The sequence below is a fragment of the Hyposmocoma kahamanoa genome, unplaced genomic scaffold, assembly GCF_003589595.1.
Source record: "Hyposmocoma kahamanoa isolate Upper Pololo Valley unplaced genomic scaffold, ASM358959v1 64, whole genome shotgun sequence".
Classification (NCBI taxonomy): domain Eukaryota; kingdom Metazoa; phylum Arthropoda; class Insecta; order Lepidoptera; family Cosmopterigidae; genus Hyposmocoma; species Hyposmocoma kahamanoa.
Window position 1 is genome coordinate 2,687,501 of NW_020653852.1, and position 65,635 is coordinate 2,753,135.

Consider the following 65,635-nt stretch of genomic DNA (forward strand, 5'->3'; position numbering starts at 1 on the left):
CTTTGAAAGGTAGGTAGCCCAACTCGCCAGAAAGTATCAGTACCGCGTTGGTGACAAACATGGATTCTAAAATAATATTTGTCGTATCACTTTAAACGTAATATAATAGAAGTAATGGTCTTTACGAAAGGATAGATCTTAGTTAATTCACGTGTTGCTTTCTAATTATTAGAGAAACGAATCACTAAGCTATCTACTAATCGATTAACTAGTCCCGGTCATGGTTTCTTTGTCTACAAATGATACGTTTGAGCTTGACAACTCAAATTGGGTGAGGTAGCAGAGGTAGGTGCTGGTATATTTTGAATCTGTTCAGTTTAATTAGTCGTCTGATGTGTTCCTACGATATGACGGTCATTCGGTTACCACATGAAAAAACAAGGAATAAAGGTGATATAGTCAATACTTGATAAACGAGCGCGCATTGACAAGAGGGGCTTTTTATGTGAGTTACTTGGAAAACAAAAGACGTAAGCGCGGTCGCTCTCTGTGAATTGATCTTTCAAACTAATTACTGTGAAATGTGAGTAAACGAATTAATTGCAATCAACTGGTTTTCCCTCAACGTCTCCCTTTCGGTTATTACTATGAGATATTTGTATTAAACGAATCTATTGACCTCTATTGACCTTACCTCCTAGTGTGACGCTGACGGTGAGTATAGCTACCGTGGTTCGCTCACCGAAACCGAAACTGACGAAATACATGAACGCAAGGAATGCCATTATCACCAACTCCAGTACCACGAAAGTGAAGGCTGCAATCAAATATAACATAACAGATATTGACATTAAAACGTGTTATACTTTAAGTGCAACCAAATGGATTTAGGTCACATATATCCTTTGAATAAAAATTACCACTCAAGAGTCTATACAACCTAAAATAATCAGTATAACAGTGAAAGCGTTGAATAAATTACTTTGGAAAAAGTGTACATTATATTAAACTCAACTCACTCATCAACAGTTGACGAATTCATGAAATATAAGGACTAATTAATCTCGTATTAAATCAAATAACTGTAATTTATCAATTTATTGTCATAATCGAACAGTATATTATTTGTTATAATTATTAATACAAAGATCGAACACTCAGAAAAAACACTCAGAAAAAATTCCTTCGATCCAGTCGGATTCGAGCATACCGTGCCAGACGCTATACCAACTAAGCCACGGAACGAACCAACGGACCTCACGAATTTTTCTATGTGCTTGCGTCGTGTCTTTGTACTTGGTCTTTCAACGACTTTTTAGTCGTAGCGCTATCTATGAGAAATCTATTACAGATTTATCACCCAGTTAGTACCTTTACAGCTACCAGTCCTGGCGAGAGATGTCGCTATTCACTATATTAATAAAATTTTTATTGAATTGATATTCAATTATTTTATATAACAAACTAGTGGAGTAATTTCACAAAAAAATAATTGAATATCAATTCAATAAAAATTTAATTAGTATATTATTTGATTATTGTATTTGCATGCTTTTATTTAAGAAGGCCCAATATATTTAATTGTTACTCTATTTGAAGTGAATAAATGAATTAATATTATTATAAAATTGCGGATATACACTGAGTAGTGTACGGTGTGAAAACCCGATTCCTATACATTTTCACGATGGAAAAAAACAGAAACCTTAGAATAATAACGCATAGAATGATAGTTTCATATCAAACGAAGTGTCACAAGTGAGGCAAAAATCAAATTCATGTAGGCTAGTTTTAGTAGCACGTTAATTTTCGGATTTAGTGAATATTTATATAAAAGTACAAGTTGAAACGCGTTGCTTCCTTGTGGAATGTGATGTTAGTATCTATTTTATGTTTTTCGGACGTATTTTTACACTCATTTACCGCACATTTCGTCATTTTTAGCTAAAATTCTTGATCTGTTCGCGGCGCAAGTTGACCTTGAGCACTGAAGGCCCGCCCGCTCGTGTAGGCCCTTTGGGAGCGCTTCAATTTGCCTCACTTAGCGTGTGCGGACTAGGTTTCTATGCGTTATTATTCTAAGACACAAGCTTACTTTGCATATACCAATAATGTTTTTTTTTATGAACTGAACGAAATAGTACCCCAATACAAACGATACACATTTTTGAAATGGCTTTAATATCGTACGTAAAAAAATAAATTTTGAAATAAAGCCAGTGTCTTTGCCGATTGACCCAAAGTAAAATGAACCGTATTAGTATGGGAAAAACTTAGGTAGTATCGACCCTTAAGTAAGTAGGTTACATTTTTTTTATTTAGATTTATTTATCATTCAAATGAAATCAAAATGATTTATTGTGTACGCACGTCTAGAATGTCTTAAATAACATAGTTTCATTCGTCATCAACCCATTTATAAATCCCATTGCTGGATACGGGATTTCTCTCAGGTGAGGGTTTTAGGCCATAGTTCGCCTCGCTAGCACAATGCGACTTAATACGTTTTCCGAGAGTTGTGAACCTTCTTTGACGTGCAAGTTTCGCGGTGTGTTCGTTCTCCGAAAACTTCGCGGTAAATTTCAAAATAAATTACTCACATAAATTCCGAAAAACTCAGAGGTAAAGTCTGTTCCAATCATTTTCAACAAAAAGTAAACAAACCTTGCAATTCTAAAGCAATCACTCCGTATATCGAATAAGTAACACTTTCACGTATATTTTGAAGTTTTCGACTTGATATCTTATCACTTTTTCCAACAATGTTCATTTGAATAGCATCGTAAACCCGTATTTAAAAAATGGTAGTTCAAAAGTGAGGTTATTTTTCATCTATACTTCTATGACTTGTCTATGGTTGCATAGTGCTGTACGAAAAAACATTCCGTTAATTCAATTAAAGTTTTTGTAATCGATTGGTAAATCGAAAATTTTAATCGCAATCAAACGAGTATCTAAGTGTATGGTTTTGAAGGACGATTTAAAATTAAGATTTCCGAAATTTTTAAATATAGGTTTTTAAAGGTTATGTATTTTTACTATTCATGTAAGGAAAACCGTTAGTATGACTCAATTAGACAAATCGATTAATTCAATTAATTAATCGATTTTTAGTTTGCATTACAATTGCCAGACCTTTTATACCTGCAGCCTATGGGTCAACTGCACTTGGAAAGCTCTCAACTCTGTAAGAGTTGTTTATAATATATTCCGGATGTTGTTGCGGCTGCCACGATTCTGTAGCGTGTCAGGAATGTTCGCCGACGCTCATGTGGACGGATTTGCAGCCATCATGAGAAATAGAGTGGCATTCTTGAAGCAGAGTGCGTGGCAGCGGTAACAGCATCGTGAGTATACAAACTTCATGTGTACCCTAAACCCAGCACATATTTATAAGTTTGTAATTCTAACATTAGTGTGTAAGTTTTTCTTTGTTATACTACCCAATATGGACGAAGCATCCGAAATAAAGTATTTTGAATTTGAATTACAATTGGCCACCACTAAACCATCTATGGTCAGATCAGTGACTTGTTTACTTTTTGTTTAAAATGGATTGAAACGAAGTATATAGATTGGTGGCTCGGATTCGAACCCACGGCGTCTGCTTGAGAGGCGGTAGGTGAAACTATTAGGCTTAGCTAATAAGCAAACGGCTCCTATTGCTTCAGTATCTATTGCCATTTGTACAGCATACAAATCAATTAATTAAATGAAGTTTTAAGTAGAATAGTGTAGTCTGTATAGTGTAATAGTGTAGTGTAGTCAGGGTGACCCCTGTGACAGTTCATAAAAATCTACACAATTTATACTTGTAAGGACGTGCATTAATTTACGTATTTCAAAAACTATTTTTATAAGTATCGAGTTCTTAGGTTTTCGCGATTGTTACATATAGGAAATGAAACTATTTTTATAAGCCTCGCTTTTAAATGAATAAACAACCTTTGTTTAAGTATCACATCGTTTAAATAATTTGTAGTAGTTGTAGTATTACGAATGGTATAATTGAGTACTGGTGAAGGGATATTAGAAGCAGAAGGCAGACATCACGCCTTTAGAAGCAATATGTATTACAAAGAGCGTTGAACGCGAATGCAAAGTGCTAAAACGCGTGCCCGCGCCGTCTCTACACAATCCCTAAATATAAAAATCCCCAAACGTCTCGATTTAATTGCGTTTTTCGTTTACTTGCGTTGGCTGGGTACACGGCGCGTAGACATTTGCTTTCCGCGCAAAGGCGTTCACGAGCCTTCCGCTTTGCGTTGGAAAACTTGCGCGCCTGCTAGGTGCATCTCCTGCTGCTTTATGATTGGCCAGTAGTGTGGTCCTCCGCAAACGTCCCTGTAGCTTGCGTGGAAATATCACACTCACGCAACGCAATGAAATCCAATAAGCGGCCGGCGCAAGCGAGCAACTCGTGAACAGTCCTGCTTGCGCGTACGCGACAGATCTTTGCGTATGCGCTAAGCGATTCACACAAGCAAGTGAAAGACGTAATTATTTATATAGTTTTTTCAAACAAACTAACTACCTACGTATGACAGATAAAGCCATCATGGTTGATGTTTATGTTTAAAATTGAACAAAGCACTCTAATCTGAACTATAGCTGCAAAAGTTGTTAATTTAGATAACTTATTTATGATTTACCAAAAAGCATTGTTTGAAAAAACAAACACTCACAGTTTCATTTCCAACCATCGCAAAAAAATAAGAATTGTCGCTTACATAACAAAGAATAATAATAAATATTTACAGAGGAAGCGGGTAGTGTTTATAGTATTATTTTCGTCCATAATAGATGCAGCGATGAGTGTGGGCAACACCGAAATGACGGTGTACATCAACACGTGAGTGATGAACGTGGCCATCCAGTGGATGAACGGGGGACACCCAGCCATTATGTGGATGTGACGAATGCCTGTCTGGCGGTCTTTTATTAGTCGATATATCGTGTTCGATACTGTTGATAAAATTACTGAAACAAAAATATCATGAAACTTTGGTATAAATAATATCACCCATACAGACACTGGTTTCACTGAAAGAGCAGCGGCCGGAGGAGCATTTTTAGTGCATAGCATTTTGGATGTTATCTTCTAAAGAAAAAAGTTCAAATTGATTTGAAATGCTAGAATGTATAGTGCGGCACCGCGAGCAGTCGCGAGACTCGCGCGAGACTTGTAGCGACTAGTTCAAAGAAGCACCGTGCTAGCTCCTCCTCTCCTCATAGAGCTTACAAGAAAATTATCAGAATTGGGGTCGCGATGTCTTGGTGACACTGTAGTATTTATTTATGTATACACCTTTTTCGGCAAATATAATTTAGGGTAACGTTGTTAAAACATGTGAAGCTGACCTAGGCAAGTTAATGTAAGTACTTCAAAATTCTAATAAGACTTTATATATATAGCACATGACCCTAAATGACATTATGGTTTTCTCGATCGTCGTCGCGACAATTAAAACTTTATTGCAATCGTTTAGATATGAGGTTAATAATGACAAATAGGAACTTTAACAGCGGTACATACAGAACAAGATGCAAAGAGCCCACACGACTGTAGTGAACACCGTTTTGGGCACTATCTTGGCGGTATTAGTGCCCTGGAGCGGCTGGCTGTATGTGGTGATGTAGCGGTCGTGTTTTGCTGCCAGCAAGTTGCTTAACAAGTTCAGGGCTACCAACGCTGCGTGGCGTACTGTCGTTGAGTAGTATACCTGTTTTAAAATGTGACTGACTAGAATGCAGGTGGAAATACAAGCGGACCAATTAAATTACGTTAAGCCCACGGAAGAAAGAATGGTCTGTGGTTAATTTTAATGACTTCGCAATGAAGTCCGGTCATGTAAGGAGTACTGCTGCCACTTATGGGATGACTGTGCTAAATACCAACCTTGGCATCAATCGACAAGCGTGTCGGGAGGCTTATAGGTGACTCTGATTTAATAGAGGCGAACCTGCAGAGTTTTGAACACCGTCGTAAAGTTGTCTGCTTATTGTTATTCTACGGGATATACCACGGAGTGTGTGCGAAGGAATTGCATGATTTGATTCCGCCTTCCTCTTTGCATTATCGGGGGACTAGACGTGGTCTGGGGTTCCAACTCCTATGTTGTGGATATTCCCACGATTCGCTCCATTGTACAAAGGAAACAAATAGGTACTGTAGTCTAGGCTCTACTCTATGAGTAGAATCACTGGCTGAATGAATAGTTTTGTAATTAGAATGTGTTTTGAAAAATGAAGTAAGAAAAGAATAGAGCATCTTGATAGAACGAATTATAACCCAACGCTAAAAGTATGTAAAAAAGTCATTGACTTACAATTATATGGACGTCGGGTCGGCGCTAAAAAGTGTCCGCACTTGTAAGGCGCTAAAATCGTATACAGAGCGCGACAGTCTTCATTTGTTCTACGGACAGCGCGATACTGCGATGACATTACAATTTAAATTTCGAATAGGTTGACTTGGGACATTTTTTTCGTGGTTTTTGTATTAGACCCGTCGTCCATTTATTTGTAAGTCAATGAAAAAAGTGCAATAAAGTAAATTTTGAAGATTATTCCAGTTTATATTCATAAAATTAAAAGGAAACAAATAGGTACCCTACGCAAATACCGCCAAATGTCTTGGTATGACCCTCGACGTGAAGCTACTCTGGAAAGCCCACTTCAAGAAGAAAAAAGAAGAACTAGACATACGTTTAAAGAAAATGTATTGGCTATTTGGAAAATGCTCTTCACTATCTGTGTGCAATAAAATATTATTGTATAAACAGGTCCTTATGCCAGTGTGACTATGGTATCCAGTTCTGCAAAGCAACATACAGACAATACAACGCTTCCAAAATAAAATACCGAGGACAATTGTGGGTGCTTATTGGTACATACGAAATCAGGGTCTGCATCGTGATTTGGATGTAGAGCCTGTAAATAAAGTGATAATAAAGTACGCCGAAGGTCACGAACATAGACTTCATCATCACGTGAACATAGAGGCTATACGGCTACTAGACAATACAAATATAGTGCGTAGACTACAAAGAACTAAGCGTTTTGAGTTAGTGTAGTTAATTATAGTGAATTAAACAAAAACACATAAACAAAGTGGAAGACACTTCACCTTAACAAATATTAAAAGATGTTTTGTCAATGGATAATTTCTTTATATAAGGTACTTTTATTTTAGGAAATTATGCTAAATGAAAATTGCTTATTAGTCTTGTCTGCAGTGGCTAGATTGTAATTAGTTATAAGGTTTTGTTTTGCTTTATAACAAAAAAATACAAAAAGATTCGCACGGAGCGTTTCGCTTCCACATTTATATGGCACGCGGCTAGGGAGTGGCATTCTCTGCCTGCGGACTTGTTCCCCCCTATAACTTGGGCCTTTTCAAAGCGAGAGTGGAGACTGCGGGGACTTCGGGTGCGGAGGCCAAAGAATCCATCAGGGAGCTGGGTCGTCTGCTTAGAGATAGTGCTGTGCTCGCGCCTTGGATCCTACTTGGTCCAACAAATTTCGTCGGCCATTCAGCGCGGTAATGCTGCCAATGATAAGGGACGTTTGAGCCAGCTAAGATTCAGAGCAGTGCTTTTTCAGCCCTATTAGTTATTAAATTCACATTTAACAGGCACGTAAGAAACAACGGGCGTTTTATTTAAACTATATTTAATTTCGAGGACCGATACAGAGAACCTGCTTTATCGTCCTTCAATCTCTACAGATACTAAAATTCATTTTACAGTGTTGCCATGTCACCAGAATAAAAATGGCCGCTGGTCTATTACATTTCTAACATTGTTTAATTAAGTAACTTAAGACTCAAAGTCTCGATACTTCTGAGATTGAAAGCATCAGTAATGAAAATTCCAAAAAAGAAAGACTCCGAGATTTCCGGGATGGGAATGTCTTACGAAACACGCAATCTATATATTGTTAGAGAGTTTATAGGGGAGATGTATACAATCGGAATCAGTTGATAATGGTGATTACTACAAAATAACAAAAATCGAATGCGAGCAAGTTATGCCAATATATCAATGCGATAGTTTTGTGACATTCCCGTGCACTGATGGTGGCACACTCGGTTCGCGCGACGCGCTAGAGCCTAGCCGCTCATGCGATACATGCAGCCGTAGACGCATACCACACCTAGAGGTGCCGGTGATGATTTTATACTGATTTATCGGATATCGAAGTTATAACAGGTAAAAGAACTAATATTAATTGCTATTTCGGTAACTACTCTAGCAAACCATAAAGCTTTTAATGCCTGGGTCTGTCATTTAAAAAAATAAACAACTTCAAAAATACGTCACGACAATCGTGTGTGTTATTATTTGGGCTGGTGATTTCGGTGTTTATTTATTGAAAACATACCGTAAGTAGCGTTTTTTAAGTTTACCCTGAATATAAATGTTTATAAACTATACTTTAAGGAGCAATTTCATGGTAAATGTTAGAACCACTCAAACATAATATTATCATATTTATCCAAGCACACAAAAAATTTCATTAGTGCTTTTTAAGTGCAGGATTGGCGGTGTATTACTGCATTTTATTTGAGATGTTTTTGTTGGTAGTACGGAGGGTATTTATTTAGCAATGCAGAATAATAATTTATTTACAAAAACTTGTATTTAAACTGAATCCTTTTCTATTTTGCGAAACCAAATAGCCGCCATTTTGCGGTAGGAGGAGCGCATCGCGTGAGCGGATATAGAGTAATAGACGTGTGATGATTTCGCGCCATTCTAATCTATTTTGTTCGAGTAGATAAATCTGAAGGTAAGTTTTAACTTACTAAATTTTCATTTCTGTACTTGTAATATGTAATAATCGTAACATTTTAGAATGCGATTCAAAATCCATATTGTTATTATACCTTTAATTTTCTCATCAGGATTTTGTTCCCCTCCTTTTCGCCCATGTAGGTAATCGGAATCAGGTGACTCCAATTACCTACAAAAATCGTGATCCCCATCGCCCACATTACCTTACTACGATTAAACAAAGTATTTTTTGTTTGTAGATGCCCATAGTTCGTCATAGGAAGTCAAATAAAGCTAGCTGGTCTATGGACCATCTAGAAAAGGTTCTGAAGCTCATTGATGAACAGAATTCAATTCAATAAGGAAAGCCGCAAAGACCATGAATATTCCGTTTTCTAGCCTTCACAAGAGGTACACAAAAAAACCAACTTAAGGACCTCGTCTTGGTCATAATACCCACTGTCTTCACGCCTGAGATGGAAATAGAATTGGCGGATATAATCAAGAAAATGGCCAATGTATTCTACGGTTGCACTACAAATCAAATAAAAAGAGCAGCATTCGAATACGCTCAAACCCTAAAGCTGAAACACAATTTTAACACGCATTCAAGATTCAAAAAAGCATTCTTAAATGTTGCCTCCATGAGCAAGGCCGAAGCGGGATTTAAAATAACAGGCACATTTTTCATAAATCCCAATGTCTTTTCAGATGAAGATTTTATGCCAGCTGAAGTCGTTTAATCAGAGCCCATTATCGTTCAAGATCATGTTGAGTCTGTTTCAGAATCGACCCCCGCTGAAGCTGTTGACTTCGTTTCATTACCAACAGCTACAGTTCAAATAGAACAGGATAATCCTATTCCAAGTACATCCGCATTTTGTCCCACAATTCATGAACCAGCGATTGCATCATCATCTCAATTCAATATACCATCAACATCTGCGAACCCCCCACGAATTCAAAATTTCATTCAGATGCCTAAGATAGCACCTGTTCAAATGACAAGACAAGGAAGAAAAAAACAACATGCAGCGATTTTGACTTCGAGACCGATCAAAGAAAAAGGAGACAAAAAGAGGCTAAAGCTGTCGAAAACAAGGGAAAAGGGATGGGAAAGAAGAGCAAGCCACAGAGGGTTAATCTTGAGAAGGTTAAGAAGAAAATTCAGCAGGAATCTAATAATACTTCCACGTCAAACGTGAACACGAATGAGTTATGCTAGGATGTTGAAGACGCAGGTAACTTGTGTCTTGTATGTGACGTATTCGGACGACATAACGAAACATGGTATCGGTGCACTTCTGGTGGGCTTTGCGATTGTAGTGGGTAGGACTCTGTTCGCAATTATGCGTGCGATATGTGTTGACCACCATTGTCTACATGCTGATCACCATTGCCAACCGATGTTTGCAATGGTGATCGAAACCTTTTTTTTTAAATCTTATTATTATTCCAAAATTCATAAGCCAAAGTGATGAAAGTTGATAGTTAGTTCATAGTAGATCTCAATTGATAGTTTAAAAAGTAAAGTTTATTATAAGAACAAAGCAATAAATAGTTGATTGATCGATTTGATTTTATTTCAATTCTCGCTTAGGTGATCCTCATTAGCTACATCTCCCCTACATTAAAAACTTACCTTGGCATTATCACCTTTCAATTCGACTCCGGCGATGGATCGGCTATCCCGGTCTACTCGTAACATCGCTATTGAAATAAAGTACAAAAAATAAATATTACGTCACGCTAAACACTTTGGATTTTGGCCAATGTTAAATTTAGACCTTAAGTATGAGGTCAGACGAGCGTAATTTTATGAGTCGCGTAGTTTGAGTTGCGTAGTTTGCTCTGCATTCGGTTTTAAAAAGTACGGTTTGTTACACACGCCGACAGCCGACTCACGGGCGTAACGACGACTGACTTTCGGTCGCATCGTGTGACGGGCTGGCGCGGGTGGAGGTAGGGGTGAGGGAAGGGGTCACTTTGGTATAGGATGCGCGTGAGTTTCTTCGTTTCTTGCGAAAATGTTCGATACGGAGATTAGAATATAAATAATTGAACAAATTACTTGATTGTTATTATTAGTCTTTCCTCTGGACTGATGGCTTGTCGCATATTTGTATCTGTCTTAGTAACAAAAGGTTTTAGTAGGTTTAATAATTCTTGAAAAATATTTATTGGCATGTGATAGTACTAGTAACAAATTCATCTGTATGTCTACATAAACTTGTATCCTAATATATGAAACTGCCCATACTTTAATCGTTTCATATTGAGTGGACGTACCTAGCTTCTTTTTCTTTTTCTAACAACGTCTTCTAATGCTTCATAAACGCATACTATTTTTAATTGATCCATTGACTATTACGACACAAACGCCCCGTATAAACGCTTAAAAGCAACGGAACAAAAAACGTTCATCTGGCGCTCCAACCGAATTTCGGTCGAGCTCAAACTGCGCAACTTAAAAAGCGCAACTCACAACTCACAAAATTACGCTCGTCTGTCCTCACCCTAAGTGTCATGTTTGACATACTCTTGATCGTGTACTTATTACCCCTATTCAAACTCAACGTAGCCGATATCAAACATCACGCTTGAAGCGAAACATAAGCGTGAAGTCAAGAGACGTCACGAGACGACTAGTTTTAACCGCAAGCGACGTATAAGTAGATTTTATTTCTTAAGTATAAAGTGTAACATGCTCTTCACCGCGTACCATCAGTCATATTCGCCGTTTGTTGAAAGTCAACGGTACCAAACCGTCGAAAATTGTTTAAATACTCATGGTCCTTATAGTCCAGTTTATAAAAAACCCTCGGTTGCTTCTTCATATCCTTAAAGATGCCGAGGTCCATGGCTCTTCTGGTACCAATTTCAGGTTTTGGTCGATCGTTAGATACATATGTAAAGCCGAATATTAATATGATTGGTATTAGCAGTTGCTGCAAAAAAGAAAGTTACTCATTACAGGCCTAACGCGTAACTGTGTTGGGAGGAGTGACAATATTTAGTAGCAGTAGAGCTCCTTGTGAAAGAGTCGTCCAAGGGAAGTTAGTCAAGTTTAGACGGGTAAGGGAGCTGGTGAAATTACAGGCACATGGGACTTGTCAACTTATGGCTCAGGGTGATGGGCGCAGTGGCAGTGCCCGTCGGATCTTTGCGATTTAAAGCTCTGAAGGGCACTGCAACTGTTATGGATAGGCGTGTCGCTTACCACCAGGTGTAGGTACTTGTTCATACTGCCACTTGATATCATAAAAAAACAGTTGTCGCGCTGTTAAAAAAATAATTTCAATAAGAATTTTTTGACGATATTCAATAACAAGTTGATTAAAGAAATAGCCTACCAAATTAGTAAATATTGTTGTTATGTAAAAAAAATATTTCATTGATAATTGAAATGTACAGATAAACCACATGGCACCTTTTTCAATCAACTAGTTATTGAATACTGTCCATTGACTTACAAATAAATGGACGACGGGTCTAATACAAAAACCACGAAAAAAATGTCCCAAGTCAACCTATTTAAACGTAGTGACATGTAAAGGAATATGAAAAAGCTAAAACGTTGAATTTAAAATGTAATGTCATCGCAGTACTGTCTAATTTTGCTTGCTTCGCTGTCAGTCGAACAAACGAAGACTAAAGCGTGAATGACGCTCTGTATACGATTTTAACGCCTATAAGTTCGGACACTTTTTAGCGCGCACCCGACGTCCATATAATTGTAAGTCAATGATACTGTCAGAAAAATCTTGAAGAAATTATCCCGCGTGCAGCTAGACATAATTGTTAAGTAAACGACGATATTTTTAGGGCAGTTCACAACACTAAATTAACGCGTATGAAATGCGTATTCCGATGAGGCAATTTTACCAATCGTCCTATGAACATATTTAAGATAAGGAGAGACAGGAAATGAAAGTATTTTTTTCTGATTTAAATCGCGTATATGCTGGACTGCCACGCAGTGGTCTCCCGGGTTCGATTCCTGGGCCGGGATAAATATTCCTATGGCCTACATTTATTTATCGTGAGTTTAGGTGTAATTTGAATAGAATAGAATCGAATACGTCTATTTGCCAGAATACAGTATTTATACAGATCTTGAGTAAAATTAGGCACATTGCGTTCAAAGTGCAAGGTGTGCAGGTTTGTTAGTGGTATTTCACATTTGTCTCTACAATTACAAATCAATTTGCATTTCAAATTAATCAATTGGTATTTGTAACTGCTAAATATTGTTTATTTTAAAGTATACAAGCAATGTGTGAAAAGCCATTTTATCAATTGTGATTTAAAAGTATGTCCATGTAGTTAGTTAATTAGTTAGATAAATTATTACAAAATCCTTATAAATAAATATATTGAAGCAGTTATTCTTAAAAACGAGGTTGTGTCAATTTCTTTTCATTTTAAACAATCTTTCATATCATATATACACAGATCACATAACAAGTCAAATAATTTATTTTTAAATATGTTTAAGTCTGCGATCGCTGCAGAGTGTCTTTGTGGTTGTCTGTGTATGTCCATGGTGCCCACGACACAGGGAATCCCTAGTTCGGAGCTATGATTGTGTGCATTATTATTATTAGCTTTTTCAAGCAACAGCGTGGCCTTGGCATCTGTAAAGGGCTCGAAATGTTGGTTTCTTTGAAAAATCAAATATACGCCATTAAGATGGGAAAAAATGGTTTCCTTTCCAATGTGTAATAATGTAAAATTTAAAAACTCGTTATAAGGAGAGATTTTACCAAGAAAAGGAAACTCCACTTTCTAAAGTATAAGTACTTAATATGCCTCTTCATGAGCATTCCCATTTGAATTAAGAGCAGGAGACTGCCCCTCACTTTCGGATACGTTGACTCTGAAAAAAAAGTGTGTAGATCAGCAACAAGTACATTGACGGCCTCCGTGGCCGAGTGGCTTGCACACCGGTTTTCATGGTGTCGCCATCTCTGAGGCTCCGGAATCGATCCCCGGCCGGGTCAGTGTAGAAACTAACTTTTCTATATTATCTCGGGTTTGAGTGTTTGTGGTCCCGTCGTTGTTTCCGATTTCCATAACACAAGTGCTTTAGCTACTTACTTTGGGATCAGAACAACGCATGTGATGTTGTCTAATATAATGTAGTCAATTATTTGGTCAAATGTAAGTTGTCCGTAAATGATAGAAAAATTCGTAAGATCCGCTGGTTCGTTCCGTGGCCTAGTTTAGCAATGCGCGGGTCGAATGTTTTCGATATTCGATTTGTTAGTAATTACTAATCCTGACATTTGAATAAAAAATTAGTAACCTACTAATGTTCGTATTCGAATGATCTGAATGATCATTTCTTACCAACCCATAGATTCCACAGAGCATGACTGTGGCTAGCCCTCTCTGACATAATTTAAAGTAAAGAAGTAAAAATAAAAATATATATATCGCCGCTTAAGTCGCCCGTCTGTGTAAAGGTTAGATGATTAGCGACACCATCGCTACTGCATCGCGACTGAATAGCTGCAGATGCGATAAAGTCGCCGTGTGTCTTAGTGCCTCCACGTGAATTAGATGTAGAGCGAACAGTAGGGCTAACACAACGGTGCGTAACTTGCGCGAGACCGACATAAAGCGCGAGATACTGCTATTCTCGCATAGAGATCCCGGGCTTTATGTCGCTCTCGCGCAAGTCGCGCCCTGTTATGCTAACCCTACATAGTAATGATATAGAGAGTACCGTAATATTGACGGGACAAAAAAACGGATTTGAGCTAATAGATGGGGGTTACTGAGATGTCCCCTTATTAGCCTAAAGATATATTTGAGAAGCGCATATTTTGGCCTGATTTTAGAGATCTTTGTTGCTTTTAATTCGTAACTTTTAACTAGACAATGACATTGACAGCTCGCAAAATTGACAAGGAACGTTCCGTTTATACCCTATAGGATGGAAAAAGTTCAGCCACATGACTTTTTCTTTTTTTCCTCGCTCTTTTGTTATGACAAGTTTTTTGGCTAGTGCCTCATGTACTTTTTTTGTTTTTATAATAGTTCACTTGATATGTTTATATGCTTGATATGTCGCGCCTCTTTCTTATAATGATACACCTATTGTATTTGCACCTCATGTTGTGAATCTGGGACTACACATTGATAGTACTTACTTTAAGCTAGAAACCTCAGATTGCATTAACCTGCATTAGTCAGAAGATCATTGGTACCTTAAGATCGTTCTACCAATTCAAACACTTTCTTCCCATCTCAACAAAAACCTCTTGGTACAGGCGACTATTTTTCCTATCCTTAATTATGCTGATGTGTGTTGACCCACCCAAGAACTTCTCAACAAATTGAATCGCTCTAAATCGAAAAAAAATTTTAAATTCTTATTCTATATTTAATTGCGGTAACCATGCTTGATCCAAAGGTCATTATTGACTTGCACTACACGTGTCACAGCCACTGATATCGCCCATACGTTCTAGTTTCTCACGAAATGCAACGTGGGTTAGTGAAAAAAACAACCTCTACCATGTTCACCAGACCCTGCATTACCATGAAGTGCGTTCCATGCATCGGCATGATGTGAAATGTTTAGTTTACGTAGATTACGAGTATTAAAAATCGTCTCTGGTTTCTTTCTGCTTTTTCTGTTGTGAAGAATGTGCTAAGTTGAAGTTGAAACGAAACTCTGCATATCTGTGGCTGGCTCCGGTACGGAGCCTGCCACCAGCTGTGGAGCTAGGTACTTCTAGCATTACTTTCATGTAAAAAAAAGTTGGTTAGTACCAAATCTAAGTTATAAAAATCTTTTTTCAGTCAACTTTTCTAACTAATGTAAATAAATAGTAAATTATAACAATACTAGTACATAAACATAATTTAAAAAATAGGTAAATAAGCGATCGAGAAAGATTACGTATCGCTCGGTGAAGCGAGTGGCGGGGTCACTGTCTTCCGCGGTGAATACACTTGGGGACAATTTTACAAAACTACTACTACATACAATTAGCCAGAATATTGAATAGAATATTTTTAGATGATTTACCATTATTTCTATTATTATTTTCTTAAATATCGCGAGAATGCAAATCAACACATTGTATAAGGATAGATAAAGATTTTTGTACAAAAACTGCAAAAATAACTTCTGGACTGGATCAAGCACAACACACAGGGCACGAATTGATAATGACTCCCAAGGTTTGACTTTAAAATAGAATTGTACCTCGTAATTGCCTGTCGTCAGTATCCTCCGTTAACGCCGTTTCAATGTCACTGCACAATCTGGAATAAAATTGTGTAAGATACCACTTGTGAATAGCAATGGGGTCGGCAGACAAAAATGGCAGTCACAATGGCTACACGCTGTCTTTTTTCAAGATGGAGTAAAATGATATTTCATTGCGCAAAAGTGTTGCTCGCAAGTTCGTAGGTTCGCTCGTTCCATCGAGTATATAACAGGCTCGTTCGGTTTATAGATATACAGACACTGCATTTAGAATTGTCTATTAAAAATACAAAGAGGTGACATATTCCAAATGTCATTTTACTCCGTCTTCAAAAAAGACAGACTATAGATATAGGTACCTACTGTAAAACATGTGAACGCCGATTTATCGTAAGCGACATTTTGACCTACACTTTCAATTGTTACTTCTACAAGACGTGACAATAACTTCATACTTATAACAATGTATAATTAAGAAATCTGTTTACATTATTAGAATTGCTTCAGACTGACAATAATGCTAGTATACATTTTTTTAATTTTTCAAATAAAATTTAAAATTTGCATGCCAGTCTTGGTAAAATATGAATCAATCAATCAATAAACAGCATTTTCTATGGCAAATGATATTTTAAACTATAACGGACAAGGACGTATCGACATTTCCCGCCTAAATTACATCGAATAAAAATATAGCAAAAGCTAAGTTTATCGTTAGCTCAACCGTTTTTTATATTTCAGTGTAACCTACAGAATCAATGTTAAAAAATCGTAACGTAAGCGACCCCACTTGTTATCGCAACGCACATGGGCATTTCTCCTAGAAGGGATCCTAGAATTCTCTGACTTCGGTGGTCGAATTTTTTTCTTCATTTCAGGAAAAACATTGAGCGGACAGGAAAAAGAACTCAAACTTACATAAGATTCCGTTAACTGGGTAATTATACTTTGTTTCAATCCATTTTGAACATAAACAAACCTGTTTGGTTAAAATTCTAGAGCAATCACTCAATAAATCAAATAAATAACACTTTCACGTATATTTCGAAGATTTCGATTTGATATATTTTTTCCTTTTTCCAACAATATTCATTTGAATAGCATCGTAAAATCGTATTTGAAAAATGGTAGTCCAAAAGTGAGGTAATTATTCATCTATACTTCTATGACTTGCCTATGGTTGCATAGTGCTGTTCGAAAAAAAACATTCGGTATCAAGTGTAAGGATGTGAAGGAGGATTTCAATTTAGATATCATTCGATTGTGATTGAAATGTTCGATTTAACAATCGATTACTAAACTTTAATTGATTGAACCGAATGTTATGCTTATATAAGTTATGTTAGGAAAACCGCTAGTATGACTCCATTGAACAAATAGATTCATTCAATTATTTAATCGATTTGTAGTTGGCGTTACAATTGGCCATCACTAAACCGTCTACGGTCAGCGACTTGATTGTTTGAATTTTGTTCAAAATGGTTTGAAACGAGGAATAGATTCTTAATAGTTAATGACATTTGATCCACCGAATTCTAGAGCACCCGAGAAGGCCACTGTGGGGTTTTAGCCGGTAGAACCTCTCCGCTGTCCTAGGAGGATTTCGCCATGCAAAAGAATAGTCCTATTGGTGGCGGACATTGTCATCAGTTAATTTTGGTAGCGCCAATTAGGCTGTTGCCAGCTTAGGAGCTACCAAGGACAAAGCGTTTACGACGGCGCACTTACTTCAAAAATACCTCCTCGAGAGTCGAAACACCGACTCCAATAGAATTTATTCCAAGATCCAATCGTTTGTTTTGTAACTCCGTGAATAAGGCCGAGAAGTTTTTGCTGCTGGCGGACGGTAGTGAGTACTCGAGGGTGCTGCTACTTCTTTCTTTTAGTGTTGCGTCAGGTACGTAGGTAGTTACGAGACTTGTGATGGCATTTTCTTGTTGTAGTCCGGTCGTTGTTAGGGTTAGGCGGTAGCCGGTACCTGTGGGGAAAAGACCACAGAACAGATATTACAGGATGTTCATCACTGGAGCTGTGTCGTCAGTACTGTGACGACTAAAAGATCGCACACTATTAGAGCGAACGGAGATCGCACTAGTTTTGGGCGAACGATTAATAACGCGGTTTCCGCCACTAGTCGGGAACGTTCGTGAGATGCGCCGAAGTTGAGACTTCGGCTGCCGTCGTGAACTCCGCCATTGTTTGCTGCGCTCTGACGTTAGACGTACGCTCGCTTTGCCTTTAAAATTTACCGTTATCGCCCGCCATTACGTGAATAAATTGTGTTTAGTATTTTGCACATAGCTTGCGCCTACTGCCTTCAGTTCCATGACTAGCTTTCCACACTGAACTGTATCTTCTGTGCCTTTCGTGCTGTAACTGTAAAAGTGTAAACTTGTCTTCTTGTAATTAAACAGCGTAAATCGAACTTGAGTGTTTTCTTTGTGTTCCGGACTATAAACTGTAAATTGCCGTGATTCGCATAGTGCTACAAATTGGTGACCCCGACGTGATTTAATCGCCACCATCGAGACGAGTTGACTATTTAGCCCTCTGTCAATCATTGCTACTTTACTGCACTACGTCTTGGTGCGGTGCACATCAGACCACTCTGATACACCTGGAAAGAGCGCAGAGAGCTGTTCTTAAAGTCATCAACTTCCATCCTTTCGATTACCCAACCCGCAAACTCCTAAAGGAGTGCGATGCTCTCTCTGTTCGGCAACTGTTTATTCAACAAATAATTTTGAAAAAGTTCTCCATTATTCCATTTCATTCCGTTACTTTAACCAACCAAAGACGACTCGATATACCTTTTTATCTCGTACACAACTCCGCACAGCGCACTGGCTGAGATTCTTTTACATTAATTTACTTTAAATTAAATTCTTTTTTGCATTACCTATTTGGCCATAAAGAAAAGAACGTCATGAGTAGAAACCGTAAAATTCCGGCTTAAGAGTAAAACTTACAATAAAACAGAGGACTTGCTGGAAGTTTTTCTTAATTATTTTTATATAACAGAAACAAACAGAAAACAAAATTCTAAACAAAATAAACGAATTTTGTGGAAACAAAACAAATAAGCAAAAATAGAGATGATCAAAAAATTGAGTTGGCGTACCTTGTGTTCATTGCAGGTATCGAAATATCGATACCGATAGATTTCAACAAAGTATTTATTTATGTTACTTTTCTAATTATGTACTCCTAAGGTATTGGGCGGAGTTTGTCAAAAAGATGACATGTTTGATCCCATCGATCGACAAATAATATCGCCGTTCTACCTAGATTTATTTCTGCTATGGCGCAAGTGACCGGGCTGTGCGACTCGAGTTCCCACGAGTAGGGCTTGAACTCGAGAAATCTCGGTACAGGCAAGGTGCAATCAGTCCCGGTATCGCGATTGTAGACTCCCGGTACTCCCTACCCCGGAATTACTACTACTTACTGAGCTATGAGTAATATCGACCGGTGGTAATTTCACACGTTACTGCGATTATAATGCTACTTATACTTCTTAATTAACTACAATGTGATTTTACGAATGTTAAGTTTAATATAATATCTCAAATGGATATTTTGAATGAAAACTTTTAGTTTGATAATAAATAGGAACTTCATTATCTACTATTTATTATTCATGGTATTATTATTACGTAGATGATTGAATAGGTACGGATAGCCCGGAAAAAGGATACTGGTTGCAGTTTAAGAGGGAGCAGAGGAAAAATTCCTAATCATCGATTTGATTTTAGAGGGGTATATCTACTTTAAAGTTACAAATAAAATATTGTATGAGTAACTACACGATATTATCAAGCATATACACTAATCAGAAACATAAAACAATAAAGTTTCCTCGATAGACAAAAATCACGAAATGACCTCTAATTTTCACATTTTTTCGATACATCCTCGAAATGCTACAGGTTATTAGGACAAAAATTAGATAATTAATTATATTTATGCATGATCGAGAACTGTCACTACGGATTTTTTTAAATCCCTTTAGTTTTAGAGTTATTCCGCTAAAACGAATTTGGTACTTTTAATGCGCAAAATTCAACATCTCCTGCCGCATGTCACGCGAACTTCAGGCATATATTTGTCTCACAAATGTAGGCGGAGCCAACGTCAAGACTTTTTTGGCATGCTCCCTCTCAAGCTTTTCAAGAACTACCGGGAATACTTATAATAACTTTGGAATCAGACCGGTTCTGCAAGCCCAAACGATATTATGCGAATTGTTGTGACGTTGTGAATTACTCAATTTTTATTTTTTTTACTCAATAGTTACTACTCACTTATAGTTACACATCACTCTCACACAAAATAGAAATTATACTACAATTTATATTACTATAATTTCCTTATAAGTACAACAAGAACCTGCTAAATTTCAATTTTCAACTAAAACCCTAAGCTAATAAATTCACATTTATTCAAAAACTTGAAAATTGCCCAGCAGTTTAACTACACTCCGACGCGCCCGTTGCCCCGTTAGTCGCCATCGGGCGCTTGTCAACGTCGGATTTGTGTCAAATTTTCTTCGTCTGTTTTTATTTAGAATAGAATTATTTATTTCGGACCATGATCCATAATAATGTTAGTAATACAGTAAATTTTACTTACGTGCTATGGTTAGTACAATACAAAATTACTTAATTTTAGTGAGAAGTGCATTGACTTACAATTATATGGACGCGTCGGGTCCGCGCTAAAAAGTGTCCGCACTTGTAAGGCGCTAAAATCGTATACAGAGCGCGACACTCCGCTTTAGTCTTCATTTATTCTACGGACAGCGCGATACTGCGATGACATAACAATTTAAATTTCGAATAGGTTGACTTGGGACATTTTTTTCGTGGTTTTTGTATTAGACCCGTCGTCCATTTATTTATAAGTCAATGCAGAAGTGAGTCTAGACCACTACCCCACGCACGTGTAGTTGCACCCAATGTAGTTGGTAGGGGCAGTCCAGCCTATTGGCAACAACGGTTTAATTATATTAACGATTTAATTATATTAATTTTCTGCGCGCAGTTACAATTTTATTAGATCATAAATTTGCAGTTGGTCGAGTCAACGTATAGAGCTAACTGAGCTTGCACTTACCAATGTTATTCTTGAGGTAGATGGGCGTGGCGAGAGCGCGCAGGCGGCCGGCGTGCAGCGCCGCCACGCGGTCGCCCAGCGCATCCGCCTCTTCCATGAAGTGCGTCGTCAGCAGCACCGTGCGCTCGCCGCGAAGCGACTGCCCAAAAAGGAAACAACTCCCAAATTATGTAATATCTTTATTTATTTAGGAACTTTTGTATAAGTATATGCCAGTTCCATCGTACCCTAAACTATAGCTTACATGTCTGGGCGGCGCTGCTGGAGAGCTGATTCAACAAATGGTAATAGTTTTTTAGCCTGTTTCGTGTGAGGATTGCTTAAAATACAATTTATAGCACCTAAGGATGTTCGGTTGATCTGCAGGTCTCTCATCAACGCCGCCCTCTGTTGTTCGTACCGGACACATTCCAGTAACAAATGATATGCACTCCACATAACTCGCAATTAGGAGAATTGCTTTTTTTTCATTAAGAAAGCAAAACTGTTTAATGGAACGTGTCCGGTTCTCATATTTAGTGCGATGACAACTATTTTTCTACCATAGTCGCATTCTGCAATGGTCAATCATGACTAGTAAAAATATTGATAATATCCCAAGCGGTTAACATTACTATCCCACAGAAATCCACCAGCACCAGCAGCGCTCTTTCACGGGAAGCGAACCTGGGACCTCTGCGTGTCAGGCCGGCATGGTAACCTTTCGGCCAGGAGAATGACTCGTTCGCCCCGTCACTGGTATCATATAAAAAGAACTATGAATATAGGCTGGCTCTTTAATCAAAGTGTTTACCAATAGCAACTTCCATAGTTCTCGTCGATTTTCGATGTCTAGACCCAATGTAGGCTCATCGAGTATGAGCACATTCCCACTCCCAGCCAGAGCGCATGCGAGTTGCAATCTCCGTGTCATACCTCCAGACAGATTCTTGCTCATACTATTTGCCTTGCTTGCAATATATAGGCGATCCAGAAGTTCAAGGGAAAATACTTTCGCGTTTTGGAGACCGTAGCCTTTTAACTGAAAGTGACGTTCCTTTATTATATTATATTATATTACATTTATATTACAGATAGACCCGTAAAATCATAAATCATAGATATACGTAATAATACAAAGAAACACTAATTTATTTACACATATGGGCTGCGACGTGTGACGCAATGCGGGTGTCCGATAACCGGCTTTGGAAATGTCAGCACATGACACCCTTCAGCCAGAATTCCTCGTTCATGAAGGTCCACAGACGTTCAGATGGTATGCTCGTTCACAATTTAAAAAATCATAATTAACATCAAATATGAATGTCAATTATGTAGGCAGAAATGGTGACAGCTGTGGCGTTCACATCTGTTTTATTACCCACCCGCCCCGTTCCTTCTCCTCGTCAGTGGCGGGACTTTTGTTCGAGATAGCTTCTCCATTACGTAGTACATTTACCTCAATGGGTTACGCACGTGTATTTTTTGGTTGGGACAAATACAACGCATTTTTCAGACATCGCTTACGACAGCTTAGCCTGTCCCTAGTCTCAAATAACTGTAATGACTAGCTGAGACAATCCTACGAAAAATCATTAAAACTTACCATAGCGCAGAACATGACGTGCTCGAGCACTGTAAGATCGGAGAAGAAGATGTTGTCCTGCGGGCATAGACCGATTTGCTGACGCACTTCTTCCTGGTGCTGCACTGAGTCCAGCCCATTTATTGTCACTGTACCTTCTGTAGCGCTTATCAATCCTGTCATCCAAAATAACCAAAATTATCCCTTGTGCAGCGCGACATAACTATTACGTAAACTGTCACTCACGTGATGCGGGAACCACGCAGCTACCTCGGGTACCGACCTAGTTAAGCGGCAGGCCTGTGCCATCGAGTATATAACCAGAAATAGAGACGAAATAAGGGCCATCCATTCCTAGCAACTCATCGCGCAAATGGGCCTTATGTCACTTTTAAATATCAACTCTCGTTTGCATTGAAATCACTAATTAGAAAGCTGAAATAGTACAGCGCTAACAACTGACCTGTGTGTACGACTCCGTATATTCCAAAAATATAGTATGTATTTACTGTAACAAAGATAATATCTAACAATGGGAGGCTGTTTCATTCGGTGGTGTGGGAAAAACAGCAAAACATGTATTTACAAAACAAACGGAATCACATTTCATCGGTAATTAGGTAAACATTTAATATGTAATTTTTCAATTTTCGTCCATTATAGCAAAGCTCAAGTTAAACTGGTCAATTTGAAGTGAAACTATTGACGATACCCGTCATTCGAATTCGGGCTAACCAATCGGTGCGCAGTTGTCACCGTAATGATACGGCATAATAGTTTTCATACAAATTAAATGACATTTCGTCTCTACTTCTGGTTATATACTCGATGAGTCTAAGATACTATACTTAAGACTGTATAATGGTGACTATTTATATGGAACAACTAGTATAATAAAGAAATTGACCATCAATACGCGATTTAATCTCAGCCGCACCACTCACATTGTCCTTTGTAGTACCTTACACGCCTCATAACATCCACAGTTCATGGCTTCAACATATTTTAACATAAAATAATTGCAATACTCAACCACGGGTAATTTTGTTACCTGCAATAATAGACATAAGGGTGGTTTTTCCGGCTCCGTTGTGCCCGAGCAGCACTGTGATCTCCCCTTTGTACACGTCCAATGACACGTTGTCCAGAGCTTTCTTGGTATTGTATAACTACAAAACGAAGTATTTGAAAACGCTTGGCGTATTGGCAAGTTGGCGTGAAGAACTTTGTCAACTTATGTCTCTGGGTGACGGGCGCAGGGGCACCGCCCCTCAGATCATTGCGATTTACAGCTCTGACTGGCTCTGCAACTGCTATGGAGGGGAATGACTAGTTCGCCCCGTCACTTTGTATGATAAAAAATAAAATTACGGATCGAAACACGAGAGAGCGCATCTGGTTTGCAGTGCGTGTAGATAAAACTTTTTTTATGATTGTACCTATTGCTAAATGAACGTTTACTACGTACTTTGTATTTATTTATTGTCATATGTACATACATAGTCAGGTGTTACAAATGTGTTACATTACGATTAGAGTGTAGTACATGACCCTGAATAGGGCACTGCAAAGCAAGATATTGAATACAATATAAGAAAATATAATGAAACAAAATAAAAAAAAAATCAAATAGGAATTGAGAGGCGTAAACAAAAAATGTTAAAATTTAAAATTGATGTGAAAACAATTAAAACTAAAGCAAAAAACGTCATGGAGAAGGTCGAGATAATATAATACTTATATTAATTAATATTATAAATTCGTCAGATGGTTTATATACGTGTAATATCTTTTTTAGTTCGTTTGATTCATTGTGTTCATTTGGAGTGTAATTGTTGAAATATTTTTATATTATTTAATTATCTATGTACTATTCATTTTATAATAGCTTTTATTCGTTAAATATTTTTTTAAAGTTTTTAAATAATACATTACCATTTGCTTCGTTTTTTATGTCAGGCGATATTTTATAGGTATTTTCTTACTTTGGTAAGGTTGGCAATGCGGATGCCAACCTCGGCATTATCCAGCGGCTTTTCGAAGTAGAGCGAGTCTCGGTCGTTCGGCATTAACGTCCTTTTTTCCGTACCCTCCATTCCGGAATGCGGAGCCTTTTTTCTTATCCAGTATTGAGACTGGTCAATACAATAGGTTCAACATATTTTCCTAATGCACATGTTATTTAAAAAATACTTAACTAAAAACAAATTGTAGCCGCTCAAAAATTTGTAGAGTCAATACTTTAATGCTAATACTGAGTTGGTAACCCCCTGGGTAGCCTATCACAAACTCGATTTTTTTATTCCGAAATAACGTTTGTTGGAATTTTTATTACACCGAAAACCGAATTATAACGAAACCGTTGTTCTTTCAGGATATGTTGGATGTTTATCGCAAAGACACGATTAGGTTCGGTGAGGTGAGGTTAAGTTAGGTTTAAAAGAAAAAACATTTTCCTCTCAAAAGTACTTTCGAAGTTATGAAAATTCGACCAAACGTTATGTCTGAAAAATGTCATTTTGACCACTGATAGGTAACCAGTCCCTTGGAACCTCCATTGTCAAGCATTCAACACACTAATGATATTCGATATGATGATGGAATAAATTAACTATGATGTCGATACAGATGATAAATATGACAGGGGATAGTGCAAATCCGCATATGTAGCATTGGTAAAAGGAGCGTATCTGCACTAAACCAATTTATGTTGTCCACGGACTGATAACAATAGATTCCCGTAAATCGTGCTAACTTGGTTGGCTCGACAGTTACGCGTATTTGATTTGGTCACTAATTTACCGAAATGGAAACAATCGAATGCTAGTTATGCATTACTGCACTATCCCCGACGAGATGGAATAAAGCGACAACCGAATGATAGCTAAAAAGTGGTTACAAAAATGTGAGACGTCCTGTAGCGAGATGGGTGGATGACAACATTAAACTCGCGGGTTGTTGATAAATGAGACTAACACAAGATCGTGGTGAATGAAAAATACTGCAGAAGGATGCCTGGCCGTGGATGATGTTCTCAAAATACTATCAGAAGCATTAATAGTTTTCCAGACATATTAGAATTGACAAAAGAAAAAACGTCGCTCAGAAAAACAGCAATATTTATTCTAAGATTTTTTCCAAGATCTGTAACGACTATGATTATTTTTCTGTAGTGTATCAATCAAGGTTATTAAACAACAAAAACAAGGGTATTAACCTTAAACAAGAAGTTCAATGGCAGAGGAGTGCCATAATTGCCGGGGCACACTTTGCTGCAATACCAGGCAATGAAAAAGAAGATGATAGTTTGAGTGAAGAGCAACATATAGCAGGCAAACACGGAACCACTGAGCGGGGTGTGCTGCACGAAAATGTTAATTGGTCCTTGCGCTTCTGAAAGAAAAAGTGTCAATTATTTTATTTATCTTCAAAAGAGAAATTAATGTGGTACAAGAAACGGGGATGAGCGCAGCGATCAAGTAGTGTGGTGTATCAAAGTGGAAGAAAAGATGTCAGAACAGAACCTATTGTTTGTTAAGAGGGAGCATGCCAAAAAAAGTTTTGACGTTGGCTCCGCCCAAATTTGTGAAACAAATATATGCCTGAAGTTCGCGTGACATGCGACAGGAGATGTAGAATTTTGCACATTAAAAGTACCAAATTCGTTTTAGCGGAATAACTCAAAAACTAAATGGATTTTAAAAAATCCGTAGTGACAGTTCTCGATCATGCATAAATATAATTCATTATCTAATTTTTGTCCTAATAACCTGTAGCACTTCGAGGATAAATCGAAAAAATGTGAAAATTAGAGGTCATTTCGTGATTTTTATCTATCGAGGAACTTTATTGTTTTATGTTTCTGATTAATGTCTATGCTTGAATATATCGTGTAGTTACTCATACAATATTTTATTTTTAACTTTAAAGTGGATCTAAAATTAAATCGAAGATTAGGAATTTTTCCCCTGTTCCCTCTTAATGAGGTACGAAAGGTTGTAAATGAGAGTGGTTAGATTGGTTATAGGCCAAACGTAGCCAAAGATTGCGTGAAAGAAACATGACAGAAGTAGAGAATGAAAGAACAAAAGGATCAATTTAACAGAAGGTTATCTAATGACTTCTGGCCTACTGTGAAATGGTCTTGTAAAGTCCACAGAGGAGAGTTAAAACACTCGCTACTACATATGAATAGAGATCAGATTACAATCAAATATCATAAAGGAACAAAGAATGCGTTCAACTTGGGTCAATGAACTTTTTTACGAACTTTTTGAACGTTAGCCTAAATATTAAACAAAATTTTTAAACCAGCTAAAATTTTTATAATGAATAAAAAAGCATCAGAACGCCTTTAGTTCCTTTTTCTCATTGGTAATGTTAAATTGGATTTGTATTGGTGGGTAACGCAGAGGCGAAACTTCGTATAATATATTTGAAGGCCATTCTCACATTCGTGCGTGTCTATGGCATTCGCGACACAGGGTTTCTCTAGTGCGGGGCTATGTTGAGTGTGTGCGTTATTGTTATTAATTATTTAATAAATTTTAATTTAAAGTAAAAATTATCTGCATGAAAAAATGTTTAACACAAGCGTAGTATTAAATTACGGGCATATGGGACTTGTCAACTTATGTCTCCCGGTGACGGCTGCAGTGGCAGCGCCCCTCAGATCTTTGCGATTTAAAGCTCTGAGTGGCACTGCTATGGACAGGCATGTGGCTTACCATCAGGTGCATGACTCGTTCGTCCCGTCACTTGTTGATATTTGCAATTTGTTACTTATAATTTGTTACTTCACTAACTATAAGCATCTTGATTGACGACTTCCTTCCAGAACCAATACGTGGGTATGTGCGGCAGCAAGCCCGTGAGGCCCAGCACCACGATGTTAGTCTTCGTCATTGACGCCAGAAAGCCCATTGGCAAATAAGACACGACGTATGCAAGACTGGACAACGTTACTGCGTATTGAGCTGTAAAAAATATTAAAACAGAAAATAAAAATGGAAGTAAATCAATTTGCTACTCCGGGCAACCAACTGAGGTTAAATCATGCAAAATAGCTTTTTTTATATATCAAGTGACAGGACGAACAAGTCGTGCACCTGGTGGTAAGCGACACGTCATAACAGGTGCAATGCCACTCAGAGCTTTAAATCTCATAGATCTTAGGGGCACTGCCACTGCGCCCGTCACCTTGAGACATAAGTTGACAAGTCCCATGTGCCTGTAATTTCACCAGCACCCTTGCCCTTCAAAACCGGAATGCAGTAATGCTGACATTACTGCTAGGTGGAAGTACTACCCTGGACGAACTCTTTCACAGGGAGCTCTACTACTACTAAAAATGCGCTTGTGTTGAATGTTTTTTTCATATAGTTTATTTTCTCATCCTCCCTCCACATAATATTAATAAATAGGGTAAACGCCCAGTTACACGAGGCGAAAGTTTTCGCGAATCTGAATTCTATTTACTAGGCAAAAACTTTTAAATTCCTTTGAACAGTCGCTGCGTAGATCAAATTCAAGCCAGACTCGTTCGCGTGCCCGGGACGCTCATTTAAGTTAAAACGTAAAAGCTAAGTAAATAGAGCTTATTTTGCCATGACAGTAGCACGCGGTCGCTGAACGGTGGCAAAGCGGACTCCGCTCGGCGACCGCGCGGCGTGAGCGCGATCTTAGAATAATAACGCATAGAATGATAGTTTCATATCAAACGAACTGTCACAAGTGAGGCAAAAATCAAATTCATGTAGGCTAGTTTTAGTAGTAGGTTAATTTTCGGTTTTAGTGAATATTTATATAAAAATACAAGTTGAAACGCGTTACTTCCTTGTGGAATGTGATGTTAGTATCTATTTTATGTTTGTCTGACGTATTTTTACACTCATTTACCGCACATTTCGTCATTTTTAGCTAAAATTCTTGAGCTGTTCGCGGTGCAAGTTGACCTTGAGCACTGAAGACCCGCCCGCTCGTGTAGGCCCTTTGGGAGCGCTTCAATTTGCCTCATTTAGCGTGTGCGGACTAGGTTTCTATGCGTTATTATTCTAAGAGCGCTATGAAATTCGTGTCGAATAAATGCCGTTACCGAATACCGTTGATAGTTCGGCTACGGAGGCAGTTTTTATTAAATAAAAGAAACTAAAGCCTAAGGAACTCGTTAGCTTTATGTACCCGGGTGACGCACACTGCGGTCCGTTCATACAAGGTAATGCTCAAAACTCAAATTTCTAAATGTAGGTATTGTAGTCTTAGCTCTACTCTATGAGTAGAACTACTGGCTGAGTGAATATAGTTTTGTATTTAGAATGTATTTGAAAAAATAAGTTAGAAGAAAATAACATCTTGATAGATCTAGAAGTAGCCTCGAAATATAAATATGTGAGAAAATCATTGACTTACAATTATATGGACGTCGGGTCCGCGCTAAAAAGTGTCCGCACTTGTAAGGCGCTAAAATCGTATACAGAGCGCGACACTCCGCTTTAGTCTTCATTTGTTCTACGGACAGCGCGATACTGCGATGACATAACAATTTAAATTTCGAATAGGTTGACTTGGGACATTTTTTTCGTGGTTTTTGTATTAGACCCGTCGTCCATTTATTTGTAAGTCAATGGAGAAAATACAATAAACATCTAATTTTGAAGTTAATCCCAGTTTATATTTATAAAGTACCTCTCGCTACGCATCTTAAGCTACGTCTGATGGCCTCAAATTGATTCAAAAACTCGTCTACATCGTTGAATCCATTAAATCTTTGTGCCGGTATACAATACTCTTCTTGCACTTTTCACTGGTATCAATTATAAAACAATATTAAATAAGTAAAAATATAAACTACGACCTTATGTACGCTTTCCTGGAGTTTTTCGTAAAAACATATAAAAATTTTTCACATCAGTTTTCTTTATTGAAATTTACTTCATCATATGTAAGCTTGCTTCCACCATTTGTAGGCTTAGGTATATTATATATCTCTTATAGTTTTAGTAGTCGTAACAAAGTATTACATCACGCGTAAAAATACTGAGTCGCTAAGTACTGCCAGTTGTGAAATGCATCAGTTGAGTTTTGAGCATTGATTTACAAATAAATGGACGACGGGTCTAATACAAAAACCACGAAAAAAATGTCCCAAGTCAACCTATTTAAACGTAGTGACATGTAAAGGAATATGAAAAAGCTAAAACGTTGAATTTAAATTGTAATGTCATCGCAGTACTGTCTAATTTTGCTTGCTTCGCTGTCAGTCGAACAAACGAGACTACAGCGTGAATGACGCTCTGTATACGATTTTAACGCCCTATAAGTTCGGACACTTTTTAGCGCGGACCCGACGTCCATATAATTGTAAGTAAATGGTTTTCGAATCTAAAGTCAAAGGTTTTGAGCAGTACCTTGTATGGACGCCAAGTGTGTTACGGGCGCAATAGACAGTGCACCTCAGATCTTCGCGAATTGAAGCTCTGTGTGGCACTACAACTGTTAAGAATCTATCAGGCACACGACTTGTACGACCTGTCACTTGATATTTTATAAAAAAACACTTACCATTTTTAGTAATAAAACTGCAGGCAAACGCAAGCGCCATCACAGAGACGAAATACAGCAGTAACATAAAAAATATCAACCAAGGGTTAGTTTTTGGAATTACAGTTAACTTTCCCATAGTGAGGAATATGGCTCCGCTTATACTGAATACGAGACCCGTCGGTAGCACATTGAGGATATGTGATAAATTCAGCAGGCTCACTGGTACGCCCAAAATTTTAATAAATTCCTGAAAAGAACTATTTTTGATAAATAAAATGGAAGGTTCATTTCAAAGCTAGCGAATCTGAATGAATCAATGCTGAATGAATGAATGATATGTATTTGCTTAAAAGATGGTTTACAAAAGGTGGTATAAGTGTACATAATATACAGTACATATTTTACCGATATCGACATGCAAATCTATGGATGTCAACAATTTGGCAGCTAAACAATTCTAAAGCAATTCCTATTAAGTATTGAGATAACATTTTAAAATAGTAGTTATTGCCATGTTATGAAGATGTCAAAAAACAATAGTACATTCGTTGTCAAATAAGTTAAGTGGTTAAATTTATTGAGATTTATGTGTAAAGAAGTTATTAATTGAGTAGAATTTTTTTATCTCTTAGTCATGACATCAGCTTACGTTTAAATAAAAGATTTTCATAAACGTTAAATAATCCTTCATAAAATAACTGATCCTTGTACTACGACTTCCTCATTAACGTTCCGAAACACAGGGATTAGATTTTTTTTAATAGCCCCGCACTAGGAAATCCCAAGATCGCGGGTGACATGGATACACACATAGAACACCACAAATTACACCCAACTCACGAGAGAAATAAATGAATGTCATACAAATATTTACAGACTAGTATGGTAACCGTTCGACCAGAGGCATTTGAACTATTTCTAGGGTCGGTGGACTAAAACATACAAATCAAAATATCCGCATCAGCATTCATCGATGCTGATGTTCATTGCGGATGTTCGAGTCGTGACATGACCCAAAAGGCACGCTGGAATAATTCACAAACCTTCCAGAAACAGACTGTAAGCCGAAAAATCAGGTCAGCTATTGTTTTTAAAATATAACTTTGATAAAATTGCACAACGATTGAGCTAGGCAGATTGATTGTTTTCATGCAGATTGATTCTTTTGATAATATCATTTTCACACAATCATTGAAATAATTACAATTTCTTTTTCTCAGTGCAAATGTGATATGATGAGATTTGGTGGCACTGATCCGGTTGCACCATTTACAGAACCACCTGTGGGCATGATCTAGTTGGAGTTGGAGATTTGTGCTAGCTCTAACAGGATTCCCATCAACGGACAAAAGGGCTATATCATCGGCGTATGTAGTAACTGTGATATTATCCGATATTGGCAAGTCCGAGGTGAAGATGCTATACAGAACCGGGCCGAGGACTGAGCCCTGTGGTACACCTGCCAGAATACTGTACATGTTTGATTTCGCTGCTCTGTGTTTAACTCGGAAGGAACAACCGAACAGGTAGGACTCTATGAAAAGAAACATCGAATGTGGAAGTCTGTTTTAACCTTGGCCAACAATCCCTTGTGCTACACCCGATCAAAGGCTTGCTGCACATCGAGGAAGGCCGCAGAACAATATTTTTGGTGTTCAAAGCTCTGTCGGATCTTGTGGTATTACCCGATGAACTTGCTCAATAGTTGAATGAAACTAACGGATTACAAACTGGTGAGATGGGACATCACAGCACTCATCCATAACTGGTTTCAGCCTGGTGAGAAATATCCTTTCTCAAAGCTTAGACAGCACAGGCGTTAGACTTAAAAGTGCCAGTAAAAGGAAGCCTCTTGTTCAGGTTTCCCAGGTTTGTGGATCATTACTACCTGGGACATCTTCCATATAGATGGAAAGTAACCCGAGAATAGCATTTAACAAGCAAGTTATAAATGTAATGTACTTCTTTAGGAGATTTTTTAAATATTTTTGGAATGATAAGATCAAATTCAGAGGTCTTTTTTGGATGTAATAATCTTATTTTTTACGAAATTTACCTTAGAGAAGCAGGTTTAAGAGGCAAACACATTTGACAGTCCTGCGCTAGAACTGTCTCCAAGCCAAACTCTTCATCGGTCACGTTATCATTCGGCTTAAATATTTCAGCTAGGTGCTTAGCAAATTTTTCCGCCTTTTCCGTGTCTGTTCTCGCCCCTGTACCCGTTTCTGTTCTAATAGGAGGGTACTGTTGTTGGGGTCTATTTAAGTTTTTAGTTGCCTTCCAAAGTGAGAGCTCTCCATGTCCAGTCGAGGCCATCATATGCAAGTTAGTGTTAACTACAGAGTTCATTGATGCATTGATAATACTTCTGAGCTCTTTCGAGCATTATTATATCTATTTTTGTCCATCGGATGATGCGACTGATATAATACCATCCTCATCTTAGACTCATCATAAGGTTTACAAGTGATTCGGCCTTTTCATGAATAAACACATTCGCATTCACTGTCAGAATTACTGGAGTACGATCTGAGGATCCATCCAGGCTTGGTTCGATTTTCATATACATATGAGCCGCACCCTGACTCAGGAAGAAGTCCAGAAGGTCGGACAGCTTTCTAGGGTCATTTGGCCAATATGTTGGTTCACGAGTCGATAAAGATTTCAGGAGGATGTTGTAGGTACAGCGTTTTAGATTACGTCCACGAGTGCGAGTTTTTAAATAAATAAAATCAACATCCGCATCCGCTGATATGTAAGAAACCTGAACCCTGCTTCCAACATCATAAACGATATAAAAATGTACAATTATAATATATTAAAAAATGAAGCACTGTTATGACTTATGTATGAGCTTTAGTCCACCTACCCTGGAACTTAAAAATCGAATCCAATATCTATTTTAGTGTTTCGAAGCCTACCAGAGAATTTGTATAATAGGTAAAGGAGAATACAACATACTTGCACACCAGAAGTGCGTTCCTGAAGCAGCTTAGCCATTAAAAATACGAAGGGTAAATAAAGCGACAAAAAACAAGCAATGTGCAACATTGTTGTAACGAATTTGGGGCTCAAAATGTCGTCATCGTCGTCGTCGTCGTCGTCGAACTCTTGCAGGGTTAATTTCAACTGTAACAAAAATGTGGATTTTGTAGTTTGATGCTCATTTTAAAAGTAACATAGGTGGGTGAAAATAACTTTCAGTATAATGATTTATAATATACATAACCTAACCTCCGGTTAAAAAAACCGACCTCAAAAGTGATTCATCGCATAGTTTACCACCCTTAGAGGTGGAATATTTTCTTCAAATTTAAATGGGACCACTTCTGAGGTACCCTCTTTCCAACAAAAAGGAATCATCAATATCGGTTCACCAATGCACGGTTCATCAATGGCGGAGTTATCGCGTAACATACATACAAAAACAAAACATGCAGATGGATTGCGAACCTCCTCCTTTTTTTGAAGTCGGTTGAAAATGTATTGTTATCTTAAAAAAAATTGCATAACAGAAAATTGCCGAAGGCTGAACTAGATATTATTTTCAAAATCATAATTAAAAATCTAAATCAGTTTGATTATTTAGCATTCAACTACGATTTTTGGAAAGCGCTCGTAAAGTTCAAAAAAATTAAAACCGTAAAATACAAAACAGTGTACTTCAAAAAGTCAAAGTCTACATCCGTAAACTATACTTTATTTGGTCTCGTCGAGACCAAATAAATTATGCTATAAAACAATTTATGTGAAATAAAATAACTTGTAAAGAAATTGTCTATAGACAAAATATTTATACTCTCTGTGTGTGTATTTATACTCTGTGTGGTGTGTATGTTTATAGTCTAATGAACACTGGGCACTAACATACCTATTTTATATTCACTTAACTTCACTAACTCAAAAGGTTTAGTTCTTAGTAGTCTACGCGCTATGTCTGTATTGTTTAGTAGCTGTATAGATTCTTTGTTCACGTGATTATAATAGACTTTATAATCTATGTTCATTTTGTACGAAAAATCATTTTAATAAATTTGCCCAACAGCTGCTGTCCCGATTTTTTCGTCCTATACAATGAAATCGTCTTTATAAGAAGCTGAGTCTATCAGAATTATAAATAGTAGTCATTTTATTAATTTTGTTTCTAAACCTTTTATGAAATTGGACCAACTTCTACATCTGTTCTGATTTTTTTCGTTCCATATAAGAAAATGATCCCTTCATGAAATCGAGCCGATCACCACTAAAAACAAATTTAATCAATTTTATTAATTTTTGTAGCCTATTCCACTTTTAGTAGTTGGTAAATCCCTGGGATTACTTATTGCACCCCTGCCCTGTGTCGCCTGGCCACAGCACGAACCAGGGATTGACAAAGCGGACATCAGAGGGCACGGCAGACCACCGCAGCTATATATATTCCTAAGATGGTTTCCTTGTATGTTCTATGGTTTCGGATTTCTCGATTCCCCCATACTGTACATTTAATAGAAAATTGCCGAAACTTGGGCCTAGGTATTAGTTTCAAAATCATAATTAAAAATCTAAATGAGTTTGATAAATAGGATTCAACTACCATTTTTGATTATGCAAGTGATGAAAAAGGTATTTCGAGATGAGGTATGAAAACGAGGAAATGCGATTTTGAATTTTTGTCCACATCTCAACTTATCTACGCTTTGGTGGATGATACGGCTAAGAAATTGAAGATACTTTTTCTATGTCGGCGCCTTGCAGTTCGAGGTAACTGGAGTCTATCGCCCATTGAACCCGCATGAAAAGAGGGTAGTTCTTGTCTGAAATATGAGAAATATACATTACAATTGATGATTTGAACATTTGTTACACAGAAACGGCGTGAAAGTAGGCACGCCGAACAGTAAAACCGAAGTAGAAGCACAGAGCTCCTTGTGAAAGAGTTTCTCCAGGGAAATTAAAAAAAAAAAAAATTCCTGCCAATTGGTATCATAAAAAAAGAAGACAGTTTTTCGATGTATTTTTTTTTTAAAAAAATTAATATGTATTTTGAATGTGTATCAAGGCCTGCTTCAGTTGTAGTGAACAGGAAATCGGTCCTTGACGACTGTCGTCATGAAAGATGTAGGTAATGAGTAGATCTGTTAGCCTGCTCACGTTGTAATAAACAACGCATTTGCGTTTTGGTAAATATCGAAATATTAGCAATTAAAGCCTTTTTTTTCTTTGAAAAAATGTTAACTAGAGGTTTTTGTTTGTATCGCCAATGATAGTAAGGTAATTTTATTTCTCACTTGATCACAATTGCTCAATAAATGAATATTTGAATGTACTTACCTTACAAATACAACAAGGGGATTCGTTGGGATTTAAAATTGGCGGTGGATCGTTCAGGGGATTAGATGGAAATGAAATATTATAAAATATTATATAAAATATATGCAGAGGCATTGGGGATATACCCGATGGGAATAGAAAATAATATAAAATAAAACCAAACCAAACCAAATGCCAGTTACGCGTTGTTGCCACAGTGATATAAAAAAAACCTCTTTTATGTCAAAGACTCAATTTCGCTAATTGATAGGTATTGCAGGTAACTTTGGGAGACTATGTGGAGCATCGAGTATATAAACAGAAATAGAGACGAAATGTCATTTAATTTGTTTGAAAACTATTCTGCCAAAACATTACGGTGACAACTGCGCTCCGATTGGCCAGCTCGTATTCGAAACAATTGACGGGCAATAATTTATTATAATTGACTGATTGTAATTAGATGTTTTGCTGTTTTTCTCCACACCACCGATTGGAACAGCCCCATTGTTAGAGATGTTATCTTTATTACAATAAATACAGAATATTTTTGGAATATACAGAGACGTACACACAGGTCTGTTGTTGGCGCTGTACTACGTCAGCTTTCTAATTACCCAGTGATTTCAGCGCAAACGAGAGTAGATATTTAAAAGTGTTATAAGGCCCATTTACCTGATGGATGGATGGCCCTTACTTTATTTCTGTTTCTGGTTATACATATACTCGATTGTACATTCTTATAATTCGATAAAATAATGTGGATTAAGTGACTTTTGCATAGATAGTTAATGAGATATTACTATAATTGTAAGTCAATGGATATTACGCACCGATTTTGTTGTGGGAGCCAATTAGGGAGTACTTTCTCTGATCTGAGTAATTTAAATCTTCGTCAATCCGTATGGTGTATCGTAAATGACTGGGCAGTTGTGTGTTCTGTTGAAAATAAAAATACGGAATGTCGAGGACTTAGACTTTTGCAATTGCTATAAATTCATTATAACTTTTTATAAAAAGTACCGACCTTGCCAAGTCTTATTGAAATCAGTTACCTGAAAGTGGATTAATTCCCTAGTTTGCCACCCTTAGAGGTGCAATATTTTCTTCAAATTTAAATGGGACCAATGCTGAGGTACCCTCTTTTCGACAAAAGAAGAATCATCAAAATTAATTCACAAATGCCGAAGAAATCGCGTAGCATACACACAAAAAAATACAGTTTAATTTAAAACCTCCTCCTTTCTTTGAAGTCGGTTAAAAAATGAAACTATTTTTTCCGATTTTGATTGCATTTATTTGTCTTTAAAAGCCCATGTTGGCTTATTACAAGTCCCATTGTCACAGTTGACTCTAGTCGGCCTGTATAGAGCTTAAAACGTTGATTTGTTTAAAAAAATAAGAAATATACGCAATTTAGATTCGAAAACCATTGACTTACAATTATATGGGCGTCGGGTCCGCGCTAAAAAGTGTCCGAACTTATAGGGCGTTAAAATCGTATACAGAGCGTCAATCACGCTGTAGTCTTCGTTTGTTCGACTGACAGCGAAGCAAGCAAAATTAGACAGTACTGCGATGACATTACAATTTAAATCTAACGTTTTAGCTTTTTCATATTCCTCTACATGTCACTACGTTTAAATAGGTTGACTTGGGACATTTTTTTCGTGGTTTTTGTATTAGACCCCTCGTCCATTTATTTGTAAGTCAATGTCGAAAACACAGTTTCCTTTACATAAAACAAAAATCCGAAAGTAAACTGGAAAGTACTATAAACGAGATTCAAGAGTGCATAGGTACAATACGTTTTCGGGGTACCACAAGGAGCGCTTCTAGGACCTCGATTCTTTATCCCTTTATCAATGGTCTGGTCAAACGCCCGGAGAAAGTTGATTTGTTTAAATTTTATAATACAAAAATTAATCGATTTCTAAACTGGCCACCATTATTCTTTGCTTTCTATTTTGTGATAGCTGCTGTCACTAATATACCTCACCTAGTTTTGTTTGTTTGAATTCATGAATATAATTTTCAAGTTATCCTGTGTTGCTTCTTTGTATTTCTTTCTACCATTATACGAGTACCTATTCCCAATACGAAAGAGATGAGTTAGATAGTAGGTATTAGGCAGGTAGCTGGAAAGGTGTTTCGGACCTCAGTTAAGCGTACCGAACTCATCTCTCCTTGGCGGACGTATTTATGCAGAAAGCCATGTACGCGTGGTTGTTCAAATTTGTCATTCATCTTTGACGTTTCCGTGTCAAAGGCATCTTTGAAGAGTCGAGGCTTTTAACTATATCTATAAAGTCAAAGTTAAATAATTTATTTCATAGGTAAGCAAATTATACTTGAAATCGTCCTACTGATTTAACTCTACTGCTCATTCGTAAAGCAGATTCCACAGAAAAGAATGAGCAAGAAGAGGAGACGTGCCCCAGAGATGTTCTTAGTCGGAAGCTACGTCCGGATATTGTCGCAGGACACTGCAACCCGCCTCTCCGACACTAGCCCGGAGCGCTAGTAGAGGACGAGCTAGATATCCACCGGTCCCTCCAGTCGTTTAGGTTTCGGGGAACTGGAGAGACTCTTCGGCGTTGGGAAGTGAGTGTGCCTACAGCTCCGCCACCAAAGAGGAGACTTGTAAGTGGACTGTAGAGTCAACGGCTTAGCGTTGGCATCTGTTAGTTGAGCAGTGTGCGTGTCTCCAGCTCCGGTACCTATCTGGAAAATAGGGAGGGTACTGTATGTGCACCCGATGCAGCTCACCCAAGGCACCAGCCTTTTGAGAATCGGATGAAGTGTGTGCAAAAGGGCTGATCTGGGGTCAGGACCGGACTGAGAAGGTTCCTGTGTGGTCCCTGATTATAGTGCCCTTCCCGTATAACTAAGAGGTTGATACGGGAAGGGCACTATAAACAAAACTTACGTAGAAAATATATGGAACGAGCGTTCACTCTTTGATGCACCAAATTTTTTGCTCAGTGTAGGTAAGTAGATTTCTTGTTTGTGAAAGTACATTTAAAAAATGTTCAATAAGTTTCGGAATCTCTATAGTTTTAAACAGAATTCTTACTACTATAGAATACTATTGAATTCGTCATCCAGTCACCTCCATATTGTGGAATATGACTATTGCAATTACGCCAATATCCATGTCATACTTTTTGTGGTCCTTTCTTGTGGTCACAAAATTTTCGAGAAAAATTTCATCTTCAATTCCAATATACTTTTTATTAGGCACGGAGCCATCTGAAACAAATTAGTTATTATGAAAAACGGCTAATCTGTGTCCAATATTATGTATGACCTGTGTCCGATGTTACTACTATGCCATGTACATAATACTATGATATTCAATTATTTTTTGTGAAATTGGGTACTCTATTGGTTTGTTATAACATATTAATGACTAAAATCAACTTTGATGTAAAAACTTTCAAAGATTTGTCACAGATGGCACAGAAAAAGAAATTGTAAAGTCTGCTAGTTCGCTCCGTAGCTCAGTTTGTGAGAGAGTTAGGCACAGTTTGCTGAAGGCACTGGTTTGAATCCAGTCTGATCGAATTAATTTTTCTTTGTGTCCGATCTTTGTAATAATAATAACAAACTAGTGGAGTTATTTCACAAAAAATAATTTAATATCATGATAGTGAAACATTGTGATATTCAATAAACTTAATATAAAGAATCTAAAAGATAACACAATAAAATCTTTCCTCCGTGTGATAGAGGTGCCAAAGACGACGAAGCGCAGAACACACGGATAGCGCGTTGGCGCGGTCCGTTGGAAGCCAGCATTAAGACGGCTACGTATGTTCAATTCAATAAAATCTTAAGAACCTGCTCTTGTTGAATGACAACACGCAGAGTCGTCTTTTCTTCTAGTTCTTTTGGTAAGTAAGCTTTATCCACTGTACAATACATAAGTTGCTGCAAAAATTCTTCACATGATACTTTCGAATTGTCAGATTAAAGTTCTCGGCACATCTAAATACGCGCCATAGCGCGCGGTTGGAGTCAGGAGCGGCCCTGCTGCTTGATTTTGATTGCCTCTCCCGATCGGAAACTGCGTCTCTTCCGTGTCCAGGCGCATAATTGCGATTCACAACTGGCCGATCGGAAACTTTTGACATTTCAAATCGGAACAATAGTTGATTTAACTCACAAATTAGAAAGATATAGTAGGAATCAGGTTCATCTTCTCGCTCGGAAACCCGTTTGATTTCGAGACTCGGATGGGCTACCCGACCGGATCGGTTCCGATTTGAATTAAAATCAGCTCGCTGGACTCGCCTGTAGCGCGAGGTCGTCCGTACAAGTCGGCGCGGCGTGGTGTGACTCTTGAAGTCACGGGCTGCGAGAAGCTAGCATTATACATAGGGCGCACTATAAGTTTCCGGAACTGGCCACTTACGAAAACAATATTTAAAAAATAATTACAATATTTGAAAATGGAACTCTTTGGCTGTAGAATACAGTTTGTTTCATCAGACTGTCACTTGTTTTTATATTGTGGCGACATTTTAGAAATTGGTTGTCTATATCACTATGGATTTAACTCGTGAAAATTTTCGTAGTATGATTTTCTACGACTTGATGTCAATTAACAGCTCAGCGGAGCTTCGCTTGGATTCAAACTGCTTTTGGTGATGAAGCACCATACAAGACGATTATTTGTAGCTGGTTTGCAGAATTCAAATACGGTCGTGTGAATCTCAGTGACGAATTGCGTGATGGTCGCCCGTCCACTGCTGTGAACAACAAAAACATCGATGCTGTGCGCCGTATGATCATAACAATCAGGCATGTGACGTACCATGAGTCATATACAATCAATACTACACAAACATTTGGGTGTGAAAAAGCTGCGCTCTCGTTGGATCCCACACAATTTGACTGAGGTTAAAAAAACGAATCTCGTTACTTGGTGCAATGCCATGCTTACCAGATTCAACGAAGGGGCGTCAAATTTGGTGTGGGACATAGTAACAGGTGACGAAACATGGATTTATATCAAAACAAAGCAGCAATCGAGCGTGTGGATCTTTCGAGATGAGCCGAAACAAACCAAAGTGGCGCGCGTGCAAAGTGCCCTTAAGCGGATGATTGCTTCTTTCTTTAATAAAACTGGACACTTGGCTACGGTTAGTTTGGAGAATCGTTGTATCGTGAATAGTGATTGGTACACGTTCATTTGTTTGCCGAGAGTGACAAACTCCGTAAAAATAACCGTAAACGCCGTACCATCTTGCACCACGATAATGCCAGTTCTCACAAGGCCAGACAAAATAATGAATTTTTGAATGTGAACAACGTTGACCTTATGAGCCATCCCGCGTACAGTCCCGACTTGGCACCTTGTGACTTTTATTTATTCCCAAAAATTAAGAACCAGTTACGCGGTCAACGATTTTTATCACCTGAAGTGGACAGCCACTGTGGACACACACACGAAGAGTATGAAAAACAAGTTTCAGAGATTGTCACGGAGGAGTGGCATAAATGTTTTCAAAATTGGCTCATTCGTATGAAAAAGTACATTAACGCTAACGGAGAATATTTTGAGAAACAATAAATTCATTTCTGACCATTTAAAGTATTTTTTTCTTATTCATTCCGGAAACCTATAGTGCGCCTCACGTATATACAACCTTGTTTGTACTAGCGCACTCAGTACATGCGTACTCGTAACATGAAAACACGACTAAAGATGAAAGTGTGGGATGAAAATAAGAAAATTTTTTTTTTTTAAAATTCATATTCTTTGTAAAAAAGTTCCATCTTTATTTAACAACACCTATACCAACATTAAATAAATTTAAAAAATCGCTACAGAATAAACAAGATTAGACGAAGTTACCGCCAATCCGTTTTAGAAATCTTGTAGGTATTTTAAAATTTCTAGAGTATTTATAACAAAGAAATTTATATTTTCCCTTAACATCAATGTTCATTTTTGTCAGTACAAGAAACTGTACCCTTGGTGTAATAAAGCCACATCTGCAAAATGACACTTCAGTAGGGCCAGCACGATAGATAGCTATTTTCTCGAGAGCGACATAAATATTACATAGATACGAGTATTGCCAGATCCTATACATGTGCAGCCTGTGGAGCAATTACACTAAAATAAGCATACAGTGCCTTGCGTGTCCAATTCAACAACGCCCTCAGGGGACTGCTGGGGCTGCCGCGACAATGTAGTCCCTCAGGGATGTTCGCGGAGGCTACGATTGATAATTTTCAGACAGTCATTCGCATTGGCATCCCTCTTGGCCAGAGTGAAAGGCTGCACCAACAGTCTTCTTAAGGTGGTATCAGAAAGGATGGACAACCCAAACCTTAAATATTTGATGTCCATCCTTGTTCATGAAAATGAACACTACTTTCTACTAACATAGTTATAAGTACCTACTATCAACTATATAACCAGAAATAGAGACGAAATAAGGGCCATCCATACCTGGCAATCTCATCAGGCAAATGGGCCTTATATCAAAATATCAACTCTCGTTTACGCTGAAATCATAAATTAGAAAACTGAAAAAATACAGCGCCAACAACTGACCTGCGTGGACATCTCCGTATATTCCAAAAATATTCTGTATTTATTGTAATAAAGACAACATCTCTAACAACGGGGGCTGTTCCGTTCGGCGGTGTGGGAAAAACATCTAAACATCTAATTACAAAACAAAAAGAATCACATTTCATCGGTAATGAAATATTAAATATATAATTTTGCAATTTTCGTCCATTATAGCAAAACTCAAGTTAAGTTGGTCGATTTGAAGTGAAACAATTGGCGACCCTCGTCAATTGTTTCGAATTCGGGCTGGCCAATCACAGTTGTCACCGTAATGATTTAGCAGAACAGGTTTCAAACAAATTAAATGACATTTCTGGTTATATACTCGATGGTACCTACTAACACCATATGGACATGTAACTATATCTCTACTGTCTGAAATAAAATTGTTTCATTTCATAAAATGCGAGATACTTACTGCTATTCTCGCATACAGATCTCGCGTTTTATATCGCTCTAGCGCATAAATAGTTGTGCTAGCCCTACATGAGAAAGGTTGAAAAACTCTGCGAACGAAATAATCGTTATTTCTTATGTTTAAATACGAGAATTGTAAAATTTCACATATACATCATTTATTTCATGTAATTCGTATTTATTATGAGTTTCATGTGATAATAGTAGTTTATGAGACTGTTACACAATGAAAGGCATTAAAACACCAGTGTGGGTTTATGAAAAGAGCCGCCAGGCGAGTTTCATAAAAACATCACACGAGTGTTTTATTGCCTATTTATGTACAGTTACATACGCTGCTTTATCTATACACATATTATAAGCTCTCTAGGATGTGATAAACAACACAACAAAACTTAGACAAAACAACAAAAAAAAAATTTTCTCACGCTTGTCACGCTACCATAGTTTCTTTTAATTGGTAGACAAACTGCAGTCGGTCCCAACTATCACATCGTTCGATATCAAGTAACGTGTGAGATTTGCGAAAATTGTTTGCTATTGACATTTCATTTCGAATAAAACTTCATCTCGACTGATATTAGAATTGAGGTCCAATCAAATTGTTTTGTTTTGTCGAGATGTTCGAAATATCAATGTAATAATAACATCGAATGAAGCAATAATAACATTTTCACAGATAAAAAAATTGTTCTAACAAAACAATTTATCTTTATTCTGGTCGTAATTTGCGGTTTTTGAACACATCTTAGTAATAATTAATAATTACAGTTTATATGCCGTTTGATAATAACGACAATTTACCGGAGTATTCAGATTGCTTAGGTTGTTTGAATGCTATAGTGGCGGACAATGACGTTGAATCTGTTATAATTTTAGGGGACTTTAACGCTCACATCGGAACAACTTTTTATAATGAGTTAATAAATTTTTGTACAGAGACAGATTGGTTTTGTGCAGATGTAAATATACTAGGGGCTAATTCAGGCACCTATACCTATATTAGTGATGCGCACGGTGGCAGAAGGTGGTTGGACCATTGTCTGGTTACTAAAGCAGCCAGGTCTACGATAACTAAATGTTATGTGTATAAGGACGTACAGTGGTCAGATCACTTTCCATTATTCATTCATTGCAATTTTAATGTAATTAAAAGTAAGATTACGTTTCTGCCTAGAAAACCAAACAGGGTATTGTGGGGTAATAGAACACCTGCGCAAGTAGAAAACTACACAAAATTATGTAACGACTCTCTGAAATACGTAGATTTACCTGTAGATCTTCAGAAATGCTGTGGTGAATTTTGTAATAACAATCGGCACAAAGGCATAATCTATGAGTTGTACACTCAATTTGTTTCCACACTGAGTTTTGCAGCAAGCTCGGTGTATTGTGAAGGGAAATGGCGTAGAAAATGTGTCGCAGGATGGAACGAGCATGTCAGCACCGCTCACGGTGAGTTTAGAGACAAATATGTTATGTGGGAGTGGTACGACTGCCCCAGGTCGGGTCGTATTTATGACGATATGGTACACGCTAAACGGGTTTTTAAAGGCAGACTTAAATGGTGTCAGAAAAACCAAGACCAATTAAAGATGGACAAACTGGCGTCACATCACTCCAAGTCCGACTTCCGTAATTTTTGGAAGTCCACTAACAGATTAAACGGACCTCATAGCTTACCCGTGAGCGTTGATGATGTGACAGATGAGCAAGGTATTGCTAATCTTTTCAGACAGCATTTTACCGTGAATTCTCCTTTGGGGCTGTCTCGGTCTGTGATCGATGCTGAGTCCTGTCGTGGACTGGTACCAACCTTAATCAAAGCAAGTGATATTCGTGTTGCTTTACGTAATATAAAGAAAGGAAAATCACCGGGACACGACGGTCTCAGCATTGAACACTTAAGATGTGCGGGCTTCCATGTACCTAGGATCCTTGCTTTACTATTTAACTTGTGTCTGGGACACTCATATTTACCGTATGATCTGGTGAGAACGACTGTGGTACCAATACTTAAGAACAGGACGGGTGACGTGTCGGACAGGTCGAACTATAGACCTATCTCTCTCGCAATTATAGTGGCCAAGGTGTTTGACAGTGTGCTCAATGTACATTTAAAAAAACACCTGCAATTGCACGACTCTCAGTTTGGGTTTCAATCAGGGTTGTCAACTGAAAGTGCTATTGCGACACTGAAGCATACTGTTGGATACTACATTAACAGGAAGACGCCGGTCTATGCGTGCTTCTAGGACCTGTCGAAGGCCTTCGACTTGGTCTCCTATGACATCCTCTAGGATAAACTTTGTGCCGCAGGCATGCCTGTGGAGCTGACAAATGTTTTTAGGTATTGGTACCAAAATCAAACTAATGTTGTAAGGTGGGCTAACGCATTTTCTGAGCCATATACCTTGGAGTGTGGAGTTAGGCAGGGGGGATTGACATCACCTGATTTGTTCAATTTGTACATCAACGCACTGCTCGGTGAGCTCAGCGGCACGCATGTTGGCTGCTTTGTAGACGGAATTTGTTTAAATAATATTAGTTATGCCGATGACATGGTGTTGCTGGCGCCATCGATCAGTGCGTTGAGGAAACTTATTGGGATGTGTGAATTGTACGCGGTTTCTCATGGCCTTGTATATAACGTAAAGAAATCCGAGTATATGATCTTTGGGGCGGCCGGTGGCAAGGATCCCAGGTGTACTATTCCAGTATTTTTAGGTGGATTGCCATTGAGGAGGGTTAGCCACTTCAAATACCTGGGGCACTATGTTACCGATCGCCTCAGGGATGATATGGATATTGAACGCGAGCGTAGAGCATTATCGGTAAGAGCAAACATGCTTGCCCGTAGATTCGTCAGATGTACTGCTGCAGTGAAGTTTACACTCTTTAGAGCTTACTGCACATCACTGTACACTGGCGCTCTATGGACAAACTACACCCAGCGCTCCCTGAATGCTCTACGCGTGCAGTATAACAACGCTTTTAGGGCGCTGTTGGGCTTGCCACGTTTCTGCAGTGCGTCAGCCATGTTCGTGGAGGCGCGAGTAGACGGTTTCATGGCTGTACTACGTAAAAAGTCGGCGTCGCTACTGAACAGAATACGTGACAGCCCCAACAGCCTCCTGAAGACTGTTGCGGAGAGATGTGAGTGCCCAATTATGCGGCACTTAATAAATAGTACTAGGTCAATAGTAGAGTATAAGTACTAACATAGTTTTAAGTCTGTACTAACACTTTATGGATCACAGTTGTCTTAAATAAAGAATTTATTATTATTATTATTATTAGAGGGTTTATGATATGTGTGTAGATAGAAGCATATTCGACGTATGACCGCATGTGACTTTATTTATACCAAGAGGGCGATGAAATTTGATTCTTTCAAATTACACAATTTCCTACCGGGTAGGTGGTCGGATCGACTCAGATTTAGCTTTGGCCCAACTTTGTCCGTGAGTTGTCGCGTTTGATTTGTGTCAGGAGTGTACAAAAGAAGGTCTAAATTTCTATAATTCTGTTTTGAGAGTGGGTATGGTACCTGTAAAAAGAAGAATAATTGCATAAGTAATAAAATTGTATAGTGGCAAACCTTTTGGGTCATAAAAATGGGACCTATAAAGAGCCTAAAACTCTGGTTTATATGAAAAAATGTTTTATTTTCAAAGTATACAAATCGCGGAAACCTAATGCTGGGGCCGCACTTGCATCTATCGTCACGGGTAACCTATCACACAAACTCGAATTTTCAAAACACTTTTTATTCGGTGGGTGGGTATATGGGTATACCGGGTATAACGGTGGTCACACCCAGCCATCATCGGCTATCGTCGCGAATGTTGGGGATGCGTACGAGTTATCGCTCGGGTACATTAAAAGGCTTAAGAGTTGCTCACTGCTGTTCTCGGACTGAGTAAAGGTACATTCTAAATAATGAAGGGAAGTGACAAAATGAAGTTGGGACTTTTACATAGTTTTGAAACTGAACTAAAGTTTGTAAGCAATAGAGCTCCTTGTGAAAGAATTCGTCCAGGGAAGTACTGCCACCTTACCTATTTCTGACGCCAAGCAGTAATGTTAACATTACTACGTTCCGGTTTTAAAGGGTAAGGGTGCTGGTGAAATTACAGGCACATGGGACTTGTCACCTTATGTCTCAGGGTGATGGGCGCAGTGGCAGTGCCCCTCAGATCTTTGCGATTTGAAGCTCCGAGTGGCGCTGCAACTGTTATGGACAGGCGTGTAGCTTACTATCAGGCGCACGACATGTTCGTCCCGTCACTTGATATTAAAAAAACCATCATACGGGTTCTAAGGAATGTCCACCATAAAAATCATTGTTAGCACACATGTAGACGTAAAGAAAGTCATCGTCCATAGCCAATGCGTCTGGAAATGGTATTGCGGCCATCTTGGATTATTACACAATCATTAAAACATACGACGTTTCGGCACGCATTACTTCGTAACAAAAATTTTCTTGAAATTACAGGCACATGGGACTTCTTATGTCTCAGGGTGATGGGCGTAGTGGCAGAGCCCGTCAGATCTTTGCTACTTGGTACTTGGTGCAACGGGCTGGTATCCGCAACTCGACGACAAAGCGCCTATTTTGCGTGTGGTGGGTGCAGGGTCCTACTCGTGCCACCCAAGCTCCTCCAGGAATCTCAGCAGCCTCCTAGATCTTTGCTATTTAAAGCTCTGAGTGGCACTGCAACTGTTACGGACAGGCGTCTAGCTTATCATCAGACGCACGACTTGTTCGTTCAGTCACTTGAAATTATAAAAAAAAAAGATAAGGAGCGGCCCCAGCGAACCATCGCTTGGCGTTTTGAGAGCGATGCAACGTGCACGCAGCGACAACGCCGCGGCAGCGAAATCGCTTGGGGCTCTCACCCTGAGATATAAGTCCCATGCGCCTGTAATTTCACCCTTACCCTTCAAAGTTTTTGAAGGGTAAGATTGAATTGAAGATGTGAGCATTAGCTCACATTACTACTTGGCGGCGGAAGTAGGTAAGGTGGCAGTACGTCTCTGGACGAGCTCTTTCACAGGTAGCTCTACCGTTACTAAAAGTAATCACAAATATGTTACTTCAACATCCCTATGGTCACTTACTATGGGCCTCACTTAACGAACTATGTAGCGAGCAATGCTCGTCATTTCTCTACGTGATCAGAAATGAGAAGATCCGTAGAAGAACGAAAGTCAGCGACATAGTTCAAAGGATTAGCAAGTTGAAATGGCAGTGGCCAGGGCACATAGCTCGTAGAACTGACGGCCGTTGGGGCAGAAAGGTTCTCGTATGGAGACCACGAACTGGAAGGCGTTCATTGGGAGTGAGGCGTTGAGGGAGGCCAAAGGTCAGCAGTGGACGTCTTCCGGATGGTACCTATAATGAATATTCCTATAAAATTTTATAAAACAGGTGGGTACTTACAGAGCGTTTAGCATTAGCCATTTGCATTTTCCCGGTCCGACCCATTGGAGGAAATAACTGCTTCCAATATTGACGGCAAATAAAATATATTAATATGAAGTATACCACGGGCAACAGTAATTCCACGGGAGTGAGTATATACTTCCTCCCGCGCACCATAACATGTTTCCACATAAGAACCATTAGTTTTTTCAAAAGTTGCAACGTCATCTTAAACAACTGATTCACACTGCAGCTTGAATTGACGATTCTCACGTAACATTCATTGTATCACATGTTTTGCTCACCGTAACTAAAATAACCGTTAAATAGGTAAAATAATGTACATTATATTAATTAATACACACCTGACTTCGATCTTACAACATTTTAGTAACAAAAAGTCTTTAAGAAGACAGATTACATTTTTTGTATAATTTGCTTAGACTATGGAAACCAAAGCACATGTTATATTGACTTATATAAATCAGACGTTCTATGTATATGACTTTAGACTATGGAATTTTTTTCCATCCTCTAAGTGTATGACCCTTAGAGGATGGAAAAAAAAGTAGTTTATGGTATATGGTGTATTTTTAATAGACATTGATCTTCGATTTTAAAGGCTCTTCTCCTTTTTTTAATTAATTGAAGGCGGTGACTTTTTAGCGTTTCGCCTGCATCCAGTTCGAAAAATAATAGCCAATTTTCAATTTCTGTAAAATGGGTCCATCGATTTGTAACAATGATTATACCAATGTTAGAGTTAAAAATGGCTATGTACGGTAGTTTTGTAATAATAATATAAAAATTATGCGAACGACACCAATGTCTAGTTGAAAAAATCCAAACCCATTATTACTCCATAAAACTTTCTGCCAAACTTGTCTGTCAGACATTCCGACATATTCGTGTTTCATCTTCAAATTAGAGGTTTGTACAAGCACTGCAGTGGGGCGACTGTGCCGATTGCTTGTTTTTTAACGGACCGCAAGGTATTTTTAGGTGACGATTAGTAATATACAAACAAATAGATAATATAGATAACCACATAGACAACCACAAATTACACCCAAACTCACGAGAGAAATAATTGTAGGCCATACAACTATTTCTCCCGGCCCGGGAATCGAATCTGGGACCTCTGCGTGGCAGTCCGGCATGGTAACCGTTCGGCCACAGAGGCAGTTTAACCTATACATTATGCACCTTAACATTGTGACTATAAAGTCACAGAAGTTGCAGTTTCAATGATAATGCTCGTAACTGCAAAATAAAGCTGCGGTATGCATTGACTTACAATTATATGGACGTCGTCGGGCCCGCGCTAAAAAGTGTCCGAACTTATAGGGCGTTAAAATCGTATACAGAGCGTCATTCACGCTCTAGTCTTCGTTTGTTCGACTGACAGCGAAGCAAGCAAAATTAGACAGTACTGCGATGACATTACAATTTAAATTCAACGTTTTAGCTTTTTCATATTCCTTGACATGTCATTACGTTTAAATAGGTTGACTTGGGACATTTTTTTCGTGGTTTTTGTATTAGACCCGTCGTCCATTTATTTGTAAGTCAATGGCGGTATGCTAAGGGATACCGAGCTGGATGCCTGGGTAGCCTTGAGAATACCTCGGCAGCTTTCGGGATGCTTCGGAAGGCCGAATGCAACTATGCGGGGATCCCTCGCAAGCACGATAAGGCAAGCTGGCTCTCCCTCTCGGCAATAGTACAGTCAGTAAACAAAATAAGGTTATTTGAACTGGAACTGACAATAAAAACTTTTACTGTTTACCTGTGTATTGCATCGATGCAATCGCGCATTAGTATCGATGCAATCGCGTTTGCGTTCCGCGTGTGTAACCACTCATATGGTGGTAGAATGAAATTCCCTGCCTATAAACTTGTTCTCCGAACGGTATAACTTTAGAGAGTGAATAGGCATTATTTAGGTGTGCATGCTTGCCTTCGACCTCACCGTCAATCCATCAGGTGTGATGGAAATCAAATACACACAACAAGTCGAAAGAAACCAGTACATTATCAAGGATAGTATTATTCTTGACATGCAAATTCAGTTAGTTAACGAAGAAATAACTGTACCTTTGTTTTTGGAACATTTGCGTCAATAACAGCCATTAACTTATATATAGTGGATGGATAAATAAATAAAAATATTATTTTATACCAATAATGCTATTAACGTTATTTTTTTACTTGAGTTAATTAGTTCAACTTTAATGTCCGCTCCTTCCTCGTGCTCCTACTTACTCCTACTGAGAGGAGCATTAATGTCCTGGTTCTCCTGCTACACATAAAGACAATAAGGAATATTATCAGTTATACGTTGAACTATTATTTAAATAAGTGAAAACCGCTCCAAGAGTTCTTAGCCTTAAAGTCTTGTTCAAAATGGACAGGAGTGAAGGGGAGTGACGTCACGGACGTCAGTGAAACAAGTTGCACAGAGGGGCTCTCTAATTTATTTAGCTTAAAAAAATACTAAACCTAAACATACACAAGTGTACTAGTAGTGCAAGTTAACTTATTTATTCTGTGGTTAACATACAGTGTTTTCGTGATATACCAATGGTGATTTCTGGTATAAAATCGATTTAAAAGTTGATACAATATTCTAATAAAAACAATAAAGGGTGCTACAAAATAAAATTATTTTGCCCGTACCGCCGGACAGTCGAGTGTCACCTTTGGTTAACTTCATATATCCCTCCCTTTGAGGCGTCATCTAGCGAAAACGCAAAGTACCGAGTTGATAACGAATTGTGTGAGTGCGCGGGCGCAAGTTTCAATATCGCGATGGTCGCTAAGTGCAGTGCGTGCGGGAAATATATATCGTCGCAAGAGGGCGCTAATGTCACTTGTTCGCTGTGTAGCAAGTCGCTGCATAGGGAATGTGTCGGTATTGCGCGGACCGCTTCCGTGCAGCCTACATGGAGTTGCCCTGAATGCAAGGCGAAGCGGCCAAGGAACAACCACGACAGTACACCGGTTAAGGGTCAAGAGACCCGCGGTAGCCCTCCTAAGTCTGCCAACCTAAATAAGACCTCTGGCAGCGCTAACATGACGGCCCCCACCCCGCGTACCATCTCCACCCCCTCGACTGCTGCCACTGTTGCCTCGCCGGCGGATGTCTCCGGCAGCGCCGCTTCCTACCAAACAAGCCCCATTGCGCCTCCTGGTGCTGCGCGTCCCGGGATCGATGGTCCGGGTGCGGCCCCCATCACACCTGTCACCACTAGCGCCACTCATAAACGTGAGCTTCAGGAGGAGTCCAGTCTCCTCCAGGAGATTAGGGCTTTCCGGATTGAAATGCGAGAGGCAAGGGAAGAGGTGAAAGCGCTGCGTCAAGACCTGCAGGACCTGAGGTCCATGGTGGATAGGTGCGAAACGCGTCTGGACAGGTTGGAGGCTCAAGTCGAAAAAATAAAGGAGACTAACGCAAATGATGAGGAAGTATTGGCGCATATCAGCGCGTTGGAGGGTAGCGTGGTTCGTCTCCAGACCGAGACGAATGACCGCGACCAAGAATTGCTGCTCAACGAGGTGGAAATTAGCGGCATCCCGGAGGAGAGGGGGGAAAATCCAACGCACATCGCTTTGGCATGTGCTACTAAGTTAGGAGTACCCCTTGACGAGCGGGATTTAGTGGGATGTGCGCGTGTGGGCGGCGCGCGACACGAGCCGGGCGCGCGACCGCGGCCGCTGGCCGTACGGCTAGCGCGCCGCGACGTGCGCGACGGCCTGCTGCGCGCCGCGCGAGTGCGTCGTCGTGTGTCCACTGAAGGCTTGGGACTGAAGGCCGAGCCATGCAAATTCTTCGTAAATGAGCGCCTGACAAAGACGAATAGAACACTATTCTACCAAGCCCGTAAATCTGGTGAACGACACCGTTGGCGCTATATATGGACCCGGGACGGTCGAGTATACGCGCGGCGAGACACCGGCGCGCCGGCGCACCGTCTCCGTTGTGAGGCCGACATTACAAAGGTTTTTGGGCCCGCTGAAGTTCGCTCCCCGAGCTCATGAGTCGGTGCTTCTTACATTTATATTGAGCTGTTTTAATATATTTGCGCTTTTACAACCTACTTGCTATTGTATTTATAAAAACCCTCGAAATTTGAACTGTCATACGTGTGGCGGGGCAACAACGGTGATGCACGAGCACAACACTAATTTATGTATTTTACCCACCATAATGTATTTAATATGTATTATTTTCATCAACTCGTATTTTCGTATAACACGTATAACGCAAAAACTGCAGTCTAATCGAATCTTTGTTTACTATTTATACACTATATTTACAAATTATTTATATACATCCAAATATAAACACGAATGCTACTCCTACAATAATTTACATTTATTCCCGACATATTACAATCAATCATTTATTAATTTAGAATTAACGACCACAATCGCAATTATAATTCATTTATATAAAATTTAATGCTAAGCGTAAACTTAAGTTAGGGCTAATAAACGTCGGGTCACTGGGAACGCGCCACGACGAGCTCTCGGTGGCAATGGATCGACATGACGTCGATATTCTAGCGGTCAACGAGACGTGGTTGCGGGAGGGCGAGGAGGGGCGAGCGCCGGCGGTGCCCGGCTATCGCTTACGTCACATTCCACGGCCCGCTGCCGTGCGCTCGCGCGGCGGCGGTGTTGGTTTTTATATTCGAAGGGGTATAGCGGTGCGTATACTGATGCATCCACCGACTGAATTTGTCGAGCAGATGTGGATAAGTTTGACAATTAATGGCATTAAACTAGTTATAGGCACAGCGTACCGCCCACCTTGGTTAAATATAAATACATTTTTAGACGGCTTGACCGAAACTCTGACTTGCTTTGCTTGGTGTAACAAAATGTTATTATTGGGTGATTTTAACATAGATTTCTTGCATAATTCTGACAGTAACCATAAAAAACTTGTAGATTTTTTAACATGTCAAAAGTTGAAACAGATTGTGGATACACCAACTCACTTCACACAGTTCAGCGAAACTTTAATTGATATCATATGTACGGACATTAATGGTGCCAAAGTACACGTAGATTATGTAAGGGAGTTAAGTAGTCACGCCTTCATCTCCTGTGAAATAAACCTAAAAAAAAATAAACCACCGCCTATAACGATAATTCGCAGAAACCTACACAATATTAATTGCGTAAATTTTGACTGGCAACTAGGTAATTTGGATTGGGCTGGCGTATGTGAACTAGACAGCGTGGATGACATGGTGCAGCGTTTCAACTCCATGTTAATAGCATTATTCGATTTTCATGCACCATTACGTACCACGCATATCAAAGTTAAACAATACCCATGGATCACTTACAATATAAAACAAATGATCAGGCGCCGAGATGAAGCACATACAGCGTGCCGTACAAATAACATCAACTCAAAAAGAGAATACTACAGACAACTAAAAAAACCCGTTAGCGAGGCGTTACATGCTGAAAAAAAAGCGTACTATAACAATCATGTTAATTATCAAAAGGACCCAAAAACGCTGTGGACTCACATTAAAAAAAATATTAGGATGAAAAATAAACCTGAATTACCTACATATATTTATAATGACCCCAATCTTTTAAATGACCATTTTTTAAATGTATCAGGTAACACACAAATAACAATTTCTAAGATGACATTTTTTGAATTTGACTGTTGTGTTAATGAGACTTTCACAATTAACAAAGTGCGAGAACCGGAAGTGCTTGGCATCATTAAATCGCTAAAATCGAAGGCTATTGGAGCCGATGGTATATCTTTGGATATGTTGCTGCTGAGTCTGCCTACCACGCTGCCTACTATCACTGCCATAATTAACAGGTCAATAGAGACAAACACTTATCCTACAGCATGGCAACATGCAGTAGTAAGTCCTATACCCAAAATCAATAATCCCACCACTCTTAAGGACGTTAGGCCTATTAGCATACTCCCTTGCGCATCAAAGATTTTGGAGAAAGTTGTGGCAAAGCAGCTTACCAAATTTTTGGAGGTGAATAAGGTTCTTCCCAAGGTGCAGTCCGGGTTTAGGAAGGGTCACAGTACTACAACAGCAATGATAAAAGTTGTTGATTACATTATATCGGCCCAAGACAATGGTCAGGGCACGCTGTTAACACTTCTGGACTTTTCTCGGGCTTTCGATTGCATCAGTGTCGACTTATTGTTATCCAAGCTACACTACTATGGTTTCGGTGTCTCTGCCATAAAATGGTTTGAAAGTTACTTCAAGAATCGATCACAACATGTTGAGGTACACGATGATAATGGATCAGTATTGTCATCAGTCAGTCGCGATGTCAAAAGAGGTGTGCCACAGGGTTCCATTTTGGGTCCAATACTATTTATTATATATAGCGCTGATATAGTTCAACACATCAAACATTGCCAGTATCACATCTATGCAGACGATATTCAAGTTTATACCTCATGTAAACCTTGTGATACCCATAATGCAGTAAGACATCTCAATGAAGATTTAGAACACATTGCTGCATGGGCAGAATCAAATGCATTAGTATTTAATGGCTCTAAATCTAAATACATGGTTTTAGGCACTCGAAACCAGATAGCGAAAATTACAGGGAAGGGCATATCTTTGGCAATTAGGGGAGAAAATATTGAGAGAGTTAGTGAAGCTCGAAACCTGGGCTTGCTGTTGGACGAAAAACTACGATTTGAAAATCACGTGATAGGAGTTGCTAGGAACTGCTTTTATAGACTGAGGCTGATGTACCAGATTAGAAATTACCTTAGTCAAGAAGTCCGCATAAAACTCTGTGATTCGTTGGTACTATCAAAGTTAAATTATATGGATGTAGTATATGGGCCGCGGCTCCTAGCCCGTTCACAACAACTAGTCCAACGAGTGCAGAACGCTTGCGCCCGCTTTTGTTTCACTATACCACCACACACTCACGTCACACCCAATATAAATGATGCAAATATTTTAAAAATGAAAATTCGAAGACAACTACATTTGGCGACATTATTATTCGGAATAATAAAATATAACAGTCCATCTTATTTGGCCGAAAAACTGATCTGGTCTCGCGATGTGAAGAGCCGGTTCACACGGGACTCGGCCTGGTCGCTCGCGGTTCCCCAACATCGCACCAATGCGTTTCGTGGTAGCTTCAAATTCGCCGCATCGAAGTGCTGGAATGACTTGCCGCCACCGCTTCGAAGTCTGAAATCAATGCACACCTTTAGATTTAAGTACAAGGTATACCTTTTGGATAACCAAAAGAGCATACTCTGATAATCGCTTACCTCACTGGTTCCAGACTCGAAGCGTAGGCCAATCGTCCAAGTGCAAGGTTTTGCAAACTTTCCTTTTCATCATTGAACCCTTCATTAGATTGAGTCACTATTATTATTATTTTCTCGGTTCGAAATGTTTATTTATTTCTCACATATTATTTATCACTTACTGCACAGAATATTAACTACATCTTCATATAATATATGTATATACCTATTAATTAAGTAATTAAATTAGTTTACACTTATGCTGTTCTATTTATCTATGTATTCGTTTTATATATCTAGTGTAAATATTTTTATATATACCAAGCCTCACGCACATGTTACGCATGTATTTGTTTTGTTTATGCTCGAGTCCGTGCTTCACTCGTATCGGGTTTGCTGAAAACCAGCGCTCCAGGCTGAAATCTATCAGCCTGTAGCTAATAGCTGAGCAAATCCCGTTTGCGTGCGCCGCGACACGCATTTATTATTACATTTTTAATTATTTTTTTTATTATTTTTATTTTTATTTTGTTTTAATCATTATAATTATGTTTTAACTTTTGTTGTAGGTACTGTATTTTAGTTTAAAGTTTATAATAATGTATTAATTTTAAGATCATGTGTGTCTCGGTGCTTACGCAATAAACTATTCTTATTCTTATTCTTATTCTAAAATGTTTGCAAGTGTCGTGCAAGTCAATGACCTTTGGATCTAATTTGTTTACCGCAATTAAATAAAAAAATAGGAATTTACGATTTTTTTTTTCGATTTATTTTTTTAGTGATTTGGGTTCAGTTTCGGATATAGAATGCCTTTGTAAATATGGCGAGAATTCAAATCAACACACTGTATTATGAATAATTACAACGGTTACATGGACTCTTTAAAGACTATAACGAAATAAAAGACAATCAGAAATTACCACAATTGAAAAGGACGTAATTTAGGTACGTAATTTCTACATGACCGAACAAAAAAATTGTCTCAATAGGGATATTTATAAAGTAGCCGTTTTTAAATGTAAGTCACTTTAATATTATAATTTAACAATTAGCAATACTTCAATCGTTGACAGTATAATTATAAAAGCTGGCACAGCCAAGAGCACATCACACTTGACACTTTGAACTTCGGACCGTTCTTATCGCAACTGGCATTTAGTTGAAAGATGAAGAAGAAGAAGCTGAAGTTCCAGCTTGACGTGCTCTGGAGCCTGTACTTTAACTAAATCTATACGTAACAATGATTACCCTAGTATATAGACATATTGATTACTTGATAAAATATCTATTATATAAAATATGCGCCTCGACGTCGAATTGCATACACCAGCCCGCTAAATCACCGTCCACCATCTAGTTTTTTGGTGGAAGAAGGACGTGTTCTGCGTGGCCTGACGGCAATTTAGCCCGTTTAGAATGAATCTTATTAAAAATAAATATGCAGCTCAATTATGGTCTCCAGTCTTGGCAAGATTCTAACCAAAGTCCTGTACCAATTTGTATCATGTTTTCTGTGGATGACACTTAGTCATTTACGCGTATCATTATCACAAACTTTGGAAGCGCAATAATATGCGACCGTATGATACGCGCGGTTCTATCCAATTAACGATCATAATACGATACAGACACGAGGATACGTCATAATGATAATTCAGCCCTCCTTGTTATAACTCTAACGCATTTGCATTTCCTTGTAATATTATTGAAATATTGAACATGAACTAAAATTATTGTTAGAACTTTAACAAATATGCGTATCAGTGTTGTATGTTACAAACCAATTTTAAAACTAATGCTTGCTAACATAGGTAGATGGCGCTAATCCTAATCGAAATAAAAAATATCCGGCAGTATCCATAAAATGTATGCAATACGCGCCATACCTATAGTCGATTTATTTGTTATCACTAGAAATTAGAGTGGTCTTGACAAATTGCAGCTCGTCAAAGTAAAACTAATTAGTTACAAAAATTAGCTATTTGGTACTCCTTGCGAGATGTGTGGTCGTAGCATGGCAGTATATCGCATACAATATGTGATAAACCTCCCCGTGACATATTTATTTCAGTTGATAAAGCTATGTTGCCGTTGTATTTTTTATTGCGAATACTGAATCGGTGAGATACAGGACTAGAGTCATTCGTTCTTAAGTTATTTGGTAATGAACTATTGTTATACATTTTGAAGAACAGGATAACGGTACGAATATTTCACTTAGCTATCTTTGTCGTTTAATCATCGCCACGAAAACAACAAAACAAAAAATGTCGTTTTTTTTGTATTTTCAGTTTTTAAATTATATTAATTATTATTTGCGTAATTCTAATCAATCTCACGTAAAATTAAAGTCACGAACTGTATTAAAAATGTTCTCAGCTTTTTCCAATAATTTATACATGACAATTTGATTTATTAATCTCATTTGCCGCGTTTCATTTTTACGTTAAAAAAAATTACTGTGTAGGAACTGTTAAAAATGTTTTAATTTAGTTTTTGTATGTTTGGCACTGTCAAGTAACTTCGCGACCATTGGTAATAGCGCGCGAGGTGCAACAAAAATGTGACGTCCTGGTGCTCGCATAGTTAGCTATTGTGATAAAATTTTAAAATGTAGGTTTTATCACTCAAATTTGTCAGCAAACTATGGATTTAAAACTATTGTTTTTTGAAACTATGGTTTATCGCGGTAGCAATGCTACGGGGCCTGGTGCACCAATAGGTACTAAACACCCGACTACACTTTCTTGTATCCCAATTAGCAGTAAGTACTCTTGAGTTATTGATCCATTGGTTATGGTGAGGAGGGCAGAATTGTGGACAATATTTTTGACATTACTGATGTGCGCACATACCCTATTAAGAATGCCTTTCTTACAGCCACATTACGCGAAAATATTCCTAAACACGGGACAGTGATCTATAGCTCGGTTGGGGATTCTGTGCAAAAGACAAGAACACTTCTTCTAATGTAGTTTCCGTTGCCGAGTAGTCCTCAATAAGATTTGGATATGCTGCTTTGAGGCTTTCAAGTGCCGTGAATAGATCGCTGTTGTGCATTGTCTCGTTTATGTGGTAGTGCAGCATAGTCTGAAAATAAGGATAAGTAGAATAAGAATTTATCTTTTCATGATGTACAGTCTGTCAGTATAAAATAAGGAAGTTCAGGGGAAGCTATCATCTCAGGGCAGCGGTTTGGTTAGAACTCCTTTCGTCGTCTTTAGTCCAAAAGAAAGTCGGTCTAACTTTGAATTTCAGTCAGTCTACCAGTCTATCTCCGTGGTCCAAAGAGGCTGGACGTAACAATATATTTGAAAAGAAAATGCAGTATATATTATATTATTAGATACCATGAAGTTTTTACTACCATGAATTAGTACTCTACTAGATTGTCATCAAATATAACACAATGGAAGCGAAATTTTTGTAACGGTATCGTACATAGCATAATGAAGTTTATGGTATTTTTTACTTACCTATTTTTGCCGCCAAGCAGTAATGTGCTGACATTATGAATGAAATATTCGAATGAAATATTCTTTATTGCATATAAAATTACTATTAAAATACAATACAATGGCTCAAGTATAATAGTAGTTGTAAGTCAATGTGCAACAGGCGACCTTATTGCTATGTAGCAATTTCTTCCAGGCAACCTTAGGATAGACATTTCGGATATGCAAAAGGGGTGCAACCAAAGAATATCATAATAAGTACACTACATAATAAGTAATAATAAAAGTATATACATATCCATAGATAGATATACATATACATTCAAATAACAATAATATTATTAATACATACATAACAATAAATAAACAATAATATTAAATGCTTATATACTTTTAACGGAAAAAGAAAAATGTTGTATGAATGTAGGAAATAAATGAAAGGATAGTAGAGGACAGACGAAATTTAGGAGTTGAGGAAGTGATCCTTGACACGTTGTTTGAAGGAATCAAGAGAAGGGGATCGTCGAATCGATTCAGGGAGAGAATTCCACAATCTGATCGCAGAAATGGTAAAAGAATTGGAATAAAAGTTAGAGGTATGAGAGGGCAAGTTAAGTAAGAGAGTATCAGAGGAGCGAAGGGGACGACAGAGTGTAGAAGAGTGGAAAGTAAAGCAAGTAAGTAAGTAATGTAAGTAAGTAATTTATTTATTTGTACATAAAAATAAATACGGTTCAGTTACCAATAACAGGAACAGGAACATATTACACCTTATGGAATACGTATGTTTAAGACATGTACTTTTAAACTTTATCTAAACCGGTTACACTGGCTCCTACACTAGGCAAAGCCTGTCTCGTAGGTAACCAATTCTGGAAAGAATGTAAAGTCTGTTCCAATCCATTCCGAACAAACAGCAAACAAGAGTGTTTGATGACTCAATATATCGAACAAGCAACACATTCACGTATATTTCGAAGACATCGACTTGATATCTCACCATTGTCTCCAACAACATTCATCCGAACAGCATCGCAAAATTGTATGTGAGAAATGGTAGTCCAAAAGTGATGTTATTTTCATCTATACATCCATGACCTGTCTATAGTTGCTTATTAATAATAAATTAGGATTTCGGAAATCTTAGATATGGCTAGAAGACTCAATTTAACAAATCCATTCATTCAGTTAATTAATCGATATGTAGTTGGCATTACAAGTGGCCATCACTAGACCCTCTATGGTCGGTGATTTGTTAGTTTACACTTTGTTCAAATTGGACTGAAACGAAGTATACAATATATATTATATGCGAAAAGTTAGTAGAGACGAGAAAATTTCTAAAAACCAATGAATTACTTATTAAACAATGGAAAATTAAATAATCTTAATTACAAAGCAATTAAATTACTTGTGCGTGCATGTGACTGAGCGAGTGGTCGTGCGCGTGTGTGTATGTGTGTGTGCGTGTTTGTGTGTGTGTGTGAGAGAGAGAGAGTGAGTGAGTGAGTGAGTGTGTGTGTATGTGTGTGTTTGTCTATTTGTCTACTTTCAGAATTTGTTCAACATCCTCATAGCAAAGTGATTTGAGCCAATTTTTCACTTTTAAGTTTAGTTCCCTGACTGAGTAATTTTTCAAAGGAAATTCGATACTTATTTTGTTGTAAATAAAAGGATGGAGAAATGAGCTAAATTTCTGGGCAAAAGCCGATTTCGTTAAGGGTACAGGGATTCTAAACCTACGTCTTTGCAGCATTGCGGCATATTCAGGAAATCTTAACACCTCCGCGTGCAACTTTGTAACAACGCGCAAAATAAAAATCCCTCGAACACTAAGAACATCCATGTCCTTGTAAACAAGTATGGTTGGGTACCTGATGCGTTCCTTAAGGATGACTTTCAATACCGCTCGTTGCGCCCTCTCCAGGGGGAGCATACAAGTCTTCGAAGCCCCACCCCATGCGGTTATACAGTACGCTATAACGGACTGACATATAGAAGTGTACACTATTTTAAGCAACCATTTGTCCGCAGCGTTGCGTAAATTCTTAAAAACATATATAAGTCTGCGAACACGATTAGCTGTAACCACTATATGCCGCCCAAAATCCAATTTCTCATCAAAGACAACACCAAGATATTTAATAGCTGTTGTTCGGTCAATACGTGCACATGTACATTTTGATGATGATTGTCCTTGACAGGTATGAAGAGCAATGTCGGTGAAACCTGTTGGAGCTGAGGCCTTGGTCTTGTGAAAGCAAATAAATTTTGTTTTGGAGATATTCAGAGTCAGCAAATTGTTTTGAAGCCATTTTGCCACAGCATCCAAACCCTGTTCTGCGGAACTAGCCACTTGAGCCCAAGAGTCACCGTGGAAAAGGATAGCGGTGTCGTCCGCGTAACATATAACCTCAGCATTGTGCAAATTACTGCTATTAGGAATGTCATTGATGTAAACAATGAATAGAGTCGGCCCCAAAATACTTCCCTGCGGGACTCCGAACTGCACTGGTTTACAGTTACTCATAAAGCGATCTTTAAGATAAGAAGGCGTAAAGGGATAGAACAGAATTGAATAGAGAAGTGAAAGGATATGAAGATCTCTACGCCGATGGATGGGCAGCCATTTAATTTGTGCCCGAAATTGGGAGACATGGTCAAATTTACGTAGTCCGAAGATGAACCTAACACACATATTTTGTAGCCGTTCCAATTTATTGAGCAGAGTTACTGACAAATCTGGGCAACAAACATCTGCATAGTCCAGTATCGGGTGGAGAATGCTCTGGGCCAGAGTAATTTTGGTTTTAGTCGGCATAACGTTTTTAAGCCTTTTAAGGCAAAGAGAAATGCGCACCAAACACCTTCCTGCTAACCTTAGCACCGTGCGGCTTCCAAGTCAAACATTTATTAAAAATTACCCCCAAATTCCTGACTGTATCCAAATAAGGATACAAACACCATCCAAAAATCACAGGGGGTAAGGAGTCTAGATTTAAACGAGAATTGAACCAAGTGCTACCTATAATAATCGGTTGTGTTTTGGATGGGTTAACTTTAAGGCCAAAGGACTGACTCCATTTACGAATGGATTCAAGGTCCACGTTGGTAGTATTAATGGCACGTGGTATGTCTTGAATAGACGACTGGGTGTAAATCTGGAGGTCATCAGCATAAAGATGATAAGAAGAAGTGAGGGATTGTGTGATAGAGTTAATAAACAAAGAAAATAAGAGAGGAAAAAGGACGCCACCCTGCGGGACTCCGGCGGAAATATCGCACCACGTAGAGAAAGAATTCTCATTGCGTACACACTGCCGACGTCCACAGAGGTAGCTTCGAAACCAATCAATAACTGCTGGAGATATGTTAAGAGTATGCAGTACCTCCAATAATAGGTCAAAGTCAACACCATTGAAGGCATTACTGAAGTCAAGGAGTGTCAGCACAGGCAATTGTTGATTTTCCATACCTGCTATGCTGCTATATATATATCTGTTATGCTTGGCGGCTGATGATGCTTGGTGGCAAAAATAGGTAAGTAAAACGATTGCTGCGTTCCGGTTTAGAAAGGTAGGGGTGCTGGTGAAATTACAGGCATATATACTTGCCAATATATATGTAAACTCTGACTGGCACTGAAACTCTTATGGACAGGCGTTTAGCTTACCACCAGGTGCACGACTTGTTCGTGATGTTATAAAAAAAACGCCGTAAGTTTTTTATTTGTATTCGTGTATTTACTTGTAATAGTTATAGCAAACTAGTGGAGTTATTCACAAAATAAAACAAATCAGTAATACAAACCTTGTATTCATCTACGAGTGTACAGTTGAACTGGCTGCTTATATATGTTTTTAGGTTCTCCCGAACTACTACAGAGTCAGCATCGGCTTCTGCAAGGCAATCAACATTTTATATATTACTTATATATATTTTTGAGTGAGTAATATTATTTTTAATTTCTCCTAATTATCGTGTAACGTTAAAAGTTACCACGTGTCCGTGTACATTAATGGCGAATCTGAATTCTATTTACTAGGCAACAACATTTGAATTCCTCTGAATGATACTACCGCTCGGTCGCCACGCGGGTCGTCGCGTAGACCAAATTCAAGCCAGTATTTTGTCGCTGCGCGGCGGCAACGTGGTCTCCGCTCGGCGATCGCGCGGGGCAGTGCTACTCAGAGCTTTAAATCGCAAAGATCTGATAGGCACTGCCACTGCGCCCGTCACCCTGAGACATAAGTTGACAATTCCCATGTGCCTGTAATTTCATCAGCACCCTTACTCTTCCAAATCGAAACGCAGTAATACTCACATTAAGAGCTCTCATGCCAAAAAAGTTTTGACGTTGGCTCCGCTCAAATTTGTGAAACAAATATATGCCTGAAGTTCGCGTGACGTGCGACAGGAGATGTTGAAATTTTGCGCATTAAAAGTGCCAAATTCGTTTTAGCGGAATAACTCTAAAACTAAAGGGATTAAAAAAAATCCGTAGCGACAGTTGTCGATCATGCACAAATATAATTAATTATCTAATTTTTGTCCTAATAACCTGTAGCATTTCGAGGATGAATCGAAAAAATGTGAATATTAGATATCGTTTCGTGATTTTTATCTATCGAGGAAACTTTATTGTTTTATGTTTCTGATTAATGTCTATGCTTGAATATATCGTGAAGTTACTCATACAATATTTTATTTTTAACTTAAAAGTGTATGTACCCCTCTAAAATCAAATCGAAGATTAGGAATTTTACCTCTGCTCCCTCTTAATGCTTGGTGGCAGAAATAGGTAAATTGGCAATAATTCCCTGGACGAACTCTTTCTCAAGAAGCTCTACTGCTACTAAAACATTATACAGTGCGTTGATTTGCATTTTCGCCATAATTAAGAAATAATACTAAATCATCTAAAAATATTTAAAAAATTATTCTGTTCAATATATAATAATTGTATCTAGTAAAGTTTTGCAAAATTGTATCAACTCGTATGCACCACGCAAGGGCAGTGAGTGAATTTCACTTACTTTGGGAACGCGAAGTACGTACACTTGCGGCGTCTATCTAGATATACGTCTGTGGTGTTTACACAATCTTAGATGGCACGGCTCGGTTGCATGAACCAAATAAGTTATGCTTACTGTAGTCGGGTAGCAGCTTGAATCGTACGGCATGTCCCGCGGCGTGGTTGGCGCGCAGTGCTGCCGGCGAGCCCAGCGCACACAGCTCACCGCCCGACATTATAGCGATACGGCTGCACAGAGCCTCCACCTCGTCCAGGCTAAGATGGAGACCACTTGTTATTACTGTATTTCTGGGGGTCGATTCAGAACCTCACGATAACTCAGTTGTCGACCGATTATTGATATCGTACCGAAATAACGTCACGTCCAGTTCAGTTCCAGAACACCCAGGGCAGAACTAATTTAGAATACTCTAACTAGAAAAGTTCGTTTCCCAGCTAGTTCATATAGTAAACTGAATGAATGAATAAAATATTCTTTATACAGCAGAGAATAAAGAATAAAAGAGATACGGACACTCTCCGCCCCTCCCTAGTTTTAGATACCGCACCACGCCCCGCACATTGCCGGTCACATTGACTGAACGACAACAAGGCTGCCGGCGAGCCGTTTTCGCGTGAAGACGCTTTTGGTATTTGAATATAGTTTTAATTTATTCATTACAACACTTGTACGTTAATATAAAACATCATTTTACGTTACTATTTATAATATACGGCTGTTTATAGTCATTTTCCGAAAGATGAAACGAAGGAAGTAAAAAAAAACTTATATCTGAGACTCATTCAGTTATTGTTTTCTTCATTTATCAGAGTAATATACGTATGTATAAAAAATACAGATTTATTATATCAATATAATGAGACGCCATGACTTTGCGAATTTCTATTCGTATTGCCGATAAATATTACGTAGGTAGTGAATATATTTAATTATTAACTAAACTTGGACAAGCAATTTCAAATACCTTGGTTACCTTACTTAAAAGTACATGTTCGAAATATAACATTCTAAATGCTTTTAATATATTTTTGAAATCATATTATATTCAGGTTCGCGTTAGAATTTTCGCTATGTTGCCGTTCTGACCACGTAACGTAATAGTGCGAGAAAGTGATGGGTAACCCTGCCACTTCACGCACACATTTGCGCGTGTGCATAAAGCGCCTTGCTGTATGTAGTAGTAGTAGGTAAGTAATTTTCGATCGTTGTATGGAGTGTCCGGGGTGTGATGACAGTTAAAATACAATACAATAGCTTAAGTATAATAGTAGTAGCCAGTTAATGTGCAACAGGTGGCCTTATTGCTATGTAGAATTAAAATAAATTGTACGTCATCACCATCATATCAGCCGGAAGACGTCCACCGCTGAACATAGGCCCCCAAAGTTTGCCAGACTAACCTGTCGGACGCGACGTACATACATCCGTCGGTTACCCGCCGCCATCGAGTATATAACCAGAAATCGAGACGAAACAAGGGCCATCCGTCTCTGGCAACTCATCAAGCAAATGGCCGTTAAATCAGTTTTAAATATCAACTCTCGTTTGCGCTGAAATCACAAATTACAAAGCTGAAATAGTCCCTACAGCGCCAACAACTGCCCTGTGTAAAAGATATCTCTAACAATGGGGTGCTGTTCCATTCGGTGGTGTGAGAAAAACAGCAAAACATCTAATAACAAAACGAACGGAATTACATTTATCGGTTAATAAATATTAAATTATGCAATTTTCGTCCAGTATAGCAAAGCTGAAGTTAAACTGGTCGATTTGAAGTGAAACAATTGACGACACGCGTGAATTGTTTCGAATTCGGCCTGGCCAATCGGAGCGCAGTTTGATTTGGCAGAATAGTTTTCAAACAAATTAAATGTCATTTCATTTCGGGGTAACGCAAGTAATATCATACAAGTTTTTCGAGCTCAAAAGAGATGTATAAGGGCAATTTGTGG

At 38.4% G+C, this 65,635-nt stretch overlaps 2 protein-coding genes across 2 annotated transcripts; both read right to left on the bottom strand.

Annotated features, from left to right (window-relative positions):
- Positions 1 to 611: 611 nt before the first annotated feature.
- LOC113230806 (ATP-binding cassette sub-family A member 3-like) lies at positions 612 to 46,887 on the bottom strand. The gene is made up of 22 exons (XM_026464894.1): positions 46,783 to 46,887; positions 45,882 to 46,017; positions 38,571 to 38,710; positions 36,292 to 36,397; positions 34,880 to 34,962; positions 33,128 to 33,295; positions 30,185 to 30,413; positions 27,430 to 27,600; positions 25,842 to 26,017; positions 24,610 to 24,759; positions 23,676 to 23,793; positions 22,646 to 22,800; positions 21,851 to 22,078; positions 21,058 to 21,196; positions 17,671 to 17,920; positions 15,940 to 15,998; positions 13,484 to 13,596; positions 11,440 to 11,665; positions 10,360 to 10,427; positions 5,477 to 5,663; positions 4,699 to 4,920; positions 612 to 757 (listed from the first exon to the last, which is right to left on the bottom strand). Exons 1-22 carry the CDS (start codon positions 46,885 to 46,887, stop codon positions 612 to 614), a joined length of 3,375 nt encoding a protein of 1,124 aa, XP_026320679.1.
- Positions 46,888 to 57,984: 11,097 nt separating this feature from the next.
- On the bottom strand, positions 57,985 to 63,933 carry LOC113231080 (ATP-binding cassette sub-family A member 3-like). Its single transcript, XM_026465247.1, has 3 exons — positions 63,798 to 63,933; positions 62,458 to 62,546; positions 57,985 to 58,282 (listed from the first exon to the last, which is right to left on the bottom strand). Exons 1-3 carry the CDS (start codon positions 63,895 to 63,897, stop codon positions 58,094 to 58,096), a joined length of 378 nt encoding a protein of 125 aa, XP_026321032.1. The 5' UTR covers positions 63,898 to 63,933; the 3' UTR covers positions 57,985 to 58,093.
- Between the last annotated feature and the right edge of the window lie 1,702 nt (positions 63,934 to 65,635).

What these genes read in the sequence shown, in the direction of transcription:
- LOC113230806 (XM_026464894.1), bottom strand. Translation starts at nt 46,887, where the DNA reads ATGGCCGCAATACCATTTCCAGACGCATTGGCTATGGACGATGACTTT. An exon ending in AGTGGAGTTTCCTTTTCTTG is followed by an intron (nt 11,666 to 13,483) that starts GTAAAATCTCTC and finishes TCTTTTTTGCAG; the next exon opens with CAACTGCTAATACCAATCAT. An exon ending in GGCTCTTTGCATCTTGTTCT is followed by an intron (nt 4,921 to 5,476) that starts GTATGTACCGCT and finishes TTTTTGTTTCAG; the next exon opens with TAATTTTATCAACAGTATCG.
- LOC113231080 (XM_026465247.1), bottom strand. Translation starts at nt 63,897, where the DNA reads ATGTCGGGCGGTGAGCTGTGTGCGCTGGGCTCGCCGGCAGCACTGCGC. An exon ending in CAAGCTGCTACCCGACTACA is followed by an intron (nt 62,547 to 63,797) that starts GTAAGCATAACT and finishes ATTGCCTTGCAG; the next exon opens with AAGCCGATGCTGACTCTGTA. An exon ending in CACTCGTAGATGAATACAAG is followed by an intron (nt 58,283 to 62,457) that starts GTTTGTATTACT and finishes CCTTATTTTCAG; the next exon opens with ACTATGCTGCACTACCACAT.